We start from the raw sequence: 70,440 nt of genomic DNA, 5'->3' as shown, positions 1-70,440 counted from the left end.
AATACACCCCATCGTTCGGTTTGACCTTGACCGTGTGAAGGAGTGCGTACGCAAATAGCCTCTTTTAGTCCAAGATAGATACCTTCGGTACGGAGCCTCTAAGAGCCTTTTCAATTGAGCCTCACAAATGTATTTCGTGCTTGATTCACCCATTTTTTCGGGGGCCCTCCTTTTTGGGGAGAGGGGTTCGGGGGCGAGATGTCGGTCTGACGTTTCAAGCTTTCAATTGTCCTGGAGTGAGCGGCATTCTTCGAGTGTCAAGAGCGATAAGAAATGGTAAAAGATGTCAGACACATTAAAATATGAGAAGGTTACTACCCTCATGGTCACTCAATCTCAACTTTGCTGTTTCTCAAATCTTCAGTCTTCAAGTGTCTCTTGTTTCTGTCTACAGAATAAGATCTCGAGTTAGAGAGTGAGACCTCTGGAACTGAAAATTGGGACAATAAATGTGAGTTGTGCAGTTTCCTAATAAGGTTGGTACCGGCTAATAGGGGCTGGAATGTTATTGCCAAGCACCAAGAAATCAGCATGTGGGCATCTTGAGGGTCGTTAGATAGTGCGCTTGATCTGAAGATTATAAAAAAAAAGTGACCATGGATCCAACAGAAGGTGAAGAAGGAAGATTCTGTTCAGAGCTGTGCCAAAATAGCACAATGGAGAAACGATATCAAATCGGGCAAAAAGACAACCAACAAGGGTCAAGGACGCACCCCAATTGTTTTTCTCGCACGATTAGCCTCTTCACCTCGGGATAAATACATTGTGTTGTGTGGTGTACATTGACAAAAAAACGAGATGCTTTGGGTGCTAGGGTTGCCCTTGATTTGATTAAAAGGGGACATTGGGCAGGCATAACAGTGGAGTCATCATTGTCTTGGCCAATTATCATCATCCATTTGAACATGTTCACTCCGTGCTTTTCTAATCACCTTCCTAATCCAAGGTAATTTGTCTAAAAGGCTTTGAACATCATTCCTTGTAAGTTTAGTGTACCCTCTGTTAGACAAAAAGAGGGCATACTAGTACATATTCAGCACAGAGTAAGCGATAAAAGCGCAGAGGAAGTGTTTAAACTCACCATCATATTCATTTGGGCGAGTAAGGGATAATTTACGGCAGTCACAGTTGGTAGTAAAATGACCTTAAAATGTACAGCTTTAAGGTTCCATCGTCTAGATTAAGTTATAGTCCCTTAGTCTTTGGCTTGGTCGACCATAAAATGGATCTGGCCTATCTCCCGTCGGGAAAAGAGCCCTAAACTTCACTTTCATTCCTTCCCACTCAAAATATATGCTGAAAGTCGTCCTGTGTCAGATTGGCAACCGTTCCACACGAAAGATTTACGACCAACCCCTCTCCTCGAAAATCATTCATAAAAATCCAATAAGCAGCCCTTGGGGCATTGATTATTTCCGTCACAGATGTCAGAAACCCTTCTCATGTGCATTCAAACCTTTGTTGAAAGGCAAAGAAAACTTGCCGTTGATCCACAGAGCTTAGAATTTGAGAGTGGTGGATCGCATTTGTAGTTACTATTGTCCATGAACATTTTCATGATTGATATATAAATGTTTATAACAAGGTCAGTGGGCTGACTAGTTCTTCAAAAATATCAAGATGCCCTTTAAAAGGGTTCATTTTTCTGCAATTGAGCGCTAGTTAAGGATTGTGGCAAACTTTGAACTCGTCCATTATTTGCCTTACCTGATCAATAAGAAAGCCCAGATAGTCAGTCCACTCTAGCAAACTCTTTGCTTTTTTCCCTCTCCTAGTTGGCAACATGCACTCGCACCACATTGGAAGAGATCAAAATCTTTGAGAGCATAGGTTCGTTTTTTCGGCCCACCCTACCTACGTACATAGTAGATTGGATGTTTAGTGCTTTAAAACTCCAAGTTTTTGTGTGTGTGTCGCTTGAGTGGACTCACTGCAACATTGTAAAGGGTTTCAGCCTACACACCCAGTTACAGGTCTACGAGCATCGACGGCAGTGAGCTGGTCTCATCTTTGTCTGATGATATTGGGGAAAGGGACCACCCAGGAATTAACGCTGTAATTGCTCCCGTCAATAAGATAAACTATTTGGATCACTCCGCTCCATATGATAACCTTCAGTAGTTTGAAACTCAGTTAGCCCCTGGCAAACACAAAGAACAGTCGCGAGTCTGTTCTGTGTAGCAGAGAGACTTTTAATCTGGAAGGGGAACAACGGCAGATCCGATCTTAATTTTTGAATCATGTGCCATTTTCCAGTAACTGGTTCGACCAGAGATTTACAATTCGATGCAAACAGTGGCTCCAGTCTGAGAGATACTTTGACGACCAAGACACGTCAACTACCGAAGACGTTTATGAGCAAAAATACGAGCGCCACCACGCCAAGAATACCAAAGAGGTGCCATGTTGCGGTTGCGGTCAAGCTGAAAAATAACCGCTCTTTCTTGGCCTTTGCCAAAAGGCACATTGGGCAGCGCAGAAATAAAATTCGTTGGACAAAAGGCATAATTTGAAAGAGCGCCCCATAGTTGCAATTTTAACAAGGGTATCAGGTTACATAATAAATGATGGGCAACCTCAGGTTCGAGCGGGGCCAATCATCAAAGATCATTAACCATCTTTCTTTTTGAGCGAAAATACCAAAAGTGACATATCTTCATACAAAATCTCTTGGATACCGTCATTTCCACACCCTTCTTGGACTCCTCTATACCCTGTAGATGGATACCTCAAAACCACTGACGAATTTATTCGGTCATTCAACCAATGTATTCATTTTCGGAGGCCAAACTGGAAGTTAAACCATGCACCTGATCATTATAAAGGTTTATGATTGAGGTCGCCCAAGTCCTTTTTTCAAAAGGGATAATGCACATAAATCATTCAGTGTGTTGGGTTCAAAGGCCTGAAATCCCTCCCTAATACAGACATTCTGATCGATTGGCCATCAACTCTAGTTTGAAAGGTGATAAGAAATTGAGTTGGGACGGGGCCCAGCTCCAAATCATTACTGAAGTATAAGCCCCGCCGTCCACTTCAGCCAAATTAGACATGCGCATGGCTCGTTTACAGAATCCATAAATATGTCAATACAAGTTCTTCCAAGGGTGACCAGTAGAGCCTTGCCAAACATGAAGATATTTTTACCACCCGGCCAGGATCGAGGACCACTTCTTCGGGCTCTTTTTGCGCTTCACTTTTTCCCCTAACGAGCTAAATGAAGTGGAACTAAGTTGAAAAACTTTTTCCCCTAACGAGCTAAATGAAGTGGAACTAAGTTGAAAACCGATGGTTTAGACTCCCAGTCTGGCCGGCCAACTTGGCAACAACCGAAGATGGACTCGATCGTATTTACTACCAGACAACTCTCCAATTTGAATGGCTTGTAAATAAAGCCCCGCTGGGCACGAATTGGTTTGCCAGCCAACCAGCAATCCAAAGCAATGGCGAGATTGGTCTAAACAAGAACCATGAACGAATCAAGGCTACAACATCCCAGGCGAGTTATGAACTTGGTTGGATCCAATGCATATTACGTTCTAGTACACACGCCCATTGAGTTTGGAAATATTTTCTCAGCCTTGAATCAAGAGTAGTTTTCTGAACCCAATTCAACCGGAAAGTCGGACCATATCGTGATACAATCTTGTTTTCTCGGCTCTTTTTCACTTTGCCGAAAATAAATTGCCATGATCGTTTTCGGCATTCGCTTTCAGTCTTTGTGTATAGAAGCAAATTCACACCGAAATGGTCACCTTCCATTATTATCCTTGTTCAACCTGTCAAGCACTGTTCAAAGTCTGAAATCCTTTGACTGGGAGATTTGCAAAAAGCAAAAGGAAACATACCTGTAAAGCAAAGGCATCTGTTCAATTGGAACGAATATTTGTCAGTGCTTTCGGACTGAAAGGGGCCCCATGTTTAAATTCAAGTGGCAACTCTGATCTTGACCCCTTTTCGGCGCAATGAAGAACTCTCAAGGTTGGATGATTGAAAGAAAGGGCATCATGGATTCAATGAAGATACAAGGTGAATCCGGGCATGATCAAAATGAGAGCTCTTATTTAGAGTTTCAGTTGTGAAGGTTTCCTAACATTAAACAAAATGAAGAAAACCAGCTATTCTAAATTGGCTTTGGATTATCGAATATGTCAATATTAATGCAGACTCATACCGACAACTCTAAAGTTCAGGTACATATTTTGAAACGTCCTGAAATCGTGATTTAGGATATATGTAAATGATTGGAGTCTGAAACAAGTATTATCATTGAAAGAGAATGCATTCTAAGATGTTTCCCCCATCCTGATTTATCATTCGGACTGAATTTGAGCCCATAAAGATAGGTAATCTTCATTTTAAGTTTGGAGCAGGACTTTGATGAATATTAAGAAACCACAGAGGTTGATGTTAGAATGCGCAGCAGCACGTGGATCCAACTGAATTGTGGATTGACATTCCATCATTTTTCTTGCCCGGTTACGAGTTATCCATCCGTGGCCAAAATGGACCAATGAGTCATTTTCCTGGATTGAATTTTTTGCTATGTAACCTTTGACATTTCATTCATAATCCGTTTTCATGGTGAGGATGAGAATGAGTGTTTGCTGTCTGTTCCAAGGGCCGCAACCCCTGGTGTTAGTTAGCTTTGAATTTCCTGGTCAATTTTCCCATTGAGTGATTGCGTGCAAGTTCGGACGTGAGCGGAAGACGATTTGTTCGTGATTTTTCCACTTCCAAAGCAGCAATTTTTTACTTAACCGGTACCATGAAGGTCAGTGCAGATTGGGTGCTCTGCTCATGGATAAAAATAGATTGGTGGAAACTGGTTGTTTTTTCCTTGTCTCGCAAGTCTCACAACGACCAAAAGTGGCTAACACTCACATCCCATGATTTCATGACAATGTATGTGTTTATGCGGTCGTTATGATTATTCACCCTTTAGTTGACCTTTTGGATTTGACCAGTCTTGCAACAAAGCCAAATTCATAAACTAACCGCTAACCAACATGACAACCACTTCAACCCCTTGACCTATAGGGTAAATTTCACATTTACATGCAGTCACTATCCTGAGAGGAAACCTTGGACAAGTTCACCTTCATCGGGAAAACAGGACTCACCGCTCTTTGCAATGGTATTTGGTGGTGTCCATTTCCTTCCTCTTTATGAGTTGGTTAAGCCAAAAGACGACTCATCTGAAAATGCTGAATGCATGAGACGCAATGAAGATTAGAGCCTGCCTTAATTTTCTCATTGAATATCGTGGCTTGCCAAAAGAACCACAAAAGATCATTTCCCCCTGATTATGAAAATTAGACGGACTATTTTTTTGATGCCCCTGCTGACGCTGCTGCTGGGGTTGTTTTTGTTGTTATTGTGGTGATCGTGAGAAATTTGAGATTAATCTTTATCTCAAGTAGAAGCCCATGAAATGTCGAGAACGTGACGCTAAGGCAAGTCCAATACTTACATAACCATAATATTTTTCTTACCCATGATCAAATGGTTGGCACGATCGGGAGTGAGCTGAAGTCTTTGATCGACAAGCTAGATTCAGTTTAAAGGTCCAGCTGTAAACTGCAATGTTATGAGACGGCTTGTACTTAAAACTTGTCGGAAATCACGAGTCACGTATAAAAATTGACAAGATGGTTGGTTGAATAATATAGAGATTGAACGTCCTTCTAGATGGCGTCTCCAGATTACATCCGGAATGAGATAAGGTAGCTTAGAATATGCAACGCTGATCCTGACCAAAGAGGAAAAAAGAATATCCTCATTATCACTCCTGGGATAAGACGGGATAAGTTTTATATTGAGATAGCAGAAACTGACAATCATACACTTATCATGATAATTGGTTTAGGTCAGGACAATGATTTATGACCACCCTTTTGAGTTTTGGCATGCAGGTTTAAACTTAGTGGCAAAAGTGCACAAACCTTTTAAAGAACGTTTCTATGCAACCAATCAAGGCCTTACTTCATCCTCAAGGTACGAGTTGTCAAATTAAGAGAAGAAATACCTTTTTACCTTTCAAAACCAGCGATCGTTTAACCGAATGCATCATTTGACCTAGAGCTGCAAGTCCATGCTGCAAATGGCAACACTGTTGACAAACAACACCCGATCAAATAGTTTCGACCATCCATCAAAACTGCCTAAGATATCTTAACACAATCTCAGGGATATCTCGCGCTTGTCAAATCTCAATGGCGAGCCAGAACTAAAGTCACTACGAGGAGCAGGGCACAAAAAGGGGCCTCAAGTTCGTCAAAGGCCATCTTGGCACACGAAGCAGTTGTTGCTCGACGTCAGAAGCCGTGCTTGCCAACACTATTTACTACTCGAGTTTTTCTTGCTCGATCCCACCACGGAGTACAATTTGAATGTCCCATCACTCACAAAACTATTCAAGATGATCAGATCCTTTTGATTTTGAGGCTCTTCCTTCTCTGGTGTCCATAAGTATTCGGTCGAGTCCGTAGAACCCGTGGCCAAGGTTAGAATATTTAGTGTCTGCAGAGATGCTGCTGTATGAATCACTCAATTATCATCATCCTGATCTCTGACTCGGAACTTGGTGCAAGATTGTCGATATAGCAATCCTCTTGGTATGGTAACCGATTGGGCTGTGGTGTACATTTTGTGCTTGGGACACAATCTAAGGCAAGAGCTTAGGAGGCTTCGGAATCCGATTTAGCGTTTGTTTTCCCTGTAAGGTCACGATGAACCGTTGGGGTAATTGCGAGGTATTTGAGCAACAATTGGACCCGTAGAGATTTGGCTTTTCACCACCAAGAGAAATCCTCTCATCTTGAACAAACACATTTGTCACTCCCAACAAATAAATCACAATGCAATAGCATCTGGCTGCTAAATATAGCGAGGGCCATAACTCAAGCCTTGAATATGGTTGCCTGAGTGAGCTGTGTTGTACTGGAGATGGTTCTTCCATCCCTATGGAAACGGGCCTTTGTTGGTGATGGATGATGGTCGTTCCAATGGGCACGCAACAGATTTTTGCCCATAATTTGGCCCAGCGATATTGCATGTGTGCCCAAAACAGGTTAACTTAGATGTTGAGGCGAATCATCTTCATTCCCGAGTGTGCCGTTAAATCAGATATCCTCCCTCCGTCCAGTTAGGAGGATCAACCGTGAGCCTTGAATTGTTGGAGATAGTATCCCCTTCCCCCTCCCCCAATCATCATCGACATTTGATATTGCGTCGTAGAAAAACTTTTCCCTCATAGACAAACTCGTCGAGGATACCCGATTCATGTCCAAACACCGAAATTAAATCACAGGTTTTGGCAATGGCGACGTTAAGTGTATGCATAAAAACCTCTACCTCCTCCGATAAAGTTGTCTCAAATGCCAAAAACGGAATGAGTCTTGTGGGACTTGATTATGTTCCTTGACCAACTTCAAACTTCGACCGAGCAACGTTGTTCTGTTTGATTGATCAGTCAGGAGATAAATCCATAATCCTCCATAGATTGACAGTTTCGGCAAATACCTCACATTCCAACTCGTCCTTGCCTGTTACCGATTGTTTCTTTGCCAGCAAAACCTGGGTTTTGTTGGGAATGTTCATTCTGCTGGACATTCAATGATAGACTAAGGGTTTCCCTTCTAAACGGTTTCTGATTCTGACTAGCCAATGTTCACGTGGGGGATATTACATGTAGAAGATTGAGCCTTGAATTCCGTGCAATCGTACAATACAGACAAAGAAGGTCTAGCACTCTACTAAATGTTGAGGTTTTTGGAGGTGGCCAAAGGAGTCCGGACATTAGTAGAGGAAAAGCAGATAATGGACGGGTTGAAAGAAGACATGGATTTTGAAAGAAAGGATTAGCTCTCAAAGAATGTTAAAGGGCACCCACTCGATCTAATATTATCATTGGCTGGAAGGAAAAGGGGAACTCAGTAGGTTAGGGATAAATGGTTGGGGAAATATTTATTCTAGATCAGCATTCCTGCGGGGAGTCGTGAAATTTGTTGAGGATTATGACGAGACTTCGGGCTCCGAACTTGAGTTTCCGATAGAGCTGTTCAAGCTGATTGTGAAAAGGATAGGAAAATTGCTTGTCTGGTGCATAACTTGAATTTTTTTGGCTCGGTCATCATTGAGAGACATCTCATTGAGAATTCAGTTCATCGGGGTCGATTGCACCGGTGGTGCCTTAAGTACTTGGAGGAAGAACATTGGCAGTGGTAGTCCGTCATGCAATAAGTTGTGTATTCCATCCACTGGGGCAGCCAAGAGAGGCAAACAAATGATCATGATCTCCGACTCGGAACGCATAGATCATCATCCCAAGACAAGGTGGAGGCTTCTCCGAGAATCTGGAGAATCATAAAGATTACTTCCATTCCTCTCTTTCTCTCTCAGCAGCTCCGACTTAGACTGGAATTCTTGGGATTTTGATGATACATGGGTCGAAGAAGCTCAGACAGCTTCGACAACCCATCCGTTAGCCACATGCAAGACCACCAACAAACACGGATGAGTTGGGGATCATCATCATCATGGACGTCGTCGTCCACTTCATCCGCGGCGTTCTCTCCATCTGCTTCCAAGTCATAAGTTTCTTCTCAGGAGGACTTGGGTGTCTCTTGGATGAAACTCGGGTGGAGAGCTCTACCATCATGAGCGACCAACCCATCCAACGCCTCTGGCCATCATTTCAAGCGAGTTGGAAAAAAAGGCACTCGGATGTTCGTTCACAAGTTGTTCAAGCGTTATTAATTACCCCTGCTTGCCCACAGATGATACTCACATGCTGAATTCTACTCATCCTCTTCAGTGTTGGCAGACCCATCATCGCAGGGAGCGGTGGAAGAAGAGGGAACCCTTTGGCAGAATTGGTTGCTGGCTTGGGAGCCTTTCCACTTGAGAATGGAGGAGAACTCGTCGGCTTTTATTGATTCTAGGAAACTCCCGGTGACGGGAGAACCGACCCTGAAAAATGGCTACTAATTGCAGAGTCATAAAAAAGACGTGATGACATGTTAACGAGCTCTTGTTCCAACCAGATGGATGGAGGGTTGGACGGATGGGTCGCCCGGTAAACTGAGACGACCATTCTTGGCGGCTGTGAGTACATCGTTCATGACATTCATCCACGGCCGGAATCAAGTGGAGAGGAACAAGACCCAAGATTTATGGCGAATCTTCTTTGTCTTTGGTAAAAGATTAAATCACATGCCTATGGCACTAAATATCACTTGGCAAAATCCACAAGAAAACCTTGCATAAGCAATGACGACCACCAACAAACGTTGTTTTGACAAGGTTAAAAGGATTCTTCAAATTGTTGATGGATATGATATCTTTCTACAAGGGTCGGCTTCATGATCAGACTAAGTAAGGGTAAACGTTATTCTCCACCGATTAGTTGGCGGTGCTACTTTTTTAAACTTAACCTAACCTTATCAAACCTAACCTAACCTAACCTTACCTAACCTAACCCTACCTAACCTGAACCGATATTAATAGCCCTTAAACTCTCTCTCCAAACCTTTCTAACAGTTTGTCACAAATTTAAAAATGAGCAGAGAATAACGTTTATCCTAAGTAAGTCCTCTGCCCTTAATTTAATTTGCCAGATATCAATCGCTACAAACACCAGGAATGAAATAAGAGGTTGCGGTCTTCGCATTTTCAACCTCGCGTAAATTACCCCAATAATATCTATGATTCCCCCGCAAGTCCTTGTATTGGACCAAGGTTCAATCCACTCTCAGGCGATTCTACGCTAATATTCAAAGGCCAAAGAAAAGGCTATCTACGGCCACATGTTTGTTCTTGTAATAACACCAATGTCGCCTCGACTAAGGGGTCTGTTCCAGGCCAGAACATGTGACCAGCACCAGAAGTCAGGACAACGGGGAGGGCCTCAAAAATATTCTTGGATATCTGCACAAAGTTCTTGATAAATGTTGGGAAGATTGCAAAAGTTTTGGTACCCGACCTTTTCCAACCTGAATCCTTTCAACCTCTGGTCCTGGTCATCCTTAGAAGAGGCAACCAATGCCTGAAAGTGCAAGAAACAGGGGGGTCTTGTGAAGCTATAAAACTTTACGTTATATTTCCTCCATTTGCGTGGGAGCGTAACCTGACAAAACAATTTCTCTCAACCTCTCAATGATCGGTCCCGAAAATATGTTTAAATTAGTAAAATGAAACAGCTGATATGGAAAATAGAGACTTCAGACTTCAGCCTCCAGGGCGGAAAAGTAAACTTGATTACACTTGTTGTGGAGTCAATCCCCATCCACCATGCATAGATTAAACTTGTCATTTAAATCAATTTTACGGCTTGAATTAGCAATTGCGTTTCTAATATTGAGTCGAGAAAGTAGTACAGTGTCAGAACTATTCCAAATATGCCTGTTTCAATGTCGGTTTTCAACTCTCTTGACAATTGATATTTTAGTTGGATCCCTGGGACATCGACAGTAGGCTATCATGATTGTTTCCACGTAACAAAACTAGAGTACGTGTTTCATTTTTTGCTTTTTCGTAAAAAATGATCCTTCTATTTCAATCTGAATGTGTTTCGTTACGAGAAAGCTTGAGCCCTTCAATATACATTCAAAAACTTAGGAAGATCTATCTCTCCGTCGATAATGTGGACAATTGAATCAATGGCGATCACATCTCAATGGATTGTTTTGCTCTGTTCCAATAACATAGATCGCTCGTTCATTCTTTGTCTTGTAATGGCCGAGCAAATGAAGCTCTCCCTAGTGAGTTTCCCAACATCTTCTGCTCTTTCCCTGATATAACTAGATCGACTTGTGTCTCTTGATCCCAGAGTTCAGCTAAACATCATTAAGAAGACAATAATCATAATCGTTAAAGACGATCCCAGCGGAACCTGATGATCATGTTAGATTGGTTTTGGGACCAAATGGCAAACGTCAATGATCTCGTCGTCGTCTCTAATCTGCAACTTGTTTATGTCCAATCATGTCCAGCTAGTTCTTATGTCCTCCTACATCAACAACCATGCAGAGCCTTGAAAATGGGATTTTATCCCTCAAGTCACACCCATGGGAGTAGGGATTGCTCCTGCTCTCTCCCGTAACAATTCAAAGTACTTTATACTGTGTGTGCACATCCCACACCCACGTTCACATTGCGTTTTCGTTCCCTGACTTGGAACTCTGAAGCCCAAGATATTATCGGGGGCCAATTTTCCAGACCAAAGAAGGAAAAGGATTTGAAATCTGACATTGTGGGATTTTTGCAGCCTTTGAAGTGGCACATCTGGGGATTTTCTCCCAGGGATTTGTGTGCCACATCTTGTCTTTGAAGACAAATGTTTATTTGGAGGGAAAGGATTCCTTTTGAGGTTTGCTCCGAGTCTAATCTCGACTCAAGTGAAAATGAAAACTTATATTCAATAAACATCACGAATGCATGAGCAAGGTGAAGATTTCGGAGTTTAGTTGCAAGTTGCAATACGTACAGTATGTGCCTCAAAGAACTAATGATTTGCACCTTCGATAAATCATGGAATCTCTTTCATGCTCCAATGATCATCAAGAGATTACCCTCGAAACCATCGGTTCCACTTCCCAAATCCCCACAGCATTCAACTTGGACGTCGTCGAGAGCGGAAGAAGGAACGTACATTAATACACCTACCAAACAAGTCCCAGGATTAGTCCTAGAAATGGGGGGAGGGTAGTGGAGGCGGAGAAGGTTGTTCCAAATGGTCCATTGAGCTCCAAGGCTGTAAATCTTTTAGGACTTGCTCTGGTTTTCTTTTTGGCCCATATCCATTTAGCCTTATCCGGGATTGCTCGCATTATGCTTTGCTTGACAAGACAACGAGACCTACGATGACAAATGTTCTTTGACACGCCACCGACTAGGTTGGGTGGGCGTGTTCCACCTGGACGTTATTGAGAATCTGGCATGACGTTATTAGAGTAATGTGCTTTTCTGATTTCCATGAAGTGGCCATGTCAGTTTTTGTATGACCTGGGTGCAATCAAGATGGCTGAATTTCAGGGATTGGGATACAGTGAAATCACAAGCATGAATGTTTTCAGACTGACACGCTTGGATTGTTCTTGATTAGCAATCCGGGATGTAACAAGTCATGGAGAAATGTTATTCTATCCAGTAATAACGAGAAAGTTCAATTTCAGGTCGTATCTAATCAGAGCTTCCTTCTCGAATCGTATGTTTGCGGGTAGGACTTTTTAGATTTCCAAATTAATGCCAGCTTATCTTTTAACATGTTATCAGAGACTTGGATGATTCTATTAAACAAGATTGTGTGGTTTAAAGATTTTTTTTTTATCTAATAGAAAATCATTTCCTGTCGATTTGATGATTTAATTAAGCTCTTAAAGAATGTTCCATGTTAGATTTTGCAGACATTGGCTTTGGTATTCAACCTTTTAAAAAACATTGGCTGCCCAAGATTTGTTTTTGTTGTGATGGCTGTTACATTTGCAACTAAGTTTTGAGCAGCCTGATTTTTTGCCACCCTGTTGATCCTTTTAATGAATGCAAAGACACGTATATGTTGACATATAATGAATGTACGAATAACTGTTTATACGCTTATCCAGGCTTGTATTAGCATTTTGATTGGATCAGGGTTGTCAAGGAAGTTAGTGCAGCGCTTTACTGAACTCAATATCGGATAATGCTTGAGCCTCATATAGATGGAAGCTTTTACTGTTTTTTGTGTTAGCGTTTTTCATTCATCTTGATTCGACAAGAACCGTGCTTTTAAGAGTCCCTGGTTCAACCATGCTGTACCTATTTTACCTAAACGTACGTAGTTGAAATCGAAGAAGAATGACAAATATTTTTTCGCATTTGGGTTGCACAGTATTTCAGTGATTTCAGTGATTTCTTCAAAGCATTGCTTATTTACTGACATGTGAATAAGTCGATAGATGGTAGTTGACTAGTTCATTAACTAGAGTACCTAGCTATTTATACACAGATACACAATATTAGCGAGCATATGCTCGCCACACCTTCAAGACAGTGATTTCATCACATTTGTTGGACGAATTAGCGATTCACATCTCTTTTGATAAATTAAAAGTCACGAATTTGATATTTGATGCCAACATCAAAGGTGATAAGTCCTTTAAACCCCTTAATTAGACGCTTATTTTTGGCACAAAAACTACCCTTTGAAACTCCCCTCCTGCTCAAGGCGACAAAATCTGATGATTATTAATACCATTGCACTTGGTTTTCTGATTTATTCCTGAAAATCAATTTTTCTTTAAGTCTTTTCTCCTTATTTGACCTTAATTAAAAGAGGTAATCTTCCTCAAAAGTTCGTCGAAATTCTCAGTTTGATGGCGCCCACTCGTGCCTTGAAGGATTGAAAGTTGGAACAAGTTTCAACTAAACAGCGAAAGCTGTGACGACATACTTCATGTGAAGCCCAGTTTATCGACACAATGTGTGTGACGTTTAATCGCACCATTATCAAATACCCTCCGCGGTCAAAAACCTTGATTTACCATATGCCAAAATGTTGATCAAGATTTAATACCTCAATACTTGGTGAACGTCAAAACCACTTCAAGAAGTAGTTTTCCTTGTTCTGTCCAAATGTTTCTCTAAATTCCATGAAATGGAACAAAGGTTTCTTCCCCTGCTTTTTGAGAGTTCCAATAGTACTACAATTGGCTCAGCTCAGTGTGACTCAGACAAAGCAATTGCAATAGTGGAATGCTCGTCTTCAGAGTTTTCCTTGAATAGAGAAGCTTTTGGGGTGGTGGGCGTTTGAGGAATGCGATCCTTTGAAACCCGTCCAGAGCTACAATGATAAATGCTCTCCCGGGTTTTAGGGTCCAGAAAAATGACGACGAATCCTTACAAATGATTCTACACCTCATCTTTCCATAGGGAACCAACCATAAGGGAGGAGACTAGGAATGAAGTACCAGCTTGATCCCTGCTGGAATTTGGGAACCATCAAGAATCCCATGAAACATGGTCGGGATTGGGCGATTTCCTCCAAAGTGTGCCACCGACGAAATGAAATTGAGTTCCACATACTCTCATTCATCTTGGTCGTCTGTTGTCTTGAATCGTCAATCCCTAAACGTTTTAGCACATTGCGAGTTTCCAGACTATAGCGATCTTGAAGAATTGACCATCAGCTTCTTTTTCTATACTTCTATACTCAAAAGTTAAAGTTTTCCTCCATCCAGTTCCAGATATCAGGTTGGATGTGCCATTTCATCTGAGAGTGGAGAAAGCTTGCCCTCCAATTTGACCTGGACCCCAACACTGAACAAAATCAATAAGGAATTCCATCTTTTGCCACAATAAGTCGTCCCCAGCCTCACACGGATGATTTCATGGTCCATTATATCAAGACCCTTTCGGGGTCAGAACAACCCAAGTTGGTGTTTATTCCTTCAGTGCTTTTCCCCCGGATTTCTTATTTCCTCTTGATGTCCAAGTTCCCTTCATGTCAGATGGACAGCAGAGCTTTTAAACCTGAGTGACCATCTCGTGAGCTTGCTGGCCAACACACCCACGAACCAAACCAGAAGCAGAGAAGCCGAGGAGGCCGTCTGATGTCCATCAAAAGTCTTAAAATCTTGGAAACTCTCAGTTGATCCCAGCTTGGATTGCTGGAAGGGAACGAATGAATTGCTGGCAACACACCCGTGAGCTTATGCGTATTTGCACATCAAAACACAATTCCTGGGCCTACGACTAAAACATTTTTAAACTTGATGGCTTTCGATATTCATACGCAATGCCAACATAAGTAGTTATAAACAAAGGAAACTTTAGTGACTAGTGGAACCCTATGCAAATATTTTGTTGTGAAAATACCTCGCAGTGTCTGGCATATTTAAGAACCTCAAAAACACTTTGGTTCGGTCAAGATGAGCCAGATCCGTGGTATTTTGGACAACCCATCCAACCCATGAAGAGGCGAGTGTTCGAGCGGACGAAAAGGGGGAACGTGAGGAACAAGTTTGAAGATCCCGGGAGCCCCCCCTTCCCATTCCCTGCCCATTTCTTTAGGGTTGAGGTGGTGCATTCACTCTGCACATCTCAACTGACCATGAAGCTAAGAAGAAGGCGAACAAGACGAAGATGAAAGGAGCCGGAAAGAGTGGTTAACATCCATCTCACTCTCTCTCTCTCTCTCTCTCTCTCTTTCGTATTCACTCCAATAAGGGCAGTGAAGTTGGGAGCTGAGAGCTGGTTTACGTACAGTTGTAGTGGGCAAACCATCTTACACAGAATGTTGATGGTGAGAGGATGGAGGTGCTGCCGAACCACTATGCACCAACATTTCTCTCTGGTTATGATTGATGCCGCTTGGGAATTGGATCTTGGTTCATCACCACACCAAGACCAGAGCGAGGAACAGAGGAACAGGGGAAGTTTTCGTGCTTGATGTGATTATATGCTTATTCAATCCGAAGGTTTTTACTGTCTAATTTCAAGTGAATTGCGTGTTGGGTTGATGCTCATGTCTTTTAACGTAAGAAAAGTCTGCCTGTCTTTCATTCATTGAGGTTTAGTCTCTTGATGTTGTGATTTCTAAAAGCAGGATTCTTTAACTAAATATGTCATTATTTGTTCAAAGAATGCCTGACTTTTGCACCTTTTAATGATTTTACTGATTTTGCTAAACGTTTTTAGCATTTATTAAAGTCCATTTAGCAAAGGTTTCTTGAAATAGTTCAAAGTTATTCAAATTTTCTTAGAAAAGACTTGCACTAAATACATCAAACATCTAACAGGAGTGTGTATCATAAGGCAATTTTGTGTGAGTGGCGAACTGAATATCTATTGTAACGCTCAAGTAGGGAATAGAGTCAAAATCAAATGGATCAAGCTTGTTGCTCCAATCCTTTTTCTTCGGCATTCTTTTCTCCTTCTGTCCCGGAACCAGGCGTTTTCTTGGCTGACTCCCATGGAGGATTGTTGGTAGTGATATGAGAAAGGTAGGTATTAGGTGGGTAGGTAGGTAGGTGTGTCTCTATCCCACAAGTCCGTGCAATTGTGTAGATTGCCTCATAAATATTTGATAAGCGTTCTCACAACACATGAGTGTACAGCGTTTACTCCCTGTAAGCCAGAAAATGCCTCTTCTTGATGGTTCTGGTCGGGTCCCAGACGCAAACGTGTGCCAAACCAACAAATGAGTGCCATTGATCTACCTCCGATCACTATTTCCTCCTTCTTATTTATACAACCTCCACCCAGGTTGTTCCGGAATCTCCCCTTCCACTCTAGTAACTACCATGAGATTCCTGAAACTTGTTCCCTCTTTTCGGAACAGGCCAGAAAAATATCAAACGAACAAGTTTTAGCCTTGGCTTCCTTTGTGAATATTTCGCCTGAGAAGCTAAAGAGAAACTTATTCGAGTTAAGACATTATGCGTCCCCCCCCCTCCTCTTTCTTCCTGTTTTCTCTTCTCTCCTTCCCCCTCTCCTTTTTCTTGTGTGTTCATTCCGGCGCCTGGCTTCTTATGGCTCTTCTTTCTAGGGAGGTTTTCCACTCATGGCAAAGATGAAAATCAAGTATGAAGCTCTGCTAACCTTCTGGGAATAAGGCAAGCATTCGGCAGAGGCAGAGGCCTCCAAAGGTTGGTCCTTCTCTTTCCCTTTCTGTCCACCATCGTCCTCACGTCCTCCAAGCGGAATCATCCTCTCCAATGCAATTTGGCAGGAGTGGAAATGTATCTGAGAGAAGCCCTCTGCCCCGGCCAGGCCAAGGCAGGGGGAGTCTCATACCAAATTCAGCTCTCTTTGCATTTTGAGAAAATTATCTGTGGCAGGGACAGACTTAGAGACCGAGACCGAGATGAAGAGGGGCGAATGGAAACCAGAGCGAACGAGACCAAGGAAAGACCAAGGAAGGAACGAAGGAAGAGGCGGAGGAGAATGAGACAGAGAAAGAGGAGGAGGAGCCTCGGAAGAGGAGGAAAAAGCAATCTCCCTCGTCGTTCTTTCTTGCCGCTATCACTTCCACCGTCTTCGCCTGTCTCCTCAATCTTAGCTTGAAAGGAGAATACCCAGCTCACTGCCACTGGAGACTGCAGAGGCAATATCTAATCCGAGGCAGATAGAACAGTCCGGGTGAACCCACCACAAGAGATGATACTGTACCACGCCGTGTACGATATCTCGTAGGAAGACGAAGAGAAAAGGGAGAGAAAGAAAGAGGAGGAGAAGGAGAAGGGGGGGGGCACCTTCAGGGTTCATGAATCTTAAAGACAGATACAGCAGTGTGAGCCCGCTACCCGCTTCCGATTCAGTTGTTCCCCACTGATAAGAAAGGCTCCTTTACCAACAAGGTACTGAGTTCGGTAGAGGCCGGAAGCCACCCAGGGACCTTTCTTTCCTGCCCAAACCCCAACCACCATCTTCATCTGGAGGTACCAAATGGTAATGGCAAGAAGAAGTACGTAGAAGAGGCATAGTAGCCGTGCTTGGGTTCCTAGATTTCCTGATGAGAAAAGTTTTCCTCTCCTCGAGTCAAGCCATTGAATGGATCAATGGATCTCAACACGAACCAGAAGAGAATCACGAAGAAACCAAGACGAAAAGGTTCAAAGAAACCAGTTTGTTTCTCTCTACTTCTCTTTCTCTCTGGATATCCCCAAGGACTCCTAGCCTGCCTCCCACACTTACATTCAAAGGATTGGGTGATAAATTATTTACACAACTTAATCCAGACCTGACATTCTCTGGCTCCCATGGACAACGTTAAAGGGCAAGTGGATTGCAAAAAGCGAGACAGCTCTAGGCTTTTGCAAAATCAAACTTGCTTGACGACTTGCCAAAAAAAAGTTCTCAACCAAACACTTCTTACTCTTGAGATTAACGCCAGTGTGTACGGACTTTGATAATGTAACAAAAAAAAATCCCCTCTCCAGTTTTGATCCTGAATTTTGGTTCGTCTCAAAATTGCCCTCACTCTCTTTGCTCAGCTTGCAGCTGTGACAAAAAATACCAACTTCATATTTATTCCATGTCAAGAGTGTAGTTACAATCAATAAGCTGAAAGCTCCTGCATGCATTCAATCCCCCAGGGACTGACTACCATACCATACCTTCTCCTTCTTCCTGCTCTTGCTCTAGCTTGACTCTGTCCCACATGAGCTTCCCCGACTCCCGAGAGGTGCTCGATATGTTCCACATATGTGCCAGCAACAACGCTTTCTTGTCTATCCGGCCGAGGATTGAAGACTTGATTTCCGAGAATCTTTCATTTTCGAAGCCAGATATGGTTCCAACTTCCAGCCATCTGGTTCACTTTACATGTTGTCGAAAACACTTGACAGCCACAGATCCCGGTCCAAAGGAAAAAGCAGACGCAAGTCCAGCCCTAATCGGGCCACGGGATTGCATCTGGAGTGTGGGCTAAATCCCTGGATAGCTCATGAAATAACCCACCCCCACCCTTCGAGGTATCGAGTGAGGCGAATGGGGGAAAATTAGCCGTTTGTTGCTTTTTTACTGGGTGTTAGTTGGATCAGGAGGGGGTCTATTCATATCCCGGAGAGCCATTGTCATCCCTATGACATCGCTCTTTTAGTAGAAAACTGGGAACAACTTGTGCAGCAGACAGACACACGGCAAGTGGTGGTAATATGAATTTCCAAAGGATAAAAACAACAACATCCTCGAGCGTTGAACCAACTTTTCTGAGCTTTTCATCAGTTCCTGTGGAGAGTGAAGAGATCCCGCCGTCAGCTCTTTGACAAGGTTTACATGCCTAAAAAAGTGCGATGTTTCTTCACCTTTGGAGTTTGAACGAACGGCCCATGTTAAGCGAGAGGGGAAAAACATGCCATTCTGCTTGATTTGGTGACAAACAGAAGTTGTTCCATGCGCCTTACCAAGAAGAGGAGTTGACACTGAGAACAGAAAGGAAATCCCTTCACATGTCACATTTGACACCTGAAATATGTTTACCAATACACCTGCTGATTCATGGAAAGAGTATAAAATATTCACAGAAACTGCCAAGGTCTAAAAAAGCTCGTTTCCTCGCTGAGCTCCCACTTTGGAACATGATAGGAGTTTCAATTTGAATACATGTGTTCGCCATGCTTTCACGCCATGCTCAACTCGTGAGGACACCGGTTATCGACAATTACTCACACCACCAACACTACCACCACTCGGCTTTGCTTTGCAGATTGCGAAAAGCCAACCAGGGTGCACAATGTATTCAACCTGAGCTCTAACCATTATACATAACAAGAGTTATAGACAGAACGCTTAACCGTTTCAATTCCCTTCAGCCACACAATGGTCATATAATCTCGACCTTTGACCGACCTTTTTAAAGGCATAATGACCGGACAAAAACAGGCAAAAACACAGAGACAGACTAATCTCTTTAAACTAACTGAAATGACAGGAAACTCAAATCACAAGTGCCACGGGGTCCCCATTGTGTAGCTGGCTCTCTTCAAAGACTCGAACCGGAGTGAGTGGTATATTCTTTTGATGGCAATCTGGATAGAACGAGGCTCAGGCGTAAGAGAGCATCATACATTTTTAATGCCTCCACAATGCCAAGATATGGGTTTTACCACATTAAATGCCTTCCCCGTTGCCCGCCCCACACCAACGAGGTCCATTGACAAAAGGCGTGGAGCATATTTATCCATTCAGCCATCCTGAGTGGTTCAACACCCCCCCTCCCCCCCCCTCTACACACACACACACACCATACCAACGAACGGAAGAACCAACGGCGACAGGTTCGTTGCTCGCTCGCTTCGAGCTCGTCAATATAATGGGAATTCGGATTTTTCCTCTGCTTTACACAATGGGCGACATAGTAGGTAGACGATGGTAGTGGGTGAGTGGGACAGACGACGAGCGGTAACCGAGGACGGCTGACGGCACGAAAAAAAGCCGTTTCCAAAGGCGGTGGCTCTATTTGCTTACTAGCACTTATGAATGGTTTAATTATAGTTGGCTCTTATGTGTGCACGTAGATTTGGAGGGTAATGATTTATTGGGAAATAGTGCGCTCACGTTTGCTCAGGGCCAGCTCGAACCTCGACCATGAGGGACGTCCCAACAATTATTCAGAGTACCTGGGAACCTAACCAGGCCAATATTTCATTTCGTATGTAGTGGAGCTTGTTCCCGGGTTTGCGGTGCGGTAAACATTCATCGGAGGACGCCGCTGAAATTCGATCAGTTGGCTGTTTGACGTGAGTGATCCGCTTCTGGTTCAGGTCGTGTCTTTTGGCCTCTGATGAACAGGATTGAATGCATGGGAGATCAATGTCAGTGACACTATTCAAACCTTCTCGAATTTATTTGATGATTTCATGTTGATTAAAAAGGTTCCATTGTTGAGAGAACATAATGTAGTATACGCACATGAGTATGGCTCATGTTCCAACGGACGGTTCAATGGAGAGGATAATTTAAAATTCACCATCAGACTTATGGCCATTTTGAGAGAGACAGTCAGTAACGTAATTAACCCCTTGAGAGCCGTTTCCTGATTGATGGGAAAATAAATGTCACAAGCAATATTGGACCGCCCCAGGATGACGGAACAAATTCATTGTATTCAAATCCTCAAGCCGTCCCTCATTTCCTGTCAAGAGCCGTTCCAAATCCCGGGTCATTTCTTGTTGAGTGTTCCAAAGTTCGACTCGAGATTTAAGACAGATGATCCGCGTGACTTTGTTTTTCCCCGAGTCCAACCACCCAACCAACTTGCTTCTCTTTCTCTCCTGAGTGAGTATATTGTACATGTGCTTTGGGCTTCCGTCGAGCTAGATTGAAAAGCTCAGCTGTGAGTCTTGTCCAACTTTTTGGACCATCAATCTGCCCCCTTCTTTCTTGAATCTTAATGGTCTTCAAACATGAGCATACCCAAAGATCTCCGACCCTCGAGTGCAGGTGAACCAGTGCTCAGCCGTTAGTGGGATTCCCGGATTGGATGATGATCATACTCCGGGTGGGCTTTGAGTTGAGTGGATTTGTTCCATAAACCAAGGAACAACGAACACTTGGATGGCTAAGAGTGACACTGACAGGCGTCTCCTCAGTCCGTGTGAAGTATGAGCAATTCTGACAAAGGAGCCTCTCATGAATTCTGCTCTCTTGTCCCTGATGCTAAGTACATGATGTGAGCAAGTCCGACAGACGAACGAAGGAACGAACGAATGAAGGAACACCAACACTGGTTCGGAATGCCAATGAGCAATGCAAGTTTGAGATTCATCCGAGCCTTGGATTCGTCTTTCCCTCGTTCTCCTAAGTCAATCCTCCGTTGATGCATACCTTCGTACCTACAGGACTTACAACTTATAACTACCGGGGGAGCCTTGAGCATTTCACGAAAGCTGCAGGATATTGAATGAGGTGATTGCATTTTGTTTGAGCTTCATTTAACGGATTTTTTTCATTTCCTGGCTCGTGGCTGAAGGTAAACAATTCATGAGAGGGGATGTGATTCTTTGTCAAGTACTTGAGGCAATGGGGTCTGTCCGCCCTGATGTTGAACATATGCTCAACTCGGGTTTTGAGGAAATGGAATTTGATCTCCAGCATTATTCTGGGGGACAGAATCGTGTGGAAAGAGGCTCTCTTGGACCAGATGATCCGACTTGTGCGCAATTGTTCCTTTAAGAAGAAGACAAAATCAAAAAAGCCAGTCTCGGGTCTTTTGCCATAGATTGGTTAGCATGGTCGCCTTGGCCGTACAGCAGAAACAAAATCAAAAAAGCCAGTCTCGGGTCTTTTGCCATAGATTGGTTAGCATGGTTCAGCCGTATCAATCAGAAAGAGCAACACTTCAAAGAGGAGGGAAGGATCAAAAAGCTCACAGATGTGAAATCGCAAACTTGGGCCAAGAAGAATAAGTCTGCTTTACATCACTTAGCCTTATACCATATCATTTGTTGATTTGCATTCCATTCGTGTTTGAATTAGGCGCTAAACCCATCATATATGAGATATGGAGGCTAAATCCTATGAAAATATCCTCATGTCTGTGAATCCCCATTTTCCAACGTCGATTGTCAAGAATTTTGATTGTAAAGTGGGAATCAATCATTGAACTTCAAAGAGAATAGTTAGCTTGTCAGACCAACTCTCATGAAAGTGGTGTTCCACGAGGAACTAGTGTATGCTAAGTGTGTGAGTGTGTGCGTGGGACCATGATTGAGTCCGTTGAATTTTAACGACGTCGATGATAGATCGAGTCCAAGTTGTGAACATGGTGGGCGTGATCCATTGTTCGTTGGAACACAAGTCTCAAGGATTAACAGGCTTTAGAACATATCAGAATGGAGTTCTTGTTTTGATCTTGTTCTGTCAGCAGTCACGTGTTTCTACTAATATTCCCATCATTTCCCATCTGAACCGCCCAAATTCGACCCTCATCGAGCTTTTCCGCATTTTCTCGAAACCATCCGGAATCGACATTTCCAAGGTTTTCATAAATGCATGTGTCAATGAAAACCGAGCGAGATGTGTGACAGAGATTCTTTCATGCTTGATTTCGCTTGCTTTGTTTCGACCCAGCCATATGTTCCATTCGCAATTCTTCTTCTGTTCCACCTCACCACGTACAGCCCGTTGTTCCGTTGTAGTACCATTGATTGCATTATGTACTAATTCGCGTGTCGAATGAAGCATAGAAAATCACTCTAACTCACAATCCAATCCAAAACTACAAAGCAAACGCCAATACAAACAATGGCTTCCTTATTGTATCTCTTCTTATCATCTCAACTAAGGGTTAGAGAGGAACACGAATACCAAGGAATGAGAAAGACATTTTGGTCACCCTGTGTTTTTGTCTCTCGGTCGCAAATGAACATTCATTGCCGTATCGGGTGTTCTTGGGACGGATGCCATCTGCAAATGTTTCTGGGATTGCGAATTGAGGTGGGGATAAATCTAACCTCGCTGACAGCCGCCCGAGATCTCGGCAATACAATCAACCAATGGCTCAAGGGAGACGAGGGACTCAATGTTTTTATTCATGACCCGGAACAAATCAGGAATCAAAGATTTGTTGATCCGAAAAGTCCTTTGATCCAACAGTCTCGAACTCAACACTCTTGCATATGATAACGAACGGAGATACATTTGCAATACATCATAAGTTTTTTAGGTTATTCCAGGTTATTTGGACATAAGTTCGATCAATCACAATCAAGGTGGTCATTATCACACCCGCTTGATGATCCCGTAAGAGAAGCATGTAATGAATGATTTTGCCCCTAGAGGAGACTGTTTTTCGGGTGATGAGGGGGGGGAGGATATCAGGATCGGGGCAAATCCCTTTACCATCTGTGTCAGTGTTCGATGAGGACCTCATACTGAACATTTGCTGGATTGACAGGATTGCCAAGATGCCATCATCTCGATTCTCGCAACCAGTCAAATGTATCGGGGTTGCAATCTCGTTTTGAGGGTATCAATTTAGGGATGACAAGTGATGTGAACGGTTGATGGTAAGAAATGACTTGCTGAACATGACTCTAAATGACAAGAGGGAAGAAACACGTTTTGGCAACACTGATCGTGGAAGGGTCTGTTTTATCTCAGGCTATGATTATGATTTGCAGCACAGAAAGAGAAAGAGAAAAAAAAATGATCTCTCTATCATAAAACCCCAGCTGTGATCCTGTTCCATGATGGTTATTGAATTGTAGGACCACACCGAAAGCGAACCAAACGAGAACGATAAAAAAAACCATACGGCTGTTCCTTGCGAGTACACACTCGTTCTATGTACAGTACATACACCACACACTGTCGTCCATCCTACCAAAGATTTTCTCAAGCTCGCAGTGGTTCTTGTTACAAGATTCCAGCCTAAAAAAGCTGGGGTTCTCATAGGCTCTTGTCGGATTGGTAATGAACACTAGAAGGCCGGAGAAGCTCTCTGTACTGGACACCAGACCCATATCCTTGGGAAATCTTCAGATTGCTCCCTTTCTCTGGCAGTTCGGGTAGCTTGGTGTTCCTCGGTGGGATCTGGTGGAGCTGAGAGTTCTGGTTTTGGAACAGACTTCTTTTCGGAGAAGAAAAATGAAGTTTCTTCTTGTTCCACTCCGTCCTCGAGTAATTGTATCATGGTGCCTATCCGTCCTGTGCTGGCTCTAGAAAAAGTTGTGAGTCGACTATACCCAGAAAATCCTAGAGGAAGATTTGTCTAGTTTTGCATCAAGCAGTTTAGAAGCGCATTCTTTGTTTTGAAGTCTAAACGGAGGATTGGATCGATCTGGAAAAGATGGTAATGTTGCTCGATATGCCACCAGTTATGTGGAACACCGGGCATAGTTGTGAATATAGACTAAGATCAAATTCCAAAGTTGACCTTAAAGCCATCACGTTTCAAGCCACTGGATCATTGGATCGATCGCGAATAATGTGATCATCAAAACTGGAAATTGGGACTATCATGGTTCTCAAATTGACTAGGGTGGTCCAGGATACTTACTTGAGTCTGTTTTGACGGAGGGGGGGAAGACGGAGAAAGGAAAACCATTAAGCCGGTATCCGTTTGTTCCCATTGTGGAACAACAGGCATTGATTATTGCTCCACTCGGAATTGTAGTATTTAAGTGTGTATGCCGACCTATTAAGTAATCAAGTGTGATCATGTTTGAGTAGTTTACCTGTGTAATTACCTACATCTGAATAAGGAATGACACTGTGCCAAATTAGTTCACGTTGTGTGTTCCTTCACCAATGATGGTTATAACTTCTGGAAAACGTGTCTTGTTTATGGTGCGTAAATTAGAGGATGGTAAACAATGGCAAGCATTTTTCAAGAGTTCTCCCCTTCGCTTCATTCAGCCCTGAATGAAGTCCCGAAACAATACATATGAAGCCATGCGTCGGCAACAAGCACCACCATCACGTCAATGATGATGATTGCTGTTCCACATTAGTGGAAAATGGGCCTCTCAGTTTCTTAGCAGCGTTTATGATTGTGATATAATTATGCCCTCGGCGGGCTTCAAATTGATGGGTAATTACCTTCATTAGAAGCGAAAGAATAAAACTCTATTCGCTTCTCATGCACGCACCAATTAGAATAGCTCTAGATTATCTTCATTCACATTTGTTTTCAGACATGCAAATCCCTTGAAATGGAATTTCTTCACCAAGAGCGGTTTGAAAAAAAAAATTGATTTCCTAACGGGTTATCTTCATTTCGGAGGGAAAACGCCTGAATCATGGCACACTCCATTTTCCAACATGCCCATAGATTTATCGTTCCAGGGTGCCAAAGCTGTCTCCCAGTTTCAAGAGGGTTAGCCTCTGCTCTATGATGATGAGATGGATTGAACCAAGATCGGAAGAGATGGAACCATCGTATCCTTCCTTCTTTTTGGTTTCGTCTACGGCCCCCGTTTTCTCCACTGCTTCGAGTGCTGCTCCTCCTCCTTTCTCACTTTTGTCCCCAATCTATGACTACAAAGTGAATACTCATCGCCCAAAACTCCCACCGGACTCATTTGAGAACATCAGCCCTGATAATCTGCTTCTCGAATAGATAAATGAAACGAGCCAGAGGAGCGAGGAAACCGAGAGACAGAAAGAAAGAGAGAAAGAGACAGAGAGAGAGCAGCTTAACTGAGAGTAGGGAAATGGACCATGAGCAACGGAGACGACACTCTCATAAAAGGGAACAAAATACCCACTGAAAAAAAACCTCAATCCCATTGATAGGTCTATTGGGGAACAACATTGGACGTTATGGACTAAAAGTATACCACTTGTATTGTCTTGGTAAGTCCCGTTTCTTAAATCCCTTTCATGATGTGATATTCAAGGCTAGATTTTATGCAGTTGTGTAGATTCTGAATGATTCGATCCCTAATACCATTTGGGATCTCGTTGCAACAGTTCGAGAATAGACGCCAGCTTTACCGTGGACCAAGACTGATTGAGATGGTGGAACCTCGTCACCATTGTCACAGAATCAATTCTTTTTTCTGGCAAAAGCAACAACATGACATTCCAGGGTTGGGAACACCCACGGGACCAACACGGACTTTCATGAAAAAGAGATTCACTGCGTTGGCCAAATAGAAAGAGTCGGCCAACGAGAGAAAAGATCCACAACAATAAATAGTGCCAGTGACTATTGGTGTCACGGTGGGATGAGCATGAATTCTATGGGTCCATCCATCCATTCCCAAGTGATTTAAACCTCTGAACCCACATTGAATGCCACTCCTCATACTTCACTCCCTGTGAGGGTGATTCCAATTGAAAGAGGTGAAGTAGCTAAGGATCCCAATAGGTGCCATTAAAACCAAGAACTCCGAAGCCTTATTGAACATTCGTACATTTCAACAATAGGTCTAAATTTTCTGCTATAACGTAAGTGGTGGATCATCTCGAGGAATTAGATAATTAGGACGCCAGCTTCTACATTTTGATGAAATTGCTTTCAATGTTCGTGTTCGGCAAAGTGAAACATGCGCCATAATAGAGAATTCTATCACAAAATTGCTTGGTTCCAATCAGAAGTACCACCAGAGTAAAAGTGCTCGTGGGGTGGATAGGGAGCATAGCGTACTGTATGTTCCACGTAGTTCTCGTGGCAAGTAAACAAGCCAGCCAACAAGCAACGTGCATGACTTGCATGTATGCACTTGACTAATGTGGCACAGATGGATTGGAAATCTATTCTTGCCCACTCCTGGTTGGTTTTCCAATTACTGATTTATTGCCTGATACTGCTTCATGTGTGGAACTTGTACCAACCACAATTGAGTTGGAACATAGTACAGCACCAGTGAGTGGGTGAGTGAGGAAGTGGTGGATCAACCTGCGTTGTAGGTGTGTGGCTGGCCATTCTTTCTTGGCAGTGGAATGGGAAATGGTGGCAGTATATCTCGCCCAAGTCGAGATTAAATCCGGCCCAAGATGGCCTCCAAAGCTCTGGCGACGGTGTGCCTTGGTTTCCTTCCCTTCTACTGAGATTATTGCGTTCCAGGGCTTCATAAATTGTCCCCCATTTGGGAGCATCATGTCTGCGCCCAAGTTGGCGGGACCCAACGGGATCCACCGAGTCACATTGTGCCAGCTCGTTAATTCGACAGGGAAAAATTCCTCGCCTCCAAATGAGAAGTCGGCGAGTCATGCCCGAGCCAAATGAGAGCGAAAAAGAGATTCGAACTACGAAAACGCTTTCGGAACGTTCATCTCGAAGCCATTCTAAGTTGTTGCTCCATGGATCTAAAGCCAATTTAGCGCTTAGGATTTGTGCTCGAATCGGATGACCAATGATGAAGGATTTTCTCCATTGAGATTCTGCGAGTGTTCATAGGCTGTTTGAAAGTCCGGCTCGAGAAAAAAAAATCCGTTGGGATGCCATTGGCTGGCGCTTTGTGCCGCCATAAACTAAGGAATGTGGCATTGATTTCTTTCGTCGTTTGGCGACGTTTTCCTCCAGAGGATCATCAAGATTCACGATCGCCTCTTTTTCGAGGAATTTAGCGCTCATTAGCATTCCTCCAGACTTTATTGGAATGTGAATGGATTTCGCTACAGGACGTGGATAAGATTTGGGAACAATCTGGAACCGAGTCTTCCAATGTTAAAGAGGAACTTTGTACCCTGTTTTCCCGATCCATTCCGTGAATGGCAAGTTGGACCTTGAGCTTCCATCATCCATCCAATCGCATGTCACGAATCAATATTTGAACTCACCGTCAGAGGAGAGAGAGAGTCTCCGTTAATTGAATGAAATCGTTTTAATTCTCCAAGCTCGTCCAAATCTCATGCACGAATAACTTGATTATGTTGACTTTGCTTCCGCCCAAACCACATGGGACCGTCAATCAAAATGTACATGTTCCCTGAGTTGTATTTTTTTAATGCGCACTAATGCTGAATTGGAGTCATTAAGTCCTCTCGAATTTCACGGACTTCATCTTTAATAGCGGTACCGAAACCTTCAATTACTTCCATGGCCGCGTACTCCCTTCAATTAGAATTGGACTCCACATAACTAATGGCTATACTGTGATCCAAATCAGCTGACCCCGCCTCGATCTCCCTACCCACTTCATATTTACGAGTACATAGGAACTGGAATTTAGACTGTGATAAAGTGCGCTTGGCGGAGCTAACCCTCGATTACTCTGTAAATAAGCGATTATCCGCTCACTTAATGCCGAGGCGATTTTTCTCTCATTCTAAATCTCATGGAAGTGACGAAGGATCACGTGCCCGACACGTGGCCAACAACCAATGACGGTGGTGGCTTGTTCCCGAATGACCCACCAGATGCGACGGTCCTGGAGAATTTGCAAAAGCACATCAACAATATGGTTTGGTCTGTGTGGTGTGGTCACAGAGGCAGTGAATGAGAATGCCCTCTCGAATGTTTCACAAGTCATTGACCACCAACGTTGGATCCATTCAATCATTGGTGGTCATTAAGGGTCACACATTAACGTTTCTCACACCAAGCCTGAGATAATGGACGTGAATACAGCGTTGCAGAAACGATTAATAGTAATTGTCCATGCGGATGATTCAATGTAAATCCAAGGACATGCACGACTTCCAATCAAACGATGTACAAATGTGCAAGGGAATGGAAAGTCTCGGTGACACAACTGTTAAGGTAGATGCGGAATCAATTACTGGCTACTACTCGCAGATAGATAGAAAGAAGTGAAGCAGATCTAGAAGAACCTCAGAAGAGGTAGGAAATTCGATTCCCCACTGAGAATTCAGAAAAGCCCCTCCGCCATTCGTAAATGGAGTCAGAGCATCTGGCATTACTCAGAGAAGAAGCTCTCCCAAGGCCCCGAGGATGGTTTTGTGTGGAATCGGTGTAGATTTCTTAGTGGTTTCATATCCAATCTTTCATTCTAGATTGCTTCTGCCATTTGCCATGGCAGAGATAGAGGAGGAGGAACGATCCTCAGGCCTGCTTGGAAACTCGAGAGGAGATGATGATTTGGAGAACAGATGAGCTCCCGCCACAACCAACCAACCAACCAACTAACCACAGAAAAAAAGGAGATAGAACAATGGGGATCGCAGCCGAGGAAAACAGGCGCAGCTTTCTGTCTCCGCTGTTCTTATCGAGATGGCCAAAGCGGCTAAAGAAGAGGAATGTATATATATATATAAGTGAGCATTGATATCAGATCGGATCTCTTTTCTGTTTCGGTTGGGCTTTTTCTGCTTTTTTGTGTGTGGGGAGGAGTGTCGTTCGTCACGTTAATCCCGTCATGGGACGAGGCGATCGGCTTTCAAAAAGCTTTCATGATTTCAGAACCCCTAGGTGCGAGAAGATCGTGACGTGAACGAGAAGAATCATTTATTGTAGAATTACATAGATCGAGTGTTTTGATTGCACACTGGTGAGCACGTACAGATTATGACGATAATAATAATAATAATGATAAGGATGATAATAATAATTGTGAGGGTGAGGAAACATGGATTTGATGTAGATATGGATAGGGTCACTTGCAAATTTTTCCATTAGTCGTCCGATTAAATTATTTGACAATGAGAAAACAACAACTAGAGAGATAGCGATTGATATCACAAGAAATATAAGAGTATTAACTAGCTTGTTTGGTTTCTTTGTTTTGATGTTTATCCAAGAGAAAATGACGTCATAGGTCCATCAATTTAAGCAGTCCTTTCGAGCAGCTGAGAGGTGATTTGAGGCGAGGACATCTGAAGGGGCGTGCCAAAACCTTGAGGGAGGGGCAAAGGGAGAGAAGTCGCCAGACTGGGCGGTCCATTCAAAAGATGATTCCGATAAGACATTAAGGGAGGAAAGGGCGACAAATGGTGAGCTAGGGAAGAGGGAGGTGCAGAAGGACCATCGTTGGAGGCGTGGCCAGGCCGTCCATGGTGAGAAGAGGGCGGTAGAACTCTCAGATCGGTGTGCTGAGTCTCCTTGTGACGGCGAAGATCCACTTTCCTCTGCAATGAGAGAGGAATAAAGATTGAAATGAATGACGATCTAAATCTCACAGTGAGAGTCTTGACTGAGAGCGTACCTGAAAACTCCGCCCACATAGATCACAGTTGAAGGGTTTGAAACCGGAGTGCTGAGTCTCCTTGTGACGGCGAAGATCCACTTTCCTCTGCAATGAGAGAGGAATAAAGATTGAAAGGAATGACGATCTAAATCTCACAGTGAGAGTCTTGACTGAGAGCGTACCTGAAAACTCCGCCCACATAGATCACAGTTGAAGGGTTTGAAACCGGAATGCTTCCGTGAGTGTGTGATGAGATTGGAAGATTGGCTGAATGCCTTCCCACATACCACACACTTGTGAGGCTTCTCACCTAAAACAAAGGAAATGAGAACTAGATTCGACTCCTTGGCGGTCTTTCTTCCACTATCGATCGAAGAGAGAGAAAGAGAGAGAGAGAGAGAGGAAAGGCTTTGAGGATCTAGGGAGCCACTTAAGGCCAGTAAATCCAAAAAGGCAATCTTCTTCTTCTCAATCCCGTTTGAGGGTTTACAGAGCCCGATTCTGTCAACACTTCAAAGCCCTCAATAACACAATCTCCTCGTACAGAGAGCCAGCTCATGAAGTCTGGCGTTCCTAAGGCTGGATGGGCAGAAATCAGCTCTAAGGAGGAGGAGGAAAAGGCAAAGGAGGAGAAGAAGGGGGGGGCGAGGCTTCAACTACGACAGAGACGTCACGGGTTCTTGAAAACCCGGAGGCCAAATATTTTGCCAAGACTCCGAGCCAATAATGAAAGAAAGCAAAGCTCAATCGTGAAGATGAGCGGAGTGGTGCAGACGGTGGCCAGAATCTTTTTCTCCTTCCAACAAAGTCGTGGCTAGGTTTATTGGGATAATTCAATTGCCCACTGCCAACGCCAGTTGGTTTAGACCTCGCCAGGAGCACGAAGTCTCAACTTCGAAAATACTCCACCCAAAGAAAATCTGAGAAGCGCATCCGGTTGTTTGCATGAAAAATGGAACTTAGGTATTTTTTAATTGAAAAGGTCCCTATCATCTTATTACATAATAATAGCTGATTTTAATTGGATCTAAAATTGAAATCTGCTTAGGTTTTCAATTTATAAATTACTGCTTGTCTGCAGGAGTTACAAGAAATGAGTGGCGCACTTTTTCGAGGGGCTTAGATTTCTACACACAAAAAGTAGAAGACTTTGTGGTTACTTTGGTATTAGATGTTGGTGTCTAACACGAACTGAGATCGGATCCCTGAGGCCAACGAGCTAAATACGCCTCAAGCAACTACTAACACATGGCAATTTACTGTAGTGGATATCTATCTACTTCCACTAACACCTCGAGAGAGCGAGGTCCATGAGCCGACTAACTCAAGTGAAAGGAAATCCGTCCTGTCTTGATTAGGTCACAACCTCAAGCAATCTGCTACATTTTTGGTTCGTACCACGAGGGAGGAGCAGGGTGGCCAAGGACCCATTGGAATCGTCTTAACAGCGCGAAATGGTCTCCGGTCCGCTTCCTTTATTCTTAAGTGGCTCCAGGAGGAGAAGGGCCAATTGAGTTGGTTAGCAGAGATGATATCTGACCCTAGACCTAGCATTTGTTCCAAATCTCTGATTACTCGTGTCCTGGAACCATTGTGTTCCATCCACTCTCAAGTGGGTATTGTTGTCCAATCTGAAGGGTCCTGGACAAGATGATCTTTGGCCACCCTGAACACTTGCAACCACCAGGAGCAAGATTATCCTTGTTCCAACTATGGAAGACCATGGTGTTAGCTCGCTGCATTGCCCCAGGGAGAGAAACTGGAGCATGGCATCATCTGATTGTGGTAGCTCATTCTGATCCTGCATATCTGGCCATAAATGCACTTGGTGCACTGTCAAAAGAGCTGCTACAGGGAAAACTTTCATTGGATTAAAGATTTCCATCTTGTTCGACTGTGGACCAACTTGAGCCTACAGATTGATATTGATAGTGAATCTAGGATCGCCAATGAGCGAGTGAACATGTGTTAGGGAACAAACAGTATTCATGAGGAGATTTATATTTGCTCATTTACACTTTGGCCTCTCTGCCTAACCCAGCCTCACAATAATGACAGGTCGACTCGAACCAGAATGTATTTGCTTCATCATTTCGTCTAATAGACTAAGCTGTCTGGAGCGAGTTATTGGAATGGACAGTGTGGCGCACACACCCTGTTAAGTTGAATGACAGACAAGAGGATGAATAATAAATCTGACGTTGCTTGCTTGATTTAATGCCAACATAATGCAACTAAACCCCAGGACGTATTGTTCGAAAATCGGAACATATTTGGGAACGAGTGGAAGGGCGAAAAAAAGAGGGATTTCAATCAATAATTGGATTGGCTTTTGGCGCCTACCGAATCGAGAGCGAGTGTTCAATCGAAAAACTGCAGCTAGACCTTACCTGTGTGGATATAAGTGTGCTTCTTCATATCAGATTTCTGATGAAATCGTTTGCCACAGTACTGACAAGGATAGGGTCTTGTATCTGAATGAATGAGAAGATGGGTTGATAAAGTAGAGCTTCGTTTAAAGGACTTGCCGCACTGCTTACAGGAGAATGTCTTTTCAGAATTGTGGACAGCCCTAAAATGAGAAACATGGACAACATTAGTACCAACTACAAACACAAGAATAGACAATCGTTTATCGCTTTTCGAAAACGACCACGGCACGGCCATTATAGAATCAAGAAATGCAATGCAAAGGGGCTTTATTGCGGCTTTCAATGGCCTTTTGTGAGTGTCCACCAATCTCGAGTTCCATTATCCAAGTTGTGAACGGGCATGGAACATCGCACCTTTTTCGTGGCTGCGTGTGAACTACTGATCGAAGAGGACTCGATGTCGAGAAAGAAAGGCTGTAAATTCACTCTCGACCTCACACAGATCCTGGCCGAGTCGACGAGTCGTTCGTTCGTTCGGCCAACAAATGGCCACGACAAAAGGGGGAGAAATAAATAGACATTTCCTGTGCTTTGTTGTTTGGTATTCTCGACGCTTTTTGTGTGGAACACAGTTCCAAACCTATTGGAGGTACACGAGGAGCCATTCAAATGGTAATTGATTTGGCCTAGCTTGATCGTCCGTACAAGAATGATTGCCGCAAAAAGCACAAGTAGGTGAGGTCTCAAATGTCTATTCTAGTTCCAGAACAACTCGCAAGGGGGATCACGAACCTATCGTGCAAACCCTATTGTATTATTGCATTGTTCTACACTACAATCTGTTTTGAAGTATGGAGAAAGTTTGAAAGATATACGAGCGTACTGCTCTTCAACGGTGGCTTTGGAGGGTTGGCGATGGGTTGGGTGATGGGTGGCGTTGGTGGTCAAGCCATAAAGGTTTTCCAAGTGCTCCCAGAGGTGCGACTAAAACCACAGTCCCCACTGGCCTCTAAAGAAGAGTGCCAAGAATCATCAGTGACAAAAGGACGTCATTTCTCAAAAGCATGTGCATGTCAGACACTCGTATGGTTGGGAGTTGTTGGGACTTGTGGTGACCAAAAAATCAACCTGCTTTGTTCTCAACGAGGCTTTACGACATTTCGGCAAAAAAAATCTGCTCGCTGAAAACAGGTGGCCACACGAGGAGATCGCGCCGGAAAGGCTCGTCGCGCGGGCGACCCCATTGCAAGCCAGGCAAGCAGACTCGAGGCCCTCAATTGACACTACAGCTATTTTTGTTTGAATTCCTGGCTGCTCCCAATGTGGATATTTACACGCTAACGGACCATTCCAAGTGCGCCTGGACTCTCAAATATGCCGAACATGACGAGTATCCGCGTATTTGGACGCACACAGAGGACATCTGGTTGATTTGGCTTGAAAGCTTTTCGTCATAAAACCAAGGCTTTGGGAGGCTGACACATTTATATTTTTTGCGGCCGACTCACTGACTGGGGCTCAATTTTGTATTCAATCAGCCCAGGAAAAGTGGGATCGGAGTATGGAATGCTTTCAATGTAATCATATGATTGTCAAGAAGAATGTGGTCGCAGGTTGCCGGCTGGACCAACCCGTTAAACCCCTGTCCATCGGGACAAGTCGTAAACCGAGGACACCCTATCATAATTCAAATCAAGTTCCCATTTTTTACTGCCGACCCTTCAAAGCCAACTTGGATTGGGTTTTATAATCATTTATGGCTCCGAGCTTACTCTTCTTCCCTTTTTTTCGTCCTTATTCCTCACTTCAGTACAGTACGTACATAACAGACACTTATACTACAGTATTTGGTACATAGGAGAACCGGGGGAAACTCAGAATAAATGGCAATTTGTCAATGACAACTGCCCGGCAAAAGTTGGAACCAAAAAGAAATGAATCCCAATTTCCAGACTGAATTATTACCTGTGTTGGGTTAGGCTGATCTCATGACCAAAAGTCTTGTTACAGAGCTCGCATGCGTAGGGGCGTTTTCCATTGTGGGCTCGACGGGCGTGGACTTCCAATCCGTGGGGTGTCGAGAAGATTTTGTCACATTTCATGCAGGAGTAAATGTCTCCCGCCAAAGGTAAGGACCGATATTGTCCGATTGGGTCTCCTGTGGTCGGCGAGGACACCGTGGTCGGTATGGCCGATTCCAACAGCGGGTTGATCAGGTGATTGTTGTTGCTCGAAGCACCCGCCAAAGACCGCAGACGAGCGGAGATCTCAGACGGATCCGGACAGTTGCCCATCGACCCTGGATTGGGGAATCCCGGGAAGGGAAACGGGAACGAGGGGGTCAGATTCCGGTTCGAATCGGACACGACCTTCATGGCGGCCAGGGATGTGAATGCAGCGGGGAAGAATGGGAAAGGTGGCACCGAGGGTGGTAAGGAAGGTGGTGGGGGAAGGGTGTGTCGGTTTCCCCCTGAGGATGACAAGTAGTCAGCCACAGCTGCCAAGCGGTTTTTGTTCAACATGTCCAAGGTGAGAGCCGGATAGAAGAAGGATCTTGAGGCCAATTCCGCTGGGGTGATCTCGTCTTTCTCCTTGTCATTAGCTCCCTGCTTTGGAGACGGAGGCGTCGAGGGAGAGGACGGTGAATCTCCCAAAAGAGATGAGACGGAGAAAAGGCTGGATTTACTCGGTGTGCCGGGCTTGATGGTTAAGTGAGTGGTGTTGGTGGTGATGCCCTGACTCTCAGAGCTGATATTAACACCATCCTCGTCATCATCGTCATCATCGTCGTCAACCTGAACCTCCATATCTTCGTCCATCTTGCCAGGACTCATCTCTTCTGATTGCCGTGGATGTTGGAGTGGCTGGTGGTGTGGGTGGTGGCTGTGGGGATGATGATGTGACTGATGTTTGTTGGGCTGTTGGGGTTGGTAGTCTTTGGAAGTGGGGCTGTTGGGTACGCCGTGAGTGTGGCTGCTTAGAGTGCCCAATCTTCCCGAAAGCTGAGGATGGTTCCAAGGCGAGAAGGCGCTACTCGACTTTAATGAAGGAGTCTTGTCATTGTTAAGTGTGTTGTTGGTGTTGGCGTTGGTGGTCGTGGAGTTGGTGGCATTGGAAGAGGAAGAAGAAGGGGAGAGAAGAGCCTCATCACCAGACACTGAAGAAGGGCTTTTGTCTTGAGGAGGAGATTCCATCAGGCGGTGGATACCGAAACTAATCTCGTCTAAATGGGAGAGGAAATACGGAACGAATTGAAAACGGCAATGAAAATAAATATTTGAGGAACCATAGTCGCAGGAAGAGTATGTAGTGTAGAAGTAATAGCAGTGATAATAGAAAGAGGAAGACCAGCCTAAGATACACCAGCACTTCCAAATGGAACGTTTGAGGCGATGAGAGAGAAACAGAACGGAATTGATCAAAAGGGAGCCAGAGGCGAGTTTATTACAAGTCTAACTTCGGAGTTTGACGCTGGGACGTTGTCCAGTATGAAAATACTCCTATCAAAGTGGTGGGTGAGTGGATGCTCATCCTAGTAGGTAACGTCCAAGCCCTAACTCTGAGGTAAGAGCGTTTAAAGTCTCGCTTCAGGCTCGAAAAATGAATGCTCTTGGAAGGCAATGACATGGTGGTACTTTTGATTAGGCTCTCCCAAACTACTGTTCACCGGTGCCCAATTCAAAACAATCTCACGTACCTGAGCCGAATCCCTGTCTCTCCTTAATGGACTGTTGCAACAATCCCGCCCATGGACCACTCGGATATCGGGAACATAACGAGAGAAATGGTAGCATATCCGGCTTCCGAGGCCAGGTGAATGGCTGGGGGCTCTTGGGGTGAGCCTCATCCAGCTCAATGTGGTGCTCATCTTTTCTCACATTCTCACTTGATTGTTCATTGTTGTTGGTGGCAATGGAGTCATCATCTGGTGGCGAAAGAGAAGGGAGAACATTGGGGTTGAAAATCATCGACAGTTGTGGAATTGGTCGGGGAAAAAAGATTGCCCAGGAACTTGAATTCTCTAGAGACTTTGCATGTATGAATCCCTTTGGCCTAATTGGTTTAGCGCAGCTTCATACCCTCGTCCCAACCATCCCAGCTGTCCTCGAGCCACGAAACTTCTGCTGCTGTCATGATGAAGTCGCTCGAGGAAAAAGAGATGAGTGGATCAGACGGAGGAAAAAAGGAAATAGAATGAACCGCCATACAGAGCAAGCTGTGTGTGAGTCCATGCTACGTACGCACACCATACACTGTTCGTGAACCAGAGATGTACGTAGAGTCCTTTGGACTGCTCTATTCATGTAGTGCTCTATTGTGTGTAACTACTACGTCGAACATGATCAAGGGAGGGATCGAGGGGAAAGGGAACTGGCTGACTAACTCACTCACTCGAGGAGTGAGTGAATATCCGTTACATGAATACCATCAGGCCGGCAACGACGATGGAATGACTGACGAATGATGGGGGGATGGCGGCGGAGAGAGCCCTTGGGCAAGATTGGGGAAAAATGTGGTAATGATATTAGATCGGCCGCTCAATCAGGGATTATGACACTGAGTGACTGATGACATACTCAAATTAGCAGGTTGAACAATGCAGACCGTATGAGCCAACCATTCCTAAAACCAGGACTTGTCGATTGGATGTTCCATTGATCTAATTGGTCCAAGGTTGGTTGTTCACCAAGTGTCACGAAATCACGTTTTACAATCAATCGACTTTGGTACATATATGGGTCTGTCCTAACATCCGCCAGATAAGCAGACAGGCACATTTCTATTAACCTGACTTTATCCAATCCGGCTGGAAATCCCAAGGGAGTGTCTACTACGGGCCACCCTCCAACTGGCGAAAATTAAGACACCGTGCGAGATCTCATCAACGAAGAATCTCACGCGAAATCTTCTCCCGCTGCTCAATCCCCCTTTTCGACAAACCATAACCATCTGCAATCTGCATTGGCTTTCTGACTTTCTGGTCCAACAGTTGTTATTACTCGTATATCGGGATGTCCCTCAATTGACATTCGTGACAACCATATGTTGAAACATACTATTGGTTGTTCCATAAATCATAACGGGCATTGCAGTTGTCCAGAAGAAGTGGGACGACTCGTTTTCGTGATCTTAGTGTTATTGGCCATTGGACCATCCCACTTCATCCATGAGAAAACGTGCGATCATTGATGATGGGCGGATTGGTTGGAACGACTGAGATCTCTATCTATCTTTGAACAGACGGTTCCTGACAAGTGTGCGTGTAGTCTATGTATGAAAAAAAGAGCTGTCACACTTAAAAGAACTTCCATTTGAAAGGACTCTCCACGCCCCCTTCATTCGCCTCCCTTTCTTCTCTTTCCCTTTGATTTGATTACAGTTTCCAAAACCATAAAGCAAATTTTGAGCTCACTCGCGCCCCGATTCCCGATGCTCAAGTGTCAAAAGCTAACCTAATCCCCCTTCATTCATTGGTTGATGCGTTGCTCCATTCAATAATGGAACATTATTATTACTTTTGTTGTTGTTGTTATTTTTGTTCTAAATGGCAAACGGAGTGAATCTCTATTCTCAATACGCAGAGATAACCAGACTAGAATGAATCTAGATATCCGAAAGACGATCTCAATTGAAATAGATTAGAAAGGGAGAAACTGAAGGCAGAACCCAAAAACGACTTTCCGTCTCATTTGAGCTCGACAATTGAAATAACCTGCCCCCCTACCAAATAGAGAGTGTGCTAGAGAACAATGCACCCTTGAGCACTGTAGGAAAGCTGCTGAATTGAAGGAGGAGGAGACTCAAACTCCTATAAAATATTCCTTCACAAACGCTTCTGAGGCCTAGCATGTCGAAATAAAACATGCCTTGAACAGGTATCTTGGTATTTGGACAATCCCATGGGTTCCAGAATTAGATGACAAAAATACTTGAAATTAAGAATTACTCTGAAAACCAATTTGATTAACGTGATATAGTGAAGACCTTTTGTCTTACTTCCTATTTAAAGGTTTATCAATTATTTTCAATAATGAAATAAATTATCTTTGATCATTGACCCTCCATTAAAAACAATACTGTCAAAATATTTCGGTATCTAACATGTTTGACATGTGCTCATGTGCCAACCAAAAAAACTTTAGATTCGTTGATTTATCCTGCTTTTCAAATTATTTCTATTTGTAGGTGGATTCTCTAATTCTAGCGAATTCTCGATGTCCGTGCAATGATTGGAGCTTTCAGCTTGTGATCATCAATGGTGAAATATATGTGAAACAAAGGACTCTAATTGTTCTGCACTGAAATGATTTTTTGTCATTATGCGCTCATGTTTTATTCCGCCACCAATCGAATGTTATTGCTTTGCGCTTTGATTTTAAGCCAATTGTGAATTCATTTCGGGTCTTCAAAGATTGATTACTTTACCTAGGACTTCTAGCTGGTTCCCTCTGTATGAAAGATTAAAACACTAACTTTTCTACTCTCAACCAAGGGATTTGGGATTGGAGTTGTGCAGATTTTGATTTCGTGATTGTGCCCTGAACAAGTCATTAGTTTCCAATTTGATTGTTGACACACCACATTCCTCATCCACCAAATTAGGTCTCAGAGGATTAGTTTTGTAGCAAATCACAACGACAGGCAACTTCAATTGATCTAGGAGGCCAATTCTAGGTAGGTAGGTAGGTAGGTAGGTAGCACACTGCACACTCACACACACAATTGTCTAGATTGATATCGCGTGTCCTCAGATTTGTTCAATCAAACGAGGTCGAAACCGGGCTAATCAAAAACATGGCCGGGGAAAACATAAAACTATCCCTACCTTCGGAACATGAGGCCATTTTCGGCTTGGGCGTGACCACTCTGAAGGCGGATGTGGTTGAAGGTGACACTGAAGTGGGCAAAGACGTGCCGGAATTGGTTGAGGCCACCGAGGTCTCGCCTTGACCCGAGTCCGTTGTCATTATTGGGGGCTTCTCTCAATGGATAACAAGTGGTCCCAAGGTAGTAAGAAAGTGCAGGGAAGAATGCAGTGCTCCCTCAAAGCCGAGTTCACAATCTGAACTGGAGACAAATTTCCAGGTTTTTGAGCATTGGGGATTTTTCTGCTTCTTTCGTGGCTGATCCAAATTGGTGGCGGCAAATAGAGGGGATCCTCCGCTCGCCGCTGGCGTTCCCAAAATCCCGACTGTTGCTTTTCCCCCTTGGAAAAATTGTTGAGCATACCCGAGGTTTGAGGCGTTCAGTGGCGACAGTGGCGATCAACAAAAAGAGGAAAGTGGTCCAACCCGGCGGCCACCAAGGCACACAAACACGCACCGACCACGACGACGACGGCAACGGCTGCAACGAGGACGAGGACCAGAGACCACCGCTTTGAGGTCACTCAGATTCCTTCCAACTCGCGAACTTTCCTCTCTTCTTTCCGTGGATCGAGCCGAACACGAGATGGAAGAGGGTAGTTCAAGGGGCTCAGGTGGTTGGTGGTCCTGAGGATAGAGCAGAATCGAAAGGGCGCGCTCTGTATTTTCTTGTGGACAGTGTGCTCTGGGAACAGCCTCGGAGTGAGTTCCTCTTTCCGCAAGGTTTACGGAAACTTCTCTCTTCACGGATTCTTGGGACATACGTCCATTGAAAAGTACTTGAGTGGTGGGTGCGTGCCTTTCGAGAGTACATGTCTGGCTTAGGGGGAAGGGGGGAGGCTCGTCAGTGGAACAGGAAATGAAGGCGCGCTCCACAACCTCGGATGGATTTCACTCAATTTCTGCTTGACAGGGTTGTTATTCAAGCTGAAACCAATTCTTGAGCTCACTTAATATTGAATATGGGGAGTGTTCAAAGTGACTATAGATAGTTCTACTGAGGTAATTGAACGTTGAGCGGGCACTCATAATATGTGCCAAAGTGTTCGGGTCTATCAAGAAGTTTGAAATTTACTGTGTCCAATTGGGGCCAAGTTTGTTAGGCGTGTTTCCTCCTGTTTCAATATCAGTAGGGCCCTCTAACGGTGACATATAAAAGCAAATGCATAGAGGACCAATCCCTCTTCACAAGTACGACCAAATATTAAAGATACATGTATTGATTTTGCTGGAATATGTATAAATTCCTGCACGAAAGGTTTCCTTAAGGTTGGTACAAAATTCAGTACTAATTGATTGGTCTTTAGGTTCTCTTTCTTGTTCGGTTAGTCAATGGAGATTGCACGACGTGGTTATATGCATTGGGAGCATATCAAACTACGGGGATTTTTGATGCCTTGGTAATGGAAAGCTTTAATGTGCTCAAACTTTTAATTAAAAGCCACACTCTTTTGCCGAAACCGTTGTTTAAAAGTAGATATCAAGGTTTTTTGGAAAGCTGAAAAATTGAGCGTCTGTACTCAATATGTTCTGTGGTTGATGGGTTTTTGTAAGTTACAGTCAAGCATTTTGACTATGAATGGATTTTTCCTTTTTTTTCAGGGGCTTTAGTAACCGCTACAGGGAATGTAATCCCCCAATACTATCAAAATGAAAGGTTATGATTCGTCTATTTATTACCTTTCAATCTTTATATGATATTTGGTCTACTAACGAATTTGAGTTGGCATTTAGGGTTGAGCGGGCACTCATAATATGTGCCAAAGTGTAGGGTTGATCTGGAATGCTATCTAAAACTTTGTCCAAGTCTGACTTGAAAGATGCAACCGGATCAACAAGGCCTACGTATTCCCTACGAATATCAGAGGGAAGTAAATTGAACAATGAAGGAGCCCGAGAAAGAAGAGAAGTGGACTTCATTGTTCGAACTAGCCTGGATTCTCAAGGGCTTGAAGGTGCTCTCAAAACACACATTAAGCCTCTACGGTCACTAGAATTGACCCTAAATCCTGGTTTGGGACTTTTCTCGTCTCTCCCAATATGAGAGCTCCCTCATTTCTGTGATGTTCCTAGTAAAACATCTTTGGAACTGCTCGACCTTCTGCAAACCACCTGAACTCATTGGAGCCCAAATGGGTGAAGCATATTCAAGATGTGGTTGAACAATCGATTTGTACAGAGTTAGTATCGTGATGCTATCTTTGGACTTAAACTTACGGTATATCCAACCACACATTTGAAAAGCTTTACCTACCTTCAACTAGATATGCACATCAAACTTTCCATTTTTTGGAGGATTACACCAAGATCTTTCATAAATGAGACCTGCTCAATATCTTTACCTCCTTTGGTTTCACCGAAAAGATTTAGGTTAGTTCCAATAACTCCGCTTTGCACCAAAAAGAATACATGTGTATATTTTGACACAAGTCCCACTTGAAGAAGAATCTGCCAAGGTCCCTTAAATCAAGAGTGCTCCAGCTCAATCTCATCCACATTCCAGTGACTCTCGGCAAAATTGTGTTTGAATTGTGCTCAAGTTGAAGTAAATACACTTTAGTATTAAAACATCTCCGCAGCTACATTGCATCTAAATTCAATGTTATTGAAGCCATTCCATACGAGGTATCCAGCAAAACGGTTCCAACCCAGTTTACTCCAGTTAACTCAAGCGGTTATGAATGAAATTGTTTTTCTTTTTCGGCCATTTGAATCCAAATCCATCTTCATACCCTTTTGTTTAATTCTATTATTTTCCTAATTCTATTTCCATATGAGTTATCTTTAGCAATATGTTCTTAAACTTTATGCATATATTATGCACTAACAGTAATAAACTGGACTAACTACTTTTTGATGACATTTATCACAGCAAGTTTCCTGCCCTCAACATGCGACCAAATGGCACAAAAATTAATAGCGTTCCTTTTCCCTCATTCCCTCCCCAATTTCACCCCAAGATCGGTGTGGTGAGGTTGACTCCGCCCCAAGAATCAATGGCGCCTTCCTTCAATCAAGACAAGAAAATCTCAGCATTCGTCGTCGGTCGGGATTGCGGATATTCGAAGGAAGGCGCTGTCTTCGTTGCCAACGTTACCGGGGTCGGCGTTTCTCGTCGAACTTCCCGATGTCGACCTCTTCCTGCCCAGTGAGTGCTCTCCTCGTAACGAGCGGCTCTGAGGTTCCTGAACGTGGACCACGTGGAGCTTCCTTCTTCATATTCAATGAAAGGAGAAAATCTCAGTAAAACACGTCCATACCGCAGCAGCAGCGCCTCTTCCGAGGAGTCACGACGAAAGTCGATCTGTGATTGGAAGATCCTCTCCGAAGGGAGAGAAAGTCGGGGTTTCCTTGGCATTGCCATTGGACAAGAAATCATTGCTAGACAAACTTGGCTAATCATTGACTTTGAGGTGAACAGGAATGACGACGACTTGAGGCTTGGTTCTCTTTTGGGGGTAATGTTTTCGTTTGGCTTTGTCACGATCGATTCTACCAATTGAGAAGTCAGTTAGTTCCCTTTAAGAGGGAACGGGGAACAACGGTCTCATGGGTGCAAAAATGAATTTCAATGGAGCACCTCAACGCGAAGTTTGTGATCATCTAGGGATCCGGGACGAAGGGTTTGGTGAAGAATTTTGAACATACCAAGGGTCAAAACGAAAATGGTCATTTTGTGAAAGAGTTATATTTCACTTCGGACATAACCTTTTCTTTCTTTTAGACTCATTTCATATCAAGAAGCAAGAGCAATAGTTGACGACTGACTGTCCTCAGCATTTGAGTACATATGGATGTCAATGTTGGTTAATAATCTTCTACAATATGTACGGTTCAAAAAGGGAGTCACGACAATTGCACAAAATTTTGATCACGCCATTTTTGGGGAAATCAATACTATGAACATTTCATCACTTTCTACCAAATCTGCAATTTTCAAAAACCCATCATATTCTGTGTGTAATGAATGTACATTAGAATGTGCACAGATGACAGATTTTCAGACGTATTCTTAGGTACGCAGTGATAAATGGAGGTCAACGTTTTTAGATTACAAGGTGTTCAAATTTGAAATTGAGTCTCATGCATAAGTAACTTTAAATGCAACTGATGTTTGCCCTGTTTGGCCTCCATTTTGTGGCGGGTGTTGACGAATGCGATAGAAAACCAAAAGATATTTGAGGAAGGGCTTGCTGGTGCTTTTCATTTGAATATTAAATTTATCAATGAGTTAAAAAGGCTCAAAATATGAAGTAAACTTGAATGGTCAATTTGTCTTTCGACTCGAATATCTGATGAATGACATTCAAAGCTATCATATATAAATGCATTGTTGGGTAAAACAAATATTTCAGCTAAAAATGTATTAATTTTCTTTTTTTATAAGGTATTCTTACTCTGCAACATTGTTGAACCATCCAAATGTCCTCTGCAGAAGAGAAATAACCATGAGCACAGTTTTGTTATGAAAGTTCCTACTTGCATATCTAGGTGCATATCCATTCTTTGTTCTTCCCTATAAAATGTAATGTCTATTTATAACGTCACTTCCGGTTGATTAAGCTCGTCCTAACATAATGCCTCAGTATTCATTGATTAAATTCATAATTTTCATTTCTCATGACTAAGTTGATGACATCCGTCATAATTTCGAAACAACTCAATGGTAGCCTTGCCCTGGTAGAAATGGTATAGCACATTAACCATCGCCGGATTTGCTCTTCCAGAAGATCGAGTCTTCCCTGATGTGTTTTCCTCTAATTTCAAAGGAGCAGTCGTGGAGAGACAAGATATGAGTTCCACTCTCTATCTGTGACGTGGTTTCTACCCCTTTAGTGTATCTAGTGTATCTCGTAGCACAGCATTATGCTAATACTCAAGACATCTCTGCCCTAGGCCATTACCATAAGTTCAATCTAAAACACATAAAAGGAAATTTCCAGCCCGATTAAGACTTCAAAGTTGGAGAGTTATGAGTTGATTTGAATTGGCGAGCGCTGCTCCACAATAATAAGCCGTGAAATATGCTTTTGAACCCATGTCTCGTCGAGCATGAACATAGAACCCTTTTATTCGAGTGAATGTCAGAATGAATCCATCCATAAAAATGGCATACATCGTTATGTTCCTCGAATCCAAATCGAAATTTGATTGGACCAATTTCCTTGAACTACCATAACGCTCGCACTTCGGACCCCAATATCATTATTGCTCGAGAAGTCCATTTCAACATGGGCATTTGGGGAATTCCTCCTAAGGTTTAGCCCTTGTTTTTGCGCATGCATATTTCGAGCGAAGAGAGATGGATTGACACAGTATAATCTACTTTATGCCTTCCCTTTGTTCCATTTTTCTCGTAACTCTAAGCGTATGTACTAAGAACCATTCGTTTCAGTCTCTAATGACTGAGCCGACTGAGTCCTGACATTTTGAATGTGTGTGGGAAGAAGTCGAAATCATAAAAGATTCATCCAGATTTTAGCACGCTCTCGAGGGCGACCTCTGCTTCCAAATAACGATTACCAGAACACAATCCATACAGGTACATAAACGTCACCTGTCCCAAATCCGGCGTAGCCAACTCACGAGTAAGTAAGTATCAAACGATAGTTTCTATTGGAAAAAGGTGCTGAAAGAATGGCTCAGAGGCTAGAGTCGTTTGATTAAGCTCCTTTTCGAATCATTGGGATTCCAAATAGACTGAGGAAAATTTTCGCCGAAGTGGAAATCTATTGTTTGTTCCAACTTGTTTTATGACGAGACGGTTCTCCCAATTAGGCCTTACTAAAAATGGAACAGGGAATCTGTATTTCTCTTTGTGATTTCCAAAGGTAATCAAGTTTATGTTTTCAACTTTTACAACAGTTGTTAAGTCTAGAACATAAAAACTTGTTACATAAAACACTTGTAATATTGAATGAATGGTTACTGTACACTTTTGTGTGCAAAATGTGAAGCATTGCATATTCTGTTTGACTTTATCTTATTATTACCACACGAAACAGTCGCCCTCAATTCTGAGGTGTTACGGATTATGCTTTGCATTTGATTTTTGGACAGTAAAAAACAGTATTTGCTCCTTTTTGTGTTTTTCGCACCCATTATCGGAAGTGTCTCCAATATCAAAGTGGGTGCGTGTACATACTTTATGCGAGTAGCAGGAGGAGCTAGTGCCGTATACAGTATATCCCACTGTGATAAGTTTGTAGTTCTGTTATTTTTTATTTGGAACCAGCACGTGGTCCACAAGTGAAAAGGATTGGGTTCTTTTGAAAAAAGGAGCTTTGATACACACACGAATGATGATGATGTCAGTGGAGAAAAACAACTACCTTCATTTGTCACAGATGAACAAAAGGCTCCGCGGAATCGGAAAAAAACAACTTTCACCACAATCGTTCATCTTTCTTTAATACGACGGATACTTGTCAAACATGAGTTGTCCCAATGACGGAATGAATACACCCGATTGTCAAAGGTACGTCTACCAGAGGCATATGTAATGTAAACACATAATACTCCCAACACCAAGCCCATTTCAAAATAGTTCACGTCTCGACCATTCTGTCAACCCGCGAGTCCTCGTGCTAAATTGTGGACAGGGAATTGAAGTTTCTTTTCAATTGAGAAATTGCCCCTTCCAAACGTCGCCAATGGTTCCATGGTCCTCTCTGTGGCATCCATTCGAGTGCTCGTCCCACAAAGTGAGTGAGTGACTGCGCGGGATATCTGTTGCTACATACAGTACGTAGTACGTACTGGTAGTGGGGAAGATCCCCCTTGTTGGTGATGCGTTTATCCTCCTGTTTTGTTGCTCCCCTCACTTTCCTTCCATCCATTCTGGGACGGAACAAATTCAGTTTCCAAATTCCAATTGGTGGCATTCCCAAGTGAGCCACGAATTTATACCTTTCAAACTTTTAAGGCAATAAAGCACTCCAAAGAGGTTGCTTGTATTCAAGATGGAGTTCCAATGTTCAAAGTGTCAGCTAGACACCTGGTTTCTCCATGGACGAGATCGAGTTACAGGGTTGTCGTAATTTAGTGATCCATGTTTAACAAGATCGTGCAAATAGGTTAATTTGTCTGCGAAGGGAAAGGATTATCAATCGCGGAAGGCCATTACTCACTCTGCAACTGAGCTGTGTCTACTTAAAATAAACCTTCATTTTTGAGCATTTCTGAATGAAATGCAAATGGTTCTCAAACTAAACGTGAACTTTCTTGGTGTTCTTTTGATATCATTAGCGCATTTATTCAAAAACTGAGTTTGAAACTTAAAGGACGACCCTGTATGACCTAAAAGGATTTGCTGAATTTTTCATTCGATAGTGAGGGCAACATTTTTGTTCAAATTAACCAGATGGATTGAATTCATGAAATTGAGCGATAGTGTGGCTCTTCGATATAGAGTCAATTTGTCCCATTGGTATGGCAATTCGAGATCAGTTGCTGTGGGATAACGATTAGAGCCGGAAAAGCCTCGGCTATGCCTGCTTAAAAGACTTTCGAGACAAAACCGATCTATCTTGCGACAAAGTGTGGAGGAGAACTCTGGTAATCTATCTTTCCCCAATGTATTCAAAGTTGAGGTGAGAATTGATTATTTGACTTTCACGTTCCAACCAAGTCTCCCCAGAGCATCATGGCTCTAAGGCTCCTTGAAAATTGGCACTCCCACTTTCGGCTCATCTTGTTTTATTTGGTTTCGAGACATCTTGGTAACATTCAAGAAACATGTCCTGCTGGGTAAGGGATTCATATTTGGCAGGGCTCGCCAAATGATTCATGATTTCTTGACATGCGGGTATTTGGCAATGATGCCAGGTTTCATGAGGTTAGAGATGGTTGATTGAACAGAAGGATTAAGGTCACACCCAGATAAAAAGCGACTCAAATCTCCTTGGCATCTGGTTTTCCAAGCCACCCTGAAAAAATTGATTATCGCGTATTATACAGAAGCTGACTATGAATATTTGCAAACTTGACGATTAAGAAGGTTTAGATGATTAAAGTACATCCTTACCTCCAGCGGAAAAAAGCGTGCCATGGCCCGTTTGGGCAATCTTAGGCGACTGGGACTAGTTTGAACCATTACTTCTTTTTTACCGCCTGAATCATGAATGTTATAATTTTGAATCAAAATACAGGCGCCTATGCGTAAAATATCAATTGCTTGTATGAAAAATTTAGCCTCAAGTGCTCATTAAATCGGCGGAATTGGTGCCCGATTTGAGCTTAGTTTTGCTAGAGCCGCTCAAGGTTGTTCGAGCCAGAGACGATCACAGTTCAGTTTATTTAACAACTTTAAACTTGTCATGAAGAGATTGGCTTGGCTGGCGGGCAGGTGGTTGATATTTTTTATTTGAATGTATGCCTAGGTGTCTATATTTTAATTCAAAACTATGATATTTATGTTTCAGCCCTTGGTAGTGCTAAAAAGCAAAAAACTGGAATTGGTCCAAGTTAATTCCGGCTGCCCAAGTCAGTCCAAAGTATGACATGCTCTTTGTCGCTGGCGGTAAGAAGATAATGGAATCACCTAAGCCTGCAAAATCATTCCTCAAAAGATACGAGGGTATGTCACTTATACCGGTGCTAGGTTCATATCTTTTATAATTATCAAAGTATTGATAAATGATCATTGAAAATCAAAAGATCTCTTTAAAAGGCAACTTTTCATTGTTGCAGTGACAAACTAGAATTCAACTGGTTATTTGCAAATTTTAGAATTTGTTACTGTATTCAGCTAACCCCTAACAAAAGTACCGCGAGGCAAAATGGCAGACCAATATGAAACCATAAAAGCTTTCGTAAAATCGGGGAAAAATGCATCGGAGTGATACAATTTCTTAAAAGAGGCCTATTGAGAGGGTGAACTATCATGTAATCGGTTTTTTCATGACATTGCGAATTTAAAACTGGGCAACAAGGCCCCAGTCAAAGCAAAAGCCACTAATGGCAACAAGAAGACAACGAATATTCTTTTCTTGGACTACAGTGGTCTAATATACGATCTTATCTTCCTGAAGGTGTCATATTAATTCCTTAAACTACCCTTTTGAAAAGTCTTGTGTTGCAAAAAAAGACCAGATAAAAATGTAAATGGATAGTTTCTCTATCAATGTCCACATACGAGCAGAGAAACAAAAAATTTCATTGCTAAGAAAAATATAACATTATAAGAGCATGCTCCTCACGATCCTGATATGGTTCTGTGTGATTTCTTGCCTTTCCCCAAAATCAAGAAGAACTTTGCCGGTCATCCTTTTTGCGTCGCAAAAATGGGCTGGAAATTATCTTACAGTGGGTGCTAAGATAGGTGTCAGAGAATGGCCTTTTATTTACATTTCACAGATTCGTTAAAAGACGCATTACATGCATCAGGATTGGAGGCGACTATGATGATGAATAATAAAACTAAAGTTTGCTCTATCTTGTATATATTATGAGTTAGTTCTTGAGTACAGGTTTAAGTGACATATCCCTCGTATATCTATGAATTGGAAGGTGAAATATAATGTATTTTGAAATTACTTACCAAGCATCAAAACCATGAATGCGAAAAATTCTTTTGGCACATTTTATATCATCCTTGAGGTCGTTATCAATGAGATCTGAAAAAAGGGAAGGTGTCAAAGGCCAGCGTCAATTCAATCAATTTCAACTCGATCAACCAAAAATTTGAGTTTTACGAAAAGTGAGCATGAGGAAAAGAAACCAACTTGGGCATTTCTTTTAACTATTTTATGGAATCTTTCCACCGTTTTGGAAAACATCCTTACCGCTACTGGGAATGAAATTCCCAGCCGTCCAAGACGAAAAAAGATATTTATCTTTTTTTAACATTTAACATTCGTATAATATTTGGTCCACCAACGAATTTGATTTTAAAAGCTTTGGTTCAAAATAATTTTCTTACTCAACGTTATGAAATTGCGATTTATTTCATTGCAAGTCATCTTAGTAACAGGTAAGCAGGCAAATTCCATAGCTTGAATAATATATCATTGAAAAATCAGCTTTTTGAGCAGTTCAATTATATTTCCAAATGAAAGGGGGGATATTAGTACTAAAATGGCAATTTAGGCCAAACAAATCACAACTTTTCTCCAAATAGTGGTCAAAAGAGCATTGACCCATTCAAGCCCTATTTGTGATTAGTAACGAGATTACAATTATTAATCCCAAAAGTAAGTGCATCTGATCGAGTTGGAGTCTTCAAGTAAAATCTAAATGTATCGAAGGGAAATGATCGGCTCATATTCTTTCATTTCGTGCCGAAATTATAATTACTCGCAACCTCGTAACAACGAGTTGTTTCTACTCAATCAACCCCTACTACACCTTAATATCATCTCACCCCCCTAACCAATATAAATGCAATGCTACCCGATAAATATACCAAAAGCACATACCTTCACATTGGACACGACATGCTTTCCCTCGTTTACCCCATTCACACCACCATTTCTCCGAGATCTGGAAGATCCCCAAATCTCGGCTACCATCCGCGTTCAGTGTTCCCACGGCCGTAGTGTTGTATTCACTCTCATGTCGAGCTAAACACACCCCTAGAATGGACGAGAACGAATCATTCATCCCAGGATGAAACCAAATCACTTCTTGGTCGTCATCGTCGGCCTACTCACAATCGGCAATTTGTTCTTTCGGCAAATTGAACGTGTTAAGAAGTAGATTGGCCAATTCACACCGTTCCAACGTTACACTAAAGGTTATCGGTGTTATCGATAGCAAAACAATGGCAATCACTTTTAACCACATTTTCAAGATTTCATGAAACGAGAGACAGAAGAAGTGGTCTCTGTTGTATTGCACTCTCAAGATTGGGTCCGATTCTAAAACCACTCGATCTGGTTTTTTTTACCTCGTGCACCCATCCAAGGTTGAACGACTTTCAGATGACCCATGTGTCCTCTCGATTGAACAAAGGATCTCTACAGGAAAATGAAACTTCTTGCCATTAAGGAAATAATTTATTTATTAAAAATGTCGTCAAACTAAGTCTAGTCTAATCTTGTAGCACAAGTTGGACACCACATTCGTCGGTTGTCTTTGGTAAATTCTTCCTCATCAAAAGTACACTCCTCTCCAAATCGGAATAAAAACGGGTCTTGAGCGCATTTCTCGACGTAAGTTGGCCTAGAATTAGAAACATTGCATCATTAGAGACCGGTCGAAAACTAGGGCACCTCTTTGCCTATCACTCACCAATTATGGGGGGTAACCTTGGTCAAGCATTGGACATCGTCCTCGAGATGGTCGTCCGTAAAATCTAAATCAAACTAATTGATGAAACAAAACAACCCGCCATGGAAATGAAAACAGTTCTCAAAACCCACCATAACAATCTGCCTCGCACTCTCCTCCTTTAAATCCTTTGCCACACCAAAAGTCATCCGAGAGTTGGAAGAGTCCAAAAGCATCGTCTTTGTGGATGGCCGACGAGTTGTAACGAGTTTCGTGGCAAGCGATGCAAACGTCTAAATATGATCAGATCTGTTTGATGCACGGCATTTGTCTTGATTGAGAATACAAACTAAATTTACTCACATTTGGCGATATCTTCCTCTGGAATTTCTCCTTGGGTTCGGAGGGCACGGATAACTTCCTCTTGGGTAAAGATCTTGGCATTAGCTAACCCAAAGCCCAGAACGGCCATGAAGGTAATCGTAATTGACTGCATTATAGCTTTGGTTAAGCACGAATCCATCAATTTTCATGCAATTGAATTTTTGGAGATTCATATTCCGAATCTACTTGACGAGTAAGAGCACGAGTTGATCCAGAGAGCAATCGGTATCTTTAAAAGCCGAATCGAAATCAATTTCATTAGGCGATTTCTTTTCGCTAATCGTATTTATTCTTTCAAAACAGCACTCATAATGCAATTCTTGTTGGCTCTGACGCGAATATCAGATAACATCATTTTTTTAAAAGAAACGATTTGATGCGGGAAACATCGATACTGACAAACTTTAGGAGCTCATTTGTTTTTTTTTTTGCTCTTAACTATCGTGATGATTTCATATAGATTTAATGTAACAGAAATACTTCAAGGGCGTCATGATGCTAATAATAATAATAATGATCATAATAATTATACTAATAAACATTTCAGTGGGTTAAGAGGGGAAGTAGATCAAGGGGTATCACAGTCAAATTCTTAGGATTGGGCTGAAGTTGATTTGAGTGAATGATCGAGCAAACCGGGACGGATGCTAAGGAAAGAACATCAATTTCAGGGCGAACTATGTAACTGAACGAAGGCAAGCGGACGGGGTCAAGAAGAGGAATAACACCGAATGATCAAGGGGAGGACGTCATGAGCAAAAAACACTGAAGTGGAAGCCAAAATGATATTGAACAATTGTTGTCATTTCTCTCTCATGGCCATAAACACGTGGCTCCCCAGGGTGACTGTACAAGACCCCAAGGTGGCATTTGGAGCCAATTTCGGTCTGGGTGTCCCTCGGCTTTGGTTGTGCATCGTTCATTCTTGGACCCTGTCTTCTAATGGGGTTCTGAATGGATCACCACCGGCTTGATATCGCGTCTTGACGTTGAGTTCTTATCAAAGGTTACCGTTCCGTCTTTACACACATACAACTGAAGGCCGGTAGCTGTGAAGACAGAACGATTTCATATTTTTGGTAAGTTTGTTCAAAACATTTGCGACATGGGTTTACAACAAATAATTCATTGCAGTAAGTTACACCGTAGTTTTATCGGTCGTAATTGATGCATTCGTGTTCTGGGGCCGAATTCGTAATCCTGTGAAGCTAAAGAGCTATGAAATGTACCGTACTTTAAGGTATCAAGAGAACCAACTATTCAGGACAGCTCTGTGATCGCAGAGGTAAGAACGATCCGAAATTTCAAATTATCTTCTAATGCATGGAGCGATGTCTTACTTTCAGCGTCTTCTTTCGTGGCTTTGTCAAAATCGACCCCTTCCATGAGCTCATTGATTACGGATTCCGGATCTCGGCGGCCTTCGTCCAATTTCTGCTTCCGGCGTTTCTCCTTCTCCATGGACCCAAAGAAACCGGTATCCGAACTTCCTTGACTGAGGTTTCTGCAACAAAAACAGGAAGCATCTACTTTGAAAATTGGACCTCAATTGCATTCCACGTCTGTCGTGCAAATGAACAAAAGTCAGGGAGGAAATGGGAAGAGACATGAGAAATTGCAGTCGCCTGAAAAAAACGTATATTTCGATGCTGTGAGAACGGACGTACGCTTAGTCACTATCTGATGACAGAGAGGAAAACCATAAGAACCGGGTTAGTACATGACAATCGTTCCACCGAACCAATCTGTTTCAAAGAGTGTGTTCGGGTAGAGCTGTTGGTGACTAGGACAGTACCGACAGAAATGGTAATTGTGACGACAACCACGCTCAAAATGTTCCCTTCACCTCAAATGCCAATCAAAGTCAGAAACGGATCTCCGATGAAGTCTCAGAGGTCTTGGATCCACATGAGGTGTTCGCACCGACGACGAGTGTTCCAAGCGGGGTCTCCGTTTCCACTGGACATATCCACTCGCCATGGATCCGGTGGGTGATCCCAGCGAGGACAACTGACCGGGGCTACTCATCTGCTGCCGGAGCAACGTTGGAGACGGGTCAGATCGAACCAGGTGAAGCTTGTCTTTGAGTAAAGTGGTCTGCCAGGATTGCGAAGGCTGAGAGTGATAGTGGCTCTCAAGATCGGAGCTACTCCTGGTCTTGTGTCGGAGTAGCGACAAGAAAGTAGTTGGTGGTGACTGAACGAAAGCCATGGATTGTCTATGGGCCCTGAGTAGGTACAACACACGGTGAGGTGAAAAGGTTAAAAGCGGTAGGGTAGAAACAAAAGCACCCGTAATGGAAATACTCTTAAACAAATACTTTTCCACGAATCTCGTCTTGGCCTTGATTCAATAAGGCTGAAAATGCGGCTGTTTTGAACGCAGATACGTGAAAGAGTTTTGATAGAGAAAAGATAGAATGGCAATTGAAGTCTATACACGATATATATCACTTTCGAGTGAGGTTGTCCAAAAAGAAGGTGAGGTAAGACTGACTCAGAAAGTTTTCAAATCAAGGACAGTGGCTCAAAAAGATGTTGTAGAAAAAGCAAGGAAACTGAAACCTTGATTGAAAGTGAAGCCAAATTCTTAGGTTCTTACCTTCCATGAGTGGAGTCACCCGAACTAGATTGCCGTGAATGAGTGGGCTGACCCCCGCTTACTTGAGAGGCGTAACCAGCCGATGTCTGGCTTGTGGTCGACGAATTTCGGGTGTGACTTTGTCCACCCTCAGGTAGATTCGAACTGCCCGTTTGAACGCCCGAAGATGAGCCCGAGGAAGACCCTAACGAAGGCACAACGCCCAACGACCCCAAACTTAGAGAAGGGGGCGGTGTGTCTTGACCGGATGACCCTAAAGAGCATCCCGACGCATTTTTGACTAGATCTAAAAAGAATCAGAAACATATAACCAATGGCAAGGTAAAACAAGGACACTGCAACAATATTACCAGTTGCAGCAACAATCCCGGCGACTTTTCGGACCGGATCCCGCGTTCCACTTTGAGCAGAAGGTCCCGGAACGCTCAATTGTGACCCTGAAACCGAGGTCGTGGCTTGAGACCCTTGTATTGCAGGACCCGATGAGCTGCTCGGTGGGATATTGGCCAGATTCAGAGACGACCCCGACAATCGATCTTCACCGGGTAAAGATATGGGTTGCTGACGAGTCAGGGGTCTAGAATGGAAGAATTCGAAAACTTATTGTCAAATTAAACTCTTTATGTATGTGTATTATGTCACTGTGGTAATGAGTGAATGACCTCTGAAAGATTGTGTCGCCTTCCTTGAGCGTGATGTTAAGGGAAATCTGAAGAATCGAGTTGTCCAGACGATGATTTTGATCATAAGGTTGAAGAATGTATCGCTGCGTACATGGACCCGCCCCGGCGTACTCCGCCAAATTGATGTCCGAAAATCCCAGTTTCCGAAAATTTCGTCCTCCTTTCTCCTCCTGGTGATTGAAACCCCAATTATTTCCATCTCCATTTGTATAGTCATGATATCCTAACAATGAAAATTTCACTCACCAATCGAATAGAGACCCGACATTTACAGGAATCCAGAATCCCGGACGACGCACTGGCACTCATTTTGCAAGGAAAATCGAATTTGGCATCATAACGGACACGATGATTTTGAACATCCATTCTACAAGAGAAGGCGACATTTTGATTGCATTCACACTTCCCAGTCTCGAATTGGAAGACACCATCCATCATTTACCGTTTCGACGTGCCAATAAAAGATCCTCCCTCCAATTGACGGACCTTGGCAAACATGATGGCTTTGGAGTACGTCACTTCGGAGAGCTCCTCCAGGCACAGGTCCACTTGGAATTTGTAGCGCTTCTTCTTCAACATGAAGGCCATTTCTGAGGCCGTGGCGGCCAACGTGGTCGTCGTCGTTGGTTGGTTGTCGCCGATGTCGTTTCAACAAAGGCTGAAGTATCCGAGTTCTTGGTCGAAGGTGTGTCTACTCCTACTGAGATGAACACCGTGATCCAGGATGTCGACGGAATCGGCCTCGACGATCATGTCAGCCGATGACAGGGTGTGTAAGTGTGTGAGTATGTGAGAGCGAGTATGTTTAGATTCAGGACTCTGGAATTGAGAAACACTCACATCAGGGAACATTCCAAGGTGATGAAATTAATCGAGGCGATAAAAACATGAAACCGGAGACCCTGAGTTTGATTGGGAAACTCATCGTGGGAAACGGTGCACCATCAATCAGACGACGGGGGGGGGGCTTTATTAAGGGCGCTAAAACCGGGTTCAAGTGCGCTCAAGTGTCACAAAGGAGGATTCAGCAAACTTGCAAATTTCTTTGGATTGAAGATGCCCAATTATGGAACTCCTTTGAAATCTCGTTCTATGTTGTCAAGCATGAAAAAAACCCACCCACGTTTCAATGGGGATTTTTCACTTACAAATTAAACTTACAAAAAAACACACGTGGAATCGTAGCTTTATCTCTCCAACAGAGAAAAGTTATACAGGATTCAACGTGAGCGATGCCTACATTACGTGTAGAGCATGATCTCATTGTGTGTATACTCTACCTAGTGCATGAAAAACGTATTGTATGTACATAGAGTACAGACGATTTGGAATCTGAGAGCCATTTTACGGTATATGCGGGTGGCGAAAGAGGAAACAACTTCCATTGATGCCAGGTTTTCCCAAGCATTTCCCAGAACTCGGAAAGTATGGCAAGATCAAGTCGATAATGTAATTTTAGACCCAGTACAAAGGAAAATCTGTGGATGACGAGAACATCTCCGTTTCAGTTCATGGAGTATTCAGAAGGAGCAGAGGTCAATGGAAAAACCGGCGAAGCATTACATAACCGAGCTCTGCCGTCATCAACATGGTCATCATTCATTGAGCCCCTAAATGGGCAGCCCTGACACTCTTGACAATATGCCTAACCGAATTTAGGGGGCCTATGGGGTCAATGAAATGAAGAGTAACACGTAATAAGTCTCAATTGTTACCTTTCAACTCTGTAGACCTTACGATACATGACAAAGAATATCCGTACTATGTGAATATTTTCTTTCATTTTACCATTGATTTAATTTTTTGAAGCAGCCATTCAATTTCAATCAAGCAAACTAGGAAATGCTTTGCCGGGAGTTGGGCTGATTATTTTGCATCAATAAGCAAACTTCTTGGTATCAAGTAATTCTTATCGGGGTTTCTATTCTTTACGGCCAGAGTTCAAGTTTGAGGTAGATCAACTTTGGCCTGTCCAATGAATGCACGGACTCAATCGTAGAGGGTCTAAAATATCTCGTTTTTAGCTCCGTCGAGTGTTCACCTCATTATAGAGAAAAATAAGAAATCGTAAGTTAGCGAGGGCCAATTTTAAGTTCGCTTGTTATCGTTGAACCATCAACCTAAACTTAAGGCAATGCTCCAATTTGCAAAAGTAACAAGTCTCTTTGTGATCTTAAGTCAGAGTTGTACTTCAACAATATGCTTGTACTCTCTTCGTCAGTTCACGTGAATGATGCCCACCTTCTGGGCAAACAAAAACGTAACGTGAAATGGTACATTCCTGAAAGCCTGTTTCAGCATTTGGGGCTCAGCACATCATTTTGAGGACATCTCAAACACAGGCCTAACAAGTATTCTCCCGCTTAGAGAACAAGGTACAAGAGCTCTCTAATGAGAGAGTGAGCGACTTGGGAGCATTTACTTGTTCATCCAAGGAGTTCAGATGGCCAAGAAACAAGGAGTATGAACGTACAAGGAGATGACTCGAAACGGGACAGAGTCAGGCCAGAATTCATTTAGGCACTTCCATTTCAGTGCCCTGAATCGAGCCCTGAACAGCTTCACAGTCTGTTGCCGTGAGCACCCAGCCATCATGCAGGCCCATTCGAGCACAATAAACTTTTGAGGTCTGCATTTTTGATTGCTTTGAGCCAGTTCTATTGGCAATCCAGAATTTGGCATTCGCTCGCAGCTTTGGATGGATCTTTGAATGCGATTCGTTCATCGTTATCCCACTGGGAACAAAATGAGATGTAGCCTTAAAATGAGTGCAAAGTAGATAAACATCCCGATCAAATTAGCTCCACATACTCAGGGTATCATTTCGGAGTCGCACATTCCAGACCAAACAAAACTAACGAGAATCGGGCAAATCAAGTTTCCGCGCTTTCCGCTCTCCAATGCAAAGTACCCAACGCTAATAGACTCTCTGGTATGCTATTTCTGGCTTATCTACCACCCACTAAATCCACTGTTGAGGCAAAATTTATCACTTAGAAGGATTTGTGAAGGTAGGATAAGAGTATAGTGACGTCACGTGTTCCATGACCATGCATGAATAAGAGCGATAAGCAATTCTACTTGACACCATGGCATGTTCCAACAACGTGCTCACGCCCTTAATAGTTGACAAAAAATAATGGCGTCATGTCCCAAATTGTCACTGCTGTAATAAATTCACAAATCTATGTTTTTCTCATCTGACCTTTTTCAGAATTTAAAAGGATCCCATTCACAAGGAAAATCTCTTCACACTCAAGAGCTTCTACATAGTTGAACAAGGATCTGAGTCACCTGTCATTTTAAAACAAGAGCATTCGACGTTCAAAATCGGAATACATTGTGCAACGTTGGGGAAGTACGAGGTTCGCTCGAATGCCAAACTGTTCGGAATGCTGACTATTTGCATGCTTTTCATTCAGCTCGCATTGTGCCACCGTTCTCGAGTCCATTCCCTGAATGGTCCCTATTAAACGACATCCGTATCCTATGGGCTTATGCGGAACGCGAGGCTCAAATCCCTCTGTTCCATCGCATCTCAGATTCGCCCAGCTTTCAAGGCTCAATGAGAAAAGGGAACTTGTGGCCTTGAAACGGTCTCACCCGTCAATCATCCGAGAAAATATGTCTGGGCGACGACAATCATCCCCGGGGAAACACGATTTTAGCCACACAATCATGTGCGTGGTCATGGAACGCCAGATGAGTTTCAATTTGGGAAAGGAGCTTGGAAGCTTGGGTGGCGTTCAGTCGGTCATAAATAACCCTATTGGATAATGGATGACTAGGCCTGGCTCATCAATTTTAATTCACCCATATACCCGTCTAAAGCTAGACCGGGATGATGGAATATGGAGGTTGGCGGTACTTGTACCCCCATGTCCATGGAGAGAGTGAGTGAGCCTTCGAGGTCTTGGGAACCCTTTCTTAAGAGAACGTCGAGCTCAAGTGGACTCTCATTCACTCACATATCAGCCAAAAGGCCTTAAAGGAACCAGTCGAACGAGGACAAAATCTCTTGTCACACAATGAATGCAAATCATCTCGTCATCCATCGCTTTGAATCAACATCTGACTGACTGGATTTCATCACACACACAAAGTGCAATCCTTGGTCTTTTTCGATGGGGTGATCAATGAGGTCCAAGGCCTTCCCAGTCACATCCCAAGATCAGAGGGACGATGCTTCGAAAATCAGCGACCGAAAGAGAGAGCCTTTTGTTTCAAGCCTTCTTACCCAGTTGGTTCCCAATGGCGAGAGAAAGATTATTGAGTCATGATGAGATCACATGTTGTTTTCCCCCTCCCTTGGTCCGGATCAACCCGTTCATGATTAGGGCATTCTACACTCACTTTTGGGTGATAACGAGCTTATGATTATTGATTATGATATGGAAAAAGCTGATGATGCTGTGAGGTTGAAGGACTGCACTTCAGGGTCAGGCACAATGTCACACACGCCTTCAACTGAGGCTGTTGTGCAGTGAGGAGTGAGTGAGTAGCGAGGAGTGGACGTCGATCGGTGGGTCGTTCTCTAGCTTGTTCTGTCTTCTCCGGGGGGATCGTTTCCCCCTGTCTGCGAAGCCAGTCAGTGGATCGAGAATGACTCGATCGAGACGATGGACTTGTAGCAACACTGGTGGCTGTAGTAGTGGTAGTAGTCGGTGGAGGAGCGGTCGCAATCCTCGCTCTGTTTGTCTGTCTCCATGCTCTGTCTCTTTTTCTTTAGGGGTAGATTGAGGCTTGAACTCGAGATCTAGAGTTGAGCTCGAGTCAAAGTTGACAGTGATTGGTTGGTTTGGTTTTACTTTAACGAATTTGGGTGAGGCTGGCCGAGGAGGTGTATGGAACTAATCTTTAAACGGACACAGTCATGTTTATATTCATAACTACCTTGAGTGTGGCGTCTTAAGCATTTAAATATGGTCAGCTTTCAAATCGAAAGAACTGGAACAAAAATCAAGATTGAGAGGCAAGTATATTCAAAATCGTGCCTCGTATACTTTGCAAAGATCCATTTGATCTTGGAAATTGAGACATTGAAGCAGCAGCTACACAATGATCTCAGCACAAATTTTGGAAGGTTACTGAGGTAATTTTCAATACAGAAGAGTTACTAAAAAACAAGATACAAGGCTCAATATTAGACAAAAACTTTTTTAAGGTTTCAAAAAATCTATTGTGCAACAAGAAAATTCTAAAATACGAAAAGTATGTCGGAAAACATTTTTCTTCTTCTAAAAAGTAGCTGTTATGCATGTTTATGAGTGAAACGGAGACAGTTTATTAAAATACAATGCTACATGAACCATTTCTTTAATGGATTAAAGAACTAAAACTTTAATTCAATCATTGGACAAATAACTACTGAGCCCCAAAAGTACAAACAAGCTCTGAGAATTTGAAAATCATATCATCTTCCTTTCCTGCTTCTATGTCACAATCAGCTTATCAATGAGAGGGTACTTGTAGCGGAGTATCTTGGCCCCCCTATGTTGAGAGTAAACCACTTATTTTTCAAGACATTTCACATTTCAAGTTTTTGGTCAAAACCAAGCTTATTGTCTTTGGCTCCAGATCCCACCAAAGTATTGGCGTCAAGCACCTTTGTCTGGCTGCTCCCAGCCAAATTCCATCAATGATGGAAGCTAATAAAGAATCTGTTCAATCTGGCCCCAAAATTCTACTGCAGAAACCAAGACTTCCATTTTCACCTTTACCCACTTGTTTTTCTAGCGCATATGACTTCGCTCCTCACCATGCGCAAAAACCAATTCATGTAAATTTGGGATTTTTTTGGAAAAAATATGCTCTAGAAGAAAGATTGGTCTGAAATAGTTTCAAAGGGGTATTTTAGTTCTTTAGCCAGACATACTTAGATCTAGAACCCAGTGACCTCTCAAAAAATGTTATGGTATCAAAAACGAGTTATGACTTGGCCGACTAAAGAAATCATAATGAAAGTTCGACCCTTAACTATTTTTTCCCCCATCAACTGATGCACAATGAATATCATGGTCACAGTGCCCTCGCTCTCTCACCTCAGGCCTGAACCAAGTCAGTTACAAAGAAGGCAAAAAGTGACCTGATCAGCTGGTGTGGAGAAGTACGAAGAATTTTGGGAATTGGTTGAAGGATAGAAATAATTATCATGCTACACGTAAAAAAAAGAAACGTGACAATTTTTCTCTCTTTACCCAAAGATGGTCTTAAAGTCTTAAAATATATATATATATCGAATTCTTTGTCAACTCATGTGGTCACTTTTAACGCTGTTTCGTGTTCGTTGCCTTAGAGAAAAGAAAACGATAGAACAAAAATAAACGTAAAATTGAATATATAATAAGACGAACGAGCCATCTCCAAGAGAATGGAGGTCTCAAATTTGTCAGTCAAACTAAAAGGTCATCATGAATTTATTTCCATGTGTTTTTTTTTTCTTTTCCTTTTGCTGATCAACAAATAGAACACATGCGTTGGAGCAGAAAACCAATCCCGGAGGCTCGTACCCGGTTCGTACCTCTGTACCTCTAAGACTTGGGTACGAGCTTTAAAAACAGACCCCAGGACTTTCAGATCTCTTGACCAATTTGTTACTCAAGTATTTGTGGGCTCGAGGTGAAAGATGAATAGCTATTTTACCCAGTCTCAGGCCCCATCTTCGGAAGAAGGAAATTCCTAATCCGAATATGTCTTCATCATTGAAGCTAACGAGATCAAGAACGCCCAAAGTGTAAGGAACAAACGCTGCACAAACGCCGCTAAAAAGTGTAGACGTTAGTTCACTTAGTTGCCATCTCAAGAACAGCTGGAAAAGAAGCATCTATTAGTGCTGAGGCAGGTCCGGACTCAAGTCCGAGTACCCTTTCGGGTATACTTTTCGGAATACAATGAAACTAACCAAATTATTCGTTTATTTGAATATTACAGTGAAATTAACCCATACTTACATTTACTTAAGGATTGGTACTTTGTCCTTATACATGCATTGATCAGTGTAATCAATTGTTTGATTTGTGTTAGTCAACCCAAAATCTTAATGTGTGCCAAAAGTCTGGTAACAAACAGTAATTTGGCCAAATCTCCCTTTGAATTGAGAGGCAATTAGAATCAATCATTTTGCTTGCTTAATGTAAAGTAAAAATTCCAATGGAAATCACTTTGTGGCCACAGGGTATCAAATTCATGGAATGGAGAAGGGCTCCAATGAAAGAACATTGTTAACACTGCCAAATGATTGAGATTTGATTGGGATCTCTTGTGAATTTTTTTTTGCTTTTCTTCTCTTTTGGTCATTCTTCAGTGAAATAATGCTAGGAAAATGTTAAAATGCTAGACAAGATTTCATGATGCTTGGACCATCCCAATAATGCTTGTTTTTCATCGAATCTGAGATACAACCACTAAACGTTATTGGTGTGTGATCGAGTTTGAATTTTCCCACGGCAATCAATTGGAGTCAGGGATGCTATTTGACCTAAACTTTTTAAAGTCAAAATGATGACAATTGCATTTAAAAAAAAAGTATTCAATTACCATTTTGATGAGTGTGAAAAAAAGTGTAAGTGTTGTGGCTAGGCCTTGGATACTGCAAGTGGTCTATGGATACCGTTCTCAATTTAATCAACTATCAAACAGTATAAATATCAATATTTGAGGAACATTTTGCATTTCAGCCAATGCTATATCAATGTGCTTTGGAGCAAAGGACACCGGAAAAACTTAACCAAACCATATGATCCTTCTTGTCTTTGACATCTTTTAGAATCAAGATCAGCGATTCTAAACACCAGCGGCCATTTTTGACCACCTTCCAGCAATTTCTGCCATTTTTGCCACTTTCTGCCATTAAACCAATCTCAATTCTTCCCATCACTGCCCAGCAGACAACCCGGCCCAGCAGACAACTTGATCCAGTACAATAACTAAACACAACATATTGACCAAAAGGACATGATTATGGAACAAAACTAAAGCTTGATGAGTCAACATTTGATTTGCATGCAAAGATGTTAGCATCAGGAAGGCATTAAAAAAATCAAGTTTGATTAAAACATTATCAAACTTGATTTTGCAACCATAATTGATTTAAATGTAACTTGCTGTTAAAAATCAAATGATGAATTGGGTAAAAGATTTCAAATTTTCATGTGTTTTACATCACAGTTTCAATTTTGCTCCCTAAGTAGGAATTATTTGTTGGCCAACATATTGGTCTTAATTTCTGTATTGGGTTGAGTTGTCCACTGGGTCAAGTTGTCCACTGGGTCAAGTTGTCCACTGGGTCAAGTTGTCCACTGGGTCAAGTTGTCCACTGGGTCAAGTCGTCCATTGGGTCAAGTTGTCCACTGAGTCAAGTTGTCCACTGGGTCAAGTTGTCCACTGGGTCAAGTTGTCCACTGGGTCAAGTTGTCCACTGGGTCAAGTTGTCCACTGGGTCAAGTTGTCCACTGCATTGAGTTGTCCCTTGGGTTGAGTTGTCCACTGGGTCAAATCTGTTGAATTGAAACAATCAAGAAGTGGTTTAACTTAAGTCTGAGATCCCTGATTTTATGACAGATGGCAAGATTGAAATGAGGATTTACCATCGTGACCAAATCAGGAAGTGTTTTGCACGAAAAATTCTGAATCATTTGAAACGCAATTGCCACAATCAAAAAAATAGTCCTGCAAAAACAAGTGCTGCCTCTTTGCACAAAGAGATCAAATGTCTAAGCCTACAGTTGGTACAAAGGTTGCTTTCAAACACTAGGGCAGGAGAAACAAGCTACTGAGGAATATGATGCGGAAATGGATGTTATGTGCTCCATTGCTGTTTTGTCCGAAAGTGTGGCACTTGATATTGATTGTTAATATACAAATATGATTAAGCAATATAATGATTAACCATTTTCTTGGTGCTCTTGGCGATGGGTTTTTGATGCAACTTGTGTCAAATTTAATGCAGGTAGTTGGTAACATTCTGGATCTTCTTGTGTTATTAAATTCTTCCAATCTCATTCTGTTTGTAGAATATAAACCTGAGCATACTTTAAGTGATCACCATTGTGTTTGAACTTGCTTCCTTAATTAGAAACAAAGAAGATTGTCCTCAAATGGTACCAGATTTTTCCAAGACTAACTTTGAAGGTCATAAACACTACCTGAAAGGTTTTGATTGGAAAAAATAGTGCTTTCCTCCTTGTTGACTTATGAGTAAAGCCGTAAAAAGTAGTTGATCAAATAGTAGAATAGACCCTAACAAGTCGGAAAACGTGTTAAAAAGCAATTCGACTTTTTTGTACAGCTAATCTGATTAGGGATTGGGGATTGGAGATTTTCAAATGTATTCTAGATCAGGGTTTTACAATGTTTCTTTTATTAAACCATTAATGAAGATTGAGTCATAGGCTACCATGGCTGACCAAGCATATTTTGTCCCAAATCTGGAAACAAAACAGACTCTGGGCAAAGTTGAAGTTGTCTAATAGTTTAAATCAGAAGATGGAACACTACCAGTTTGCTAGACAAGTTAAAATTGATGTACGCAAAGCTGAGGAGTTTTACAAAGATAATTAGGCTAAATCAAAACATTTGAAGTCTTCTTATGGATGTTTAAAAAAAATCTGACATATCCTAAATTTGTCATGGGATTTGTGTCATGGGATCTACAAAGTGCGTAGAAACTGAGTTTGATCTAGGGAATCCGAAAATGACGTTTAAATTTGAAGTGAGCATAGTAATGAAACACATCAAGGGGCTGAAGTATTCTTCATGTCCTTAACTTGGTTGTATAACACCCAGCTTATAAAAAAGAATTGGTGGAGTTATAGCCTTCCCACTTTTGCTCATCTTTACTCATTCTTTGTTGTCCGGGAGGTGCCAATATATTGGCAATGTGCAAACATATTTCCTTTTCTGAGGCAGCTGTCTAATCATTGTCCAATATTCAGGAATGAGAAATTATTAAAAGCCATTTTCTACCACCTGGTAGAAATTGGTCCAAAATAAGTGGCAGAAAATGGCAGAAAATGGCCAAACATGGCGGAAAATATAATTCTTTGTATTAATATGGGAGTTTCTTGCAGGGCATAGAATGATAGTGAACAAACAGCATGGTTTTCTTCATGGAAAGTTTTGTGCAACCAACCTCATGGAGCTTAGCAAATTTTTTTTAGGGCTACATATGATGGGAAGTCCTTGGTGGTTGTCTAATAAAAATGATTTAGCATGTAAAAGATCTTGGCATTCATTATGATGGGAATTTGTACTTCACAACCCATTGCTCAGCCAGTTGTGCAAATTCTGTGGTAGGAAAGATATAATGCTTCTTCACTACAGGACGCCTTTGTGTGCTTCAAGTGCTATATAGTGCATATGTTTGTCCAATTTTTGAGCATGCCTCTGTTCTTGGATAGGTGTCATTCTCTTAGTCAGTGAGCGTTCCATCAGGGCCAAAGCAGTGTGTGCGTTTTTGAATAAGAGGTCTGGAAGCCCTTTGCCAGGACCTCATCTCAACTCAATTCATTTTTCTATTTAGGTGGTGGATCATTGGAATGCTCTACCCATGGTGATTTGGCTATCAAAAACCCCTTATACATAAAAAAAAACTTTCTTGCTACCAAGAGCACTTGATTTATATTTGAGCCGGTATCTGATGTTTTTTCTTGCATGTGTGTGACATTCATTGCATTTGGTGCTGTGCCAAATTTTGGAGGGTAGAGTTAAATTTTGGTGTATGCTATGATTTATTACCTTTCCTTCTTTTTCATCTCCTCTTTTATACATAACATGTTTTTGAGTGGCTATACACAATGAAAATGAAATGGTCAGGTGCCTCATCTAAGCCTCAGAAAGCGTCAGAGATATATGATATTTAAAAACTATCGCCACTTCCGCAACACTACAAATATTTGAAAGAGGACCAAATTTTCCCAAATATCTCAAATATTTTAATGGCCCAAACAAACTAGCAAACTTTCAAACTAGAGGGCTTGTCAGAGAGAAGTCACTCCAACCAAGCCGCTTCAGACTTTGCTTTGAACAAATTTTGGTAGTTGGGCAGCAGGGTGTAGAGCAGATCAACTTGTCTTGCGTTACTCAGTTTCACCCAAAGCAGACAAACGAGCCATCAAGTCACTGGCTCTCTGATATCGGAACTTAATTTTGAGAATCACGTAACTAAATGTGTTCAAAGCCGATCCCCATTGGACACACCAGGGAGCCGCGAGGGAGCCAAAATAATCTCAGAAATCTCTTGAATGTCGTTTCTCTGACTAGCCCTGCATTTCAAACTAGTAGTTGATTTGACCCCATTGGTATTTCGTTTTCGTTGCGTTTGAGAAAAGAAAACACTCGAATAAAAATAACCGTATATTTGAACCCAAAATAGAGTAGATGAATCAGAACAATAGGAACCGACGTTTCACGTTGATCATTCAAGCTTCAAGGTCGTGGTGATCTTTTTTTCCATTTTTTTTTCTTTTCCCTTTGTTGATCAACAAATCGAGCACATGTGTCAATGCCAAAATCCGAGTACAAGTAGCATGTCCATTGACGTCGGCTCCACGGGAAAGATGAGGTATTTTACCAAGTCTCAGACCCCATCTTCAGAAAGTGGAGGTTCTAAATCCGAGAATATTTTCATAATGGGAGCTAACGAGATGAAGAACGCCCGAAATGTGCAGAACAAACTTCGCAAAAAAGCTAATCGGGTTCGGGATGTGTCAGGATTGAAAGGCACCCGATCCGGACGCGTGGCGCCCAGAGAGCATTTTAGAAGTCGAAAGCGCCGAAAGGGCGACAAGGGGCCAGATCCTTTCCCCGGCCCGGTCCCCTTGGACCCCAAAGTATTGGCCAAGTACTCCAATGGACCCGGCGTTACTCGAGTAAGGAATGAAGCAACATACTTTTAACACTTTTTGTCCTTTTTGGTAACCTGCTTCAGAAAATATTACGTGATAGAGTATGGAAAGGAAAAGAGAGATCTGAAATTGATGATGGATTCATTGCTTTTAAAATTTGTGTTTATTGGCTCTTTCAGAACAAGGTGAAAACTAAATTCCGTCAAAAAGAAGTGGAACGCCGGGAGAAGCAAATCGAATTTGCCGAGACTTTGGCCGGAAAAGCCGAGTTGCTTTTAGATGAGGATGTTGGCGTCTTGGAAGGTGATGAGATCCAGGAGTTCACGCCCACCATTACTCAAACACAGATTCAGCAAAATGTGGACGATATATCGGCTACCAAGGGCTTTGACCTCAATCTTCCTCAGTTTGGTCCATACAAGTCGGTCGAGATGGGCGCATTAGCCTTGAGATACTTTTTCTAACATTTTGATTTCTATTGACAGGGCGGATTACACGAAGAATGGGCGGTATCTGGTCATTGGGGGTCGTCGAGGTCACGTAGCAGCCTTCGATTGGACTTCCAAAAATCTGACGTGTGAGATCAACGTGCAAGAGTCCGTGCACGATGTTAAGTGAGTGTCTTTTGAGTTCATCGTTGAACAGAATTTTAGGATCACTGACTGGGTTATGTTCAATGGTTCCTTAAACTCCTAGATGGTTACATACGGAAAATATGTTTGCCGTGGCTCAAAAGAAATGGACTTACATCTATGATAACCAGGGAATCGAATTGCATTGTCTAAAGAGACTAGACAATGTCTTGAAACTGGAATTCCTTCCGTATCATTTTCTTTTGGCGGCCGGGGTAAGTTCCATGAAAAGGTTAATATTTTCTTCTTTTGTGTGTTTTCTCGCTCTATCGGTGTTTTTCTTCTACTTTTTAGAGTGAATCCGGCTTTCTCAGTTGGGTAGACATATCCTTGGGCAAATTAGTGACCCAATACAACGCCAAACTGGGCCCCATGGGTGTCATGTGCCAGAATCCGAGTAACGCCATTCTTTGCGCCGGTCACGGTAAAGGTATTGTCACCATGTGGAGCCCAAATATGCGGGAGCCCGTGGCCAAAATGCTGGCCCATCGTCAAGCCGTTCGGGGCGTGGCTGTGGATCTTACGGGCACCTACTTGGCTACGGCAGGCACGGATCGAAGCCTCAAGATTTGGGATGTGCGTCAATTCAAGTGCTTGCAAAACTACCGAATTTCCGCTGGCGCCTCACAGTTAGAATTCAGCGGGCGAGGATTGTTGGGCGTGGCTATGGGTAACACGGTGGAGATCTTCAAGGATTGTTGCACAACCGCAGTCAAATACCCATACATGCGACATCGAGCCTTCAAACGCATCACCGATATCCATTTTGCTCCTTACGAAGACGCCATGGGCATTGGACACGAGGCCGGTTTCACGAGTATTCTGGTTCCCGGTAAGTAAACAAAGACAGGCAACATATTCTCATGGAGGCAAGAACCTATCAATTAAAAGGTTATTTGAATCTCTAGGCAGTGGTGATCCGAATTTCGATGCTCTGGAAGTTAATCCTTATCAGACGAAGCGTCAACGGCGAGAAGCGGAAGTCAAGGCTCTGTTGGAGAAGATCCCATCAGAACTGATCAGTTTGGACCCCACTCAATTGGGCGATGTGGACGTGAAGACTTTCGAGGAGAAGATCGCCGAGAAGAATAGCAAGCTGCATCTTAAACCTGAGAAGATCGATTTCGAACCTCGCTACAAGATGAAGGGGAAAGGTGGAACCGCCAAACGGTTCCACATCAAACGAACCGTGAGGGGGGAAATCAAAATGGTAAGATCAAACGCGGATAAACGTAAAAACTACTTGCTTTCAAATTTAGTACACTGCCTAAGAGTCGCCGCAATGAGCTAGTTGCACTACATTTTGGGGAACGCTTCTTTTGACAAGGAACATCGGCTTGAATCATAAATATGCACTAATATTGGTTCTATGTAGCACTGTGGGTCTTACTTATCAACTTACGGTATATGTTGAGTTCATTGGGCTGGAATGTTCAAATTTTTATTTTCAATCCCTCCGTCCACGTATTGTTTAGTTCTACGGTCAAAGAAAGTAATCCATCCTCATTTCTATTGCAGCGAGACCTAAACCAAAAACTCGAAGAAGTCGCACAAGAAGAGCAAGTTTCAAGGGTAGGAAAGCCAAAACAAGAGAAAAAGCCCAAGAGTCTTTTGGATCGTCTAAAATAAAAGCCGTGTTAAGATCATTAAAAACTTTTGTTTTGTAAACGACTTTATTTTAAGAAAACGAACTGCATGTAATATGTAGAGGATAATCAAAGGAGAAGAAGGAAAAGGGAAACAGGAACACGAGGGTTGGCAAAAATAACAGTATTCTGATACAAGCACACACAAGTCCGACTCGGAAAAATATTTTTCTTTTTTCACATCGATAGAACACCGTTATTTTTGATGAAGAACGAGGAAAATTTCAGTAATAAAAGAAACCAAGGAATTTGGGCTATCTTCGAGAGAAATGCGACAAATGGAGCGAGCTCGGCGAATATTGTCGGTTTTGGCAAGGTTCTCTTTCATTCTTTCTTCGGTCAGTTTGACCAACGATAGGAGGGGATATATTTAGGCGAAACTGTTTCCGCTACAACAGGAGAGGGTGGGGAACACTTCAAAAACAAGCGAGTCATAGATGGTGACAGAAAGGTGGGCAGTCCCAAAAGAAAGCGGGTAAGGAGGACGTATGTATGACCATATCTTGCGCGCGGGTTGATGTCGTAGATGTGTCGGGTTCTTTGTCTGGCGTTTGAACGATAAATGCACTTCCTGTTGGGGTCATCCGAGCGGATGCCTATAGGTTCCGATTCAGGGGGTAGGCGGGAGATATCAAGTTGGCACACGAACACCACTCTTTACTTTCTCTGTCTGAGGGTCTTCTTGGTGTTCTGGTCCACTTCCGGCAAGTCATCCTGTTCCTCTTGGGTGTCATCTTGGTCCTTGCTCTTGGCCTTCATTTCCTTGCGCTGCTTGGCCTTCTCCTGTTGGGTCTTCTTGGGACGGCTGGTCAAGCCCGATCCCGAGCTCGATCCGTATCCACTCTGGCGCTTCCGGCGGAGGTGGAACGTGATGAAGTTCCACATGAGCCAAGCTTGGAGCAAACACACGGCCACCAACGCGTTCAGCCGGAAGAAGAACGTGTTGAAGTTACCTTGACTCAAGTCGATGACCTGGCGATCGGCCGGGGCCAAGGCCAATCCTTACCAGAAGGTCAACACGGCCAAGGAGATCGAGCCCAAGCGACCCAAAACGAAGAGTCCGTTGTGCAACTTGTATAAGGGGCGGGCCACGTCGCCCTTGTCGGCATAAGCCAAGAGACGGGAGGCGTGGAAGAGGGCCTCAACCACGTACTGCAAAACCAAGAGGCACAAAGCCACCCGGGTGTAGGAGAACACATAAGCCCCCACGATGAAAGCCAAGTAGAGGGAGGCATACTGGATGCGGGCGGCCATATCCTCACGTTTGACCTTCTGGAAGTACAACTCGGGGAAGATGTGGAGCCAATAGGCGATCTGCACGATGAAGAAGAACTTGAACATGAAGGTCATGTACACGTGCGGGTAACCCTCCCAGAGCAAGCGGATGCTGAACAGATTCTCGCGCCAGATGATATCCACCGCCCAGACCATGGACACGAGGTAAAAGCTCAACAGCTGTCCGGATTCATTGAACTTGGCGTGTTTGATCTTGGACAAGTGGAGCTTCCGATTGATCTTGTCCAGCAGATACTCCTGCACAATCTGGTGCATCACCACGGCAATGAGCAGGTAGAAGAAGATGGCGGGTACGTCTTTCCAGCCGTTGGTATAAAACACCATATCCATCGTCTGCCCGCCACTCGGACCTACGGGCACGGGCACCGTGGCGTTGTGGTGCAAGGCGATGAAGAGCGAGGCCAAGGGCGACGAGACCTGGAACATGAGACCCACCACGAACACCATTGCCACGCAGGCCACGATGTCCGCGTGGTTCTGGATCACGAACTCATGGCTGAACATGGGCGGGTTCTTGGTGTTGGTACGGCGTTTCATGGCCATGATGCTCGCTCAGAGGATGGATCCAAGTTCCAAAATCCACCGGGACGAGCGACAAAACGCAACGGAACAGGCAGATGAGAGCTCTACGTCGACTTGTGGGACTGTGAGGGTATGTATGGGTGTCTATCCGACAAGGCTCCCACGATTCTCGCCGACCACGACGAAGAGGATGAGTAGGTTGGAGGGAGGGATGGGATGCTTCCACGCAAGCAGGACGCTGTCACTTCGGGAAAAAGGGATCTCGGAGATCCAGCCACTCACTTGCAAAGGGGAGTCACGTCAGGCCGACCAGCACACTCTCAACCGCACCACAGACTGAACAGACCGAATAGACGGACCAGAG

The 70,440-nt window shown here is 43.0% G+C and overlaps 5 protein-coding genes across 8 annotated transcripts; 1 reads left to right on the top strand and 4 right to left on the bottom strand.

Moving 5' to 3' along the window:
- Positions 1 to 29,330: 29,330 nt before the first annotated feature.
- Positions 29,331 to 39,568, bottom strand: LOC131889173 (fez family zinc finger protein erm-like). Of its 2 annotated transcripts, XM_059238203.1 has the most exons (7): positions 39,219 to 39,568; positions 36,090 to 36,317; positions 34,358 to 35,615; positions 32,561 to 32,592; positions 32,411 to 32,494; positions 30,203 to 30,330; positions 29,331 to 29,961 (listed from the first exon to the last, which is right to left on the bottom strand). In XM_059238203.1, the coding sequence occupies exons 1-7, from the start codon at positions 39,358 to 39,360 to the stop codon at positions 29,662 to 29,664; spliced, it is 2,172 nt and encodes a 723-aa protein (XP_059094186.1). In that variant the 5' UTR covers positions 39,361 to 39,568; the 3' UTR covers positions 29,331 to 29,661. The 2 variants fall into 2 exon arrangements, with proteins under 2 accessions (XP_059094186.1, XP_059094185.1); XM_059238202.1 differs by having other exon boundaries at positions 32,411 to 32,592; positions 39,219 to 39,565.
- Positions 39,569 to 50,242: 10,674 nt separating this feature from the next.
- On the bottom strand, positions 50,243 to 58,782 carry LOC131888282 (early estrogen-induced gene 1 protein-like). Of its 3 annotated transcripts, none has more exons than XM_059237095.1 (12): positions 58,375 to 58,782; positions 54,580 to 54,956; positions 54,384 to 54,504; positions 54,117 to 54,307; positions 53,805 to 54,031; positions 53,455 to 53,740; positions 52,700 to 53,080; positions 52,194 to 52,357; positions 50,833 to 51,902; positions 50,622 to 50,762; positions 50,491 to 50,554; positions 50,243 to 50,421 (listed from the first exon to the last, which is right to left on the bottom strand). In XM_059237095.1, exons 2-9 carry the CDS (start codon positions 54,723 to 54,725, stop codon positions 51,793 to 51,795), a joined length of 1,626 nt encoding a protein of 541 aa, XP_059093078.1. In that variant the 5' UTR covers positions 54,726 to 54,956; positions 58,375 to 58,782; the 3' UTR covers positions 50,243 to 50,421; positions 50,491 to 50,554; positions 50,622 to 50,762; positions 50,833 to 51,792. The 3 variants fall into 3 exon arrangements, with proteins under 3 accessions (XP_059093078.1, XP_059093079.1, XP_059093080.1); XM_059237096.1 differs by having other exon boundaries at positions 58,491 to 58,782; XM_059237097.1 differs by lacking the exon at positions 52,700 to 53,080 and having other exon boundaries at positions 58,375 to 58,757.
- On the bottom strand, positions 50,286 to 50,941 carry LOC131889379 (lysozyme 2-like). Its single transcript, XM_059238468.1, has 4 exons — positions 50,833 to 50,941; positions 50,622 to 50,762; positions 50,491 to 50,554; positions 50,286 to 50,421 (listed from the first exon to the last, which is right to left on the bottom strand). The coding sequence occupies exons 1-4, from the start codon at positions 50,939 to 50,941 to the stop codon at positions 50,286 to 50,288; spliced, it is 450 nt and encodes a 149-aa protein (XP_059094451.1).
- A 6,826-nt stretch (positions 58,783 to 65,608) lies between the features above and the next one.
- On the top strand, positions 65,609 to 68,265 carry LOC131887942 (WD repeat-containing protein 46-like). The gene is made up of 7 exons (XM_059236680.1): positions 65,609 to 66,004; positions 66,160 to 66,401; positions 66,466 to 66,594; positions 66,677 to 66,827; positions 66,907 to 67,444; positions 67,521 to 67,822; positions 68,131 to 68,265. The coding sequence occupies exons 1-7, from the start codon at positions 65,630 to 65,632 to the stop codon at positions 68,239 to 68,241; spliced, it is 1,848 nt and encodes a 615-aa protein (XP_059092663.1). The 5' UTR covers positions 65,609 to 65,629; the 3' UTR covers positions 68,242 to 68,265.
- Positions 68,264 to 70,436, bottom strand: LOC131887944 (translocating chain-associated membrane protein 1-like 1). Its single transcript, XM_059236681.1, is given in 1 exon segment — positions 68,264 to 70,436. A coding segment is annotated over 1 exon segment (1,182 nt). The 5' UTR covers positions 70,098 to 70,436; the 3' UTR covers positions 68,264 to 68,915.
- Between the last annotated feature and the right edge of the window lie 4 nt (positions 70,437 to 70,440).

Source organism: Tigriopus californicus, chromosome 10, assembly GCF_007210705.1.
Source record: "Tigriopus californicus strain San Diego chromosome 10, Tcal_SD_v2.1, whole genome shotgun sequence".
Lineage (NCBI taxonomy): Eukaryota > Metazoa > Arthropoda > Copepoda > Harpacticoida > Harpacticidae > Tigriopus > Tigriopus californicus.
Note: the sequence above shows the minus strand (reverse complement) of the source record. Positions and strands in the feature narration are given on the sequence as shown.

What these genes read in the sequence shown, in the direction of transcription:
- LOC131889173 (XM_059238202.1), bottom strand. Translation starts at nt 39,360, where the DNA reads ATGACAACGGACTCGGGTCAAGGCGAGACCTCGGTGGCCTCAACCAAT. An exon ending in AATGGCCTCATGTTCCGAAG is followed by an intron (nt 36,318 to 39,218) that starts GTAGGGATAGTT and finishes TTTCGCCACCAG; the next exon opens with ATGATGACTCCATTGCCACC. An exon ending in ATCAGCCTAACCCAACACAG is followed by an intron (nt 32,593 to 34,357) that starts GTAATAATTCAG and finishes TTCTCATTTTAG; the next exon opens with GGCTGTCCACAATTCTGAAA.
- LOC131887942 (XM_059236680.1), top strand. Translation starts at nt 65,630, where the DNA reads ATGTGTCAATGCCAAAATCCGAGTACAAGTAGCATGTCCATTGACGTC. An exon ending in ATGGACCCGGCGTTACTCGA is followed by an intron (nt 66,005 to 66,159) that starts GTAAGGAATGAA and finishes TGGCTCTTTCAG; the next exon opens with AACAAGGTGAAAACTAAATT. An exon ending in ATTTTCTTTTGGCGGCCGGG is followed by an intron (nt 66,828 to 66,906) that starts GTAAGTTCCATG and finishes TCTACTTTTTAG; the next exon opens with AGTGAATCCGGCTTTCTCAG.
- LOC131888282 (XM_059237095.1), bottom strand. Translation starts at nt 54,725, where the DNA reads ATGGCCTTCATGTTGAAGAAGAAGCGCTACAAATTCCAAGTGGACCTG. An exon ending in TTTATTGGCACGTCGAAACG is followed by an intron (nt 54,505 to 54,579) that starts GTAAATGATGGA and finishes CTTCTCTTGTAG; the next exon opens with AATGGATGTTCAAAATCATC. An exon ending in GACTTTGATTGGCATTTGAG is followed by an intron (nt 52,358 to 52,699) that starts GTGAAGGGAACA and finishes TTTTTGTTGCAG; the next exon opens with AAACCTCAGTCAAGGAAGTT.
- LOC131889379 (XM_059238468.1), bottom strand. Translation starts at nt 50,941, where the DNA reads ATGGCCGTTCTGGGCTTTGGGTTAGCTAATGCCAAGATCTTTACCCAA. An exon ending in AGAGGAAGATATCGCCAAAT is followed by an intron (nt 50,763 to 50,832) that starts GTGAGTAAATTT and finishes GATCATATTTAG; the next exon opens with ACGTTTGCATCGCTTGCCAC. An exon ending in GTGCGAGGCAGATTGTTATG is followed by an intron (nt 50,555 to 50,621) that starts GTGGGTTTTGAG and finishes AGTTTGATTTAG; the next exon opens with ATTTTACGGACGACCATCTC.